A 72,089-nucleotide genomic window follows, 5' to 3' on the forward strand; every position below is an offset into this window, starting at 1 on the left:
CAATTCTTATTATTTTTCTCGGTCGTTGCCCGACTTCTGGAACTTGCCACGGTGTGGGTACTTCACTGCACGGGCCACGCGTTAGCGAAGATATCGCTGCCGTCACCTATTGTTATTTTGTTGCCAGCTTGACAGTTAAAACAAAGGGTTTTTGTTTAATTTGTTGGATATTTAAATAACAAAATCAAAACTTATAAACAAGAGGTGCTCGCGTATAGCTTTAAAAACTTTTGGTTTCCTTGCGCTATGCTACAGTTAACATATTCCCAGGCCTCGTTGTTTTGTTTTTGTTTTGCTTTTTTATCTGAGACCCACGTAGTATCATCCGATGGACGGGCTTAACAACCACGTCGAGTCTATGAGGAAAACAACTTCGTGTAAGAAGACGTCAGAGTCGCTCTTCTGGTCAACCTCGCTGATTGGCCACAAAAATATTTTTGTGGCCAATCAGGAGGAAGGAGTTCAAACGCTTCTGGAATTGGTTCGGTAAGACAAAGTGCCCAGGGGCTGTTACGCTCTATATATGTTGTAAACTTTCGCCCGAAAATCCCGTTGTCCCGATAAGCTGCACGTCGCCCCCACTAACTGCCCCTGGGTCTCCGAGGATGAGTAACCCTCAATTCCTCTTGCGTTCTTTTGCGTCGAAAATAGAGAGCACGTTTTTTTGGTAAAAATCATAAATAATATGTGTTCTATCATTTTGTTTTCCCGCGTGTTTTCATTAATTTTGTCTTCCCACTTTTTTTGTCATTCTGTTTTCCCGGGTGTTTTGTCATTTTGTTTTCCCGCATGTTCGCCATTTTTATTTCCCGCATATGAAAAAAGAAGACTAAAAATTATCTCAGCAAAATGTTCCACCGTCTCTGCTTTCCCCATCCCCGGAAATGGTATATCTTCTAAAAACACGTGCACCTTTCTTTTTAGTGGCGCGAAAGTAGATAACAAGCGTAGATAACATACTAGCTTTTTACAGCTTAGCATAACATTTTCATTTATAATAACTTTTTCTACCTGAATGACCCACCCTGTTTAAATAAAGTTTCATATACTTACTTACTTTCGTAATGATTCAGTATACTCACCCTGTAATGAGCTAAAAATACTGATAATAAACAATACTGATAATAAACAATACTGGACGATTGCTGTAACCGTTTTTGGGTGTCCTCAGTCACCAAACAGCTTCATTCTGAAGTCGAGTGCACGCTTGTCTTACTATGTAGTCTCCCAGTGAATGTTGTGTACCCCTACTGAGTGGTAGCTGTCAGCAGTCTGTAAGTGTTCTTCACCAAACAGTTTCATTCTTATATCATACGCGCGCTTCTTGGACTCCAAAGTGGAGATGTAGTTGCCCAGTGAATGTTGTGTAACCCCCTACTGAATGATAGCTCTCAGCCATCTCTGAATGTTCTTCACCAAACAGTTTCAGACTGATATCAAGTAAAAGCTTGGATCCGGCTCCAGAGCAGAGATGTAGTCGCCCAGTGAATGATGTGTAACACCCCTACTGAATGGTAGCTGTCAGCTGTCTCTGAATATCCTTCACCAAACAGGTTCCATCTGATATAAGCGCACGCTTCTTGGACTCAAGAGCGGACATGTAGTCGGCAAATGAATGCTGTGTTACACCTACTGAATGGTAACTGCAAGTGGTCGTTGGATGTTCTTCACCAAACAGTTTCCGTCTTATTTCAAGTGCATTCTTCTTGAACTCGAGAGCGGAGTTGTAGTCTCCAACTGGATGTTGTGTAGCCGCCAATGAAGGAGTCTCTGAATGTTCTTCACCAAACAGTTTCCGTCTGATATGCTTCTTGGGCTCAAGAACGGAGATATAGTCGCCTAGTGAATGTTCACAGCCTCAATCTGATGTCGAGTACACGCTTCTCTGACTTAGAAGCTTCTGAGCAGTCCCATCTCCTGTGTTGAATGGCGGCTTGGTCTAAATAGATGTCTGGAAAAACCGAATAGCGAATAGTCGCGAATAGTACGAATACTCCCGAATAGTCGCGAATAGTATGTGATAAGTCGTGAATAACGGCCAATAGTAGCGAATAGTAGTTGGATAGTGACGAATCAGTAGTAACAAATAGTGACAAATAGTTGCAAATACTAACAAATAGTTGCGAATAGTTGCGAATAGTGACGAATAGTCCTGAATAGCGACGATAACGAATAGTGACAATTCGAGACCAGAATACTCTTTACTACTGATCAAAGTCAATGTCTTACATTGATCTGTTTACTTTTCAGCATATACCACATTCTTCCTAATTTGGAATGCCCCTTCTTTATAATCCTCGGCACCCTTAGCGCATTGAAACTGTCAAGTTGAGCCTTTAAGACGAAATAAAACTACCTGGTAGAAAACTAGCTTTTGAGCCTGAGAACTTTACAAAAGCAAAAGAAACAACTGAGATCCAGTCAATACATCAAAAAGAATTATAAACGAACAATCGTTTTATAACATTATAGAACGAAAACAAGCTGAGCACCAAAACGAGGCTATACCTCGTGGTTTTAACACTGAAATCGCAAATTACACATATTGAAAAGAGTGACACGAGACAGCCCAAAGGGCCTTTGATTCGGTTTTTTGTGCCAGCCGTTTCGAGCCCGCAATTCATACCGCGGGTATCTGGCGCACGCGCAGACATTATTCAGCTCTGTCGTTCCCAGGGTCTACTAGCAGCGTCGGGTGAAAAATTCCTCAAAGTTTCTTCGAACTCTGTTCACACAGTTACGGGACTGTTAGATGCTGATTATACATATTACGAAACGTGGGGGCCGTAAGGAGGATAAACTACTAACACAACATGCAGTGTTGGCACGCAGCTGAAGAAAGACTTGGAGTTGACGTGTGTTTGACGGAGAAGAATCTGGAATCAGCTCCTGAATGTCCGCACGGTACGTTAGCCATGTGTCACTGTCAATAGGTAATCTCCTTTAGAATACAGTGGAACCCCGATATAACGATCTTCGATATATAGAGATTACTTCATGGAAAATGCGCGCGTACGATTTTTATTCACGAGTTGAGTAGTGTCAGAAAACGAACGAGTGAGCGTAGCGAACGAGTGAGTTTTCTGATACGTATCAACGAGTGAATAAAAATCGTACAAAGCATTTTCCATGCTGTAATATGTTTATTTCATAGGTACTGAGATTTTTTTCCGTGCTACTGAGTAGACAAATTTATTTGCACAAATAAATAACACTGTAAAACCATTCAAGTGCTCAACAACTGAGTAAATCAAAGATCTCCAGCATTCAAAATTTTTAAGGTAAGTCAAATGTCTGTTAATGAAGGAAGCCATGCCAATAACGAAGTTAAGTCAAGAAGATAAATCACAATTTATTCATCATCAGAGTCACTTTCCAGTTCCAAAGGGCTTAGACGTTTCCATCGCATCGCTTCGGAGCTTGACGGATTTGCAGTCTGATCCCGTTCTAGTTTTTGTCTTTCATTGAACTCCAAGTACTCGACTCCGCTTGCCGTTTTCAGTAGCTTTATATCTCCCCAGCACATATCACGATGTTCTTGGCACCCACGGAGTCCGAAGTGAAGAGTGTTGTTTAGCCAGAGCGTGTTTAGAAGTGCCTCGGGACTACGCATACCGAGCAAACCCTTCTCCTACAATATTTTCAACTCTTCAGTCGCTTGTCAAAGCTACCTACGCTTTCGGTTTATTTCCTTTTCCTTGCTTTTTTAGCTGCTTTTGTTTAGACTGTAGAACTTTCCTGGTTTTCTCAAACACCAAGTCGTTGATTATGCTTACAGAATAACTCTTTTTCTTCAGGTGTCTTTCAAAGCTAGCCACTAAACTTCGAAGAGAAGTCGGCTCGTATTCATTTCCATCTTTGGTACGGACGGCAATGATGAATTGGCTGATGTATTCATTCAGCTCAACAGCCGGAATATCTTCTATTTTTCTGTCTTCGTTATCAAAAATCTTTCAAGCAATTTTACATCTCGTTCAGTTTTTTGAGCGGTGTTTTGTTTTCCTGTTCTAAAATGAATTCTTCAACTGAGGAAACAGAAGCAAACCTTCCCTCGGCCATTTTTCAAAGCGCGGGTTTTCTTGTTGGCAACGGCTGTGGGATGACGTTTCCTTCAATACGTTCATTCATCACCAGTGAAAATTCGTCGTTCGCGTTGCTAATTGGACAAACGATATTTTTTCACAGTGAAATTTTGTCGTTCGTGCTCCTGATTGGCTAAGCTCTGAATCAGTACGATTTTTACTCCCTACGATTTTCATGAGTAAATCTCAGTACCTATGAAATAAAACGATATTCCCGATAGAACGATGAATATTCTATGTCCCGGCAAATGTTACAGTAAAATATATGGGGCAGAACCCCGATATAACGATCTTCGATATAACGATATTCCCGATATAACGATGAGAATTTAGCGGACCGAACGTAAAATCCTCCCGATATAACGATATTATCCGTACACAGTCACAATTTAAGCAAAACATTGAATTTAAATCAACAAGTAACAGTAATCCAGGGTACTCTCTAAAGTTTCTGACAACAGCTTTGTACGATGATGTACGGAAATGATACTGTGTTTTAAGCCTTTTTATTCAGTAAAAAAATATATGTTAGGTTTGCCCCGATATAACGATATTTTTGGTTATTTTACGGCCATATCGTTATATCGGGAGTTTCGATATAACGATACCCCGATATAACGATATAATTTTACTGCTCCCTTGGCATATCGTCATATCGGGGTTCCACTGTATTAGCATGAGAAAGCTGCAGAAAATGAAACACAACCAAAGATCAACAAGAAGTCTTTGACCTTTGGGCAAGGGAAGTAGGGTGCGAGTGATACACGCGGATGTAAGGTTAATACATTTAAATGCTTCTTACTGTGCCGGCGCTTTCGAACGTGAGGTAACTCAAGGCGAAATTGCCATGCGATCACTTCACAATTCACCAACCGAGCACCAAAAATGGCAAATGGAATAATAATAAGTAATGGTAATTGGACTGAGTGGAGTACAATTCAGGGAGTAATCGGGCGACGAGTAGTTTCAAAATTTGAATGGGTGACCTTATTCGCCGGAATGGCGGAATGACGGAATGCTTCTAGTTTGCTTGCGGTAAGCTTTGCCAGGGTTTTCAAAACAAGCTGGCTACTGCTAGAGTTCCACATTTTGAAACCCCTGTTTTACCCTGATTTGCTTGCAGTTAGCTTTTATTTGTTGCTAAGGGCGGAGTAACTGCAGAATACCCCGCCACTTCGAAGCAATACCAGAAAAACAGGGGCTACATGGCTATGCAAGTACGTGGCTCATGGATTAAAGAACGAGGTATATTCATACTACGTGGCTACTTTCAAGCGAAACTGAATCAAGGGTAGTTTCACTTCGCCGATCGATCGGCCGCGCTTGATTGCTCTTATTTGTCTGAATGGTTGGCGGCACGCACGTCCAGGAATGTTTTACAGTTCTATCAAATGACTCATTTGTGTGTCAAACAAGAAATTATTTGTTTTTCACCAAAACAAGTCATAGTTAACAGTAAAACGCTTGGTCTGGGCACATAAAAGTATTGTCGTTCATAAAACTTGCAATCTTTGAACTTGTTGCTACGAACACAAGGTTTGTATGCCGAATAAAAGGGATACAGTACCGCTCAAATGTAAGTTGACAGTCGATCCTCGAGACTCGAGACTCGATCCTCGAGACTCGAAACTCGAAATGTTCGAGTTTCGAGTCTCGAGGATCGAGTCTCGAGTCTCGAGAATCGAGTCTCGAGGATCGAGTCTCGAGGATCGAGAAACAAGGCGGTCTCGAATATTCATAACTCGAAAGGCTTTCGAGGAAACGATTTATTTCTCGAGGAAAGAATAAAAGCCACTCGCACCACATGTACAAGTGTTTCGCGTCCACCTTCAGCGCATGCACCTTCCCAGACATGTAACATTCGACAGTACGATATATTCGCGCCGATCGTAATTCCGTTTACTTACCTAAAAGTACTGACACAAACTCGTCCTTGAAAGCCGTGATCGACGAATTAAATTTAGAAAAGGACGTGAAAAGAACCTGTAGTTCAAACTTGTGCTCTCCCTTGACCCTCCCTTGTCAACCCGCCGTAAGTGCATGTTTTCAACCACGAAGATATTTCAGTTATTGGTTTACAAGTTCATCTTGAGTTTTCGCAAATAAAACTACAAATTTAATTTCTTCCACAAAATGTTCTGTAATTCAGCATCTGAAGCATTCGATGCGAAACGATGTAAATGCCACGAATCTTGCAAGCTGAGCCGTAGAATAGCACCGACAAAATCGCGCAAGCAAGTTTCAGAATCCTGAATTTCAGACGTCTCTTTCTGGTTGCTACTGAAATTCAGACAAGAGTTTCCGTAAATAAAACCGGTTCTTAAATTTGAGTTGTAAAAATTCTGTAGACGACAAACGAAACATTCCACGTGAAAAACATCGAAGCCGTGAAGCCTTCCGTAAATAAATGGCAAGACAGACTTGTGTCGCGCCATTGCGTCTAGCTTGAAATGAGCGTGTTTTATTTTTTGTGAATTTGTCGTAAAATTCTTACAACCTAAATTCTTCTTGAATGAAACTTGTCTCCATTTATAACACAGATATCGGCGATAGTTATTATTACAGCTTTAGAGAAGTTATACAAATTTTGCTTTTTTAAAGCGGCGCAATTATAAAAGTTGGCAAAATTTGCATATGTCAAAAGTAATTTGAAACCTTTCGAATAAACTCCAGCGTAAATAAATGTAACACAACGCCGCACGCAAGTATCCGATTTAGATTCTTTCATACACACTTAACTGCGTTTTTCAAAAGAAAACTAAATGACAGAGTGAACTTTAAGGTTTAATATTTGTATCCTAAATCATAACACAAACAATCATATGCATGACATTGCACACTTGCTTCATGTTTGTCCTAATTAAGATCGCCTGAACGCAGGTTGTATTTGTCCATGTTGATTTGGCGGGACCGCGCTAACTCCACTCGGTTACTTCTGGTTCGATTTGCCCGCAATTCATTCACTATCGACGGTTTCGAGCTCCTATTTCGAACTTTTTGGGACGGTTCGAAATATTAAACGACCAAGCGCGCATTGTTACAGCAGAGATGAGTAGCCGGCACGCTGGCTTCGACCATAGTACAACACTCGAGAATGTGGCCCGCTTGAGCAATTTTATTCTCGAGGAATCATTCAAGCGACAAGCTCATTATTTTTCTCGACTCGAGACTCGATCCTCGAGACTCGAAACTCGAAATTTTAGAGTTTCGAGGATCGAGTTTCGAGGCTTGAGGATCGAGTCTCGAGTCTCGAGGATCGAGGCTTGAGGGACTGTCAACTTACATTTGAGCGGTACTGTATCTCAACGATACTGTTTCCTATCTGTTTTTTAAATGTTCAAGCAAAATTAATAGGCCAAAATAATTACATGTAAAGCATTATAAGTTTACCGTTATTCATATGTTGTTGTGAAAGAGTGAAACTGCCGGTAGTTAGGCTTGGGGAACACTAACATGTATTTATATGCAAATTTACTAAGTTTCAAGCAAAACTTAAAGAAAATCAAAACCCGCTTTCAAAACTTAATTATGACTTAATTAAAGACTTAATTTTATTCCACGAGTTACAAGAAAAATGTTTCGATGCTTGACCGAGCGCTTTTAATTTGAGGTCAAAGATAAATAACCTGTTGGAATCCACCGTCAACTCATTCCTGCGAACAAGCTCTCTCGCTGGAAAAAAAAAAGTGAACAACCTTGCTCTTTCAGTTTGTAAACTGTCACCTTCATTCAACATTTTTCTTTTTTCAAGAAAAAAACTTTTGATTCATATGCTTCAAATCAAAAGCTCCTTGCGTCTTGTTTGTGCAGCATATCAAAGTTTTGCCGTTTCATGACATCTCGGGTTTCAAGTTACAGGCGAAGTAATTTCATGTGTCAAGCGATAGTTTTGAGTCAATTTGAGTGAACTTTTTAAAGACAGAGTATTTTAATGTTTCAAAAACCCACCCAACCGAAACCCACACTTGGCATTATCCTGGGCACCAAGCGGGAAAAGAAGTAGAGGACAGCCAAGGGGAGCATGGCGGAGAACGGTGGAGAAGGAACGCGCTGAGCTGGGTTTAAAATCGTGGGCCGCAGCAGCAGCTGTGGCCAAGAATAGGGACAGATGGTGAGCCCTATCCCCCACTCGGGGGCAAGGAACTAAGAGAGATTTTACTGTTTCAATAAACTTAATACATGTTGTAAAACCCAAGATATTACTGGTTTTAAAATCATGACGGGACGCTTGATCACAATGCAAATTAATGCGGCCAACAAATAGTCGCACATGCACACACGTGTCACATAATGATTTCTGTAAACAGTCACAGTACTTTTTCTGCTTTTTAGCCATCTTTGCCTTTGTAACATTTGATTATCGATACTTGTTTTAAGTTTTATTCAACAACTGTCCCAAAAATGTTTTTTAACTTGATAGTTTGCAAATATCAAGCACTTTTGATTTGAGGTTGAAGACATCTCCCATGGGGAAAACACTGTCGGATGTGAGAAAACATTTCCCTACCTTCCGACATTTCTATGTTTGATCTGTTTAATCGGAAATTTTGGAAGGTTTACAATTTCGATTGAATATGTTTCAGATAACTTTTGCTTTGATGGCGCGGCGGCGGCCAACAACGTTCTTTGAGAAGATAATATTTACACAAGCATGTTTGTTGTTCTTAAAGAAATCTTCATGACAAATGTGAAAGAACCCTTGCAGGTATAAGTAACTTTACATGTTGTTCAAGGAGTTAATAGAAGTAAGACCTTCCTATTTACACTCGTAAACGATTTATGTCATAGTTACATGAACGAAAAGTTGTTGTTGAAAAAAAAAACACATTTTGAGCCCACGCAAAGTGAATGCTAAGGGCTCAAAATAACGGCCGGTCAAGGGACAAATGTCCAGTCATGTCTGGTCAAGATGACAATTTGTCCGGACAAAGTTTTGGTTTGCTGGTCATTTTGACCGGTCACGTACATGGCTTTTAAAATGATAACTGATGACCAAAAGAAAAACATTTTTGATACAAATTTTTGATTGACTTGTCGCTATCACATCTATTCAAGAAATTGCAGCCAAAACAGTGAAGGAATAGTGGGCCTTTTTTTATAACATGCAAACGAAGACTATTTAACGAACCGCAGAAATGAATGGAAGTTTAAAATTGCTATTTACAATAATTTTTAGTGCAGAATGCACTATTGTGATGGTTTGGTGGGTTGGCGTTTGCTAAACCCCTCAGGCGCTAAAGCACTATGGTGTAAACTTTTAATCACCAATTAATTAATTAATATCAATTTATTAATTATTTCTGTAAAGGGGGGAGGGGATGGAGAGCACCTGACCGTGTGCCCTTGGTAAATCGGGGAGTACATTACGATACTTATAATTGAAGAACTCAAGGTATATATTTGTTTCAGAAAGCACTATGCTCTCTTTGTGGTACAATTCTTTCTGGAAAAAAAATTTGTGCTAAACGCATGCGCAGATCAGTCTACATCACGAACATTACGTTTTTCTTCTGCAGAAGGATTCGTGTAGACTCCGTGGCCTCAAGTTAAAACCACAAATTAATTGAATTAGACACTAAGGCGTCATAGCAGTTCATGTGAAATAATTCTTAGAAAAGGTGATCTAGCATCTCATAATTAATTGATAATATCTGTGTTATAATCAATGTCGCCTTGTTTGCAGAAAATAAATCACGTTACCATATCATCATGTTACATCCGTTTTCGACAAAAACAAAAGTGTAATGTTACATGTTTTTGAAAAAAACAAAAGTATCTTGTTTGCTGTTTCAATATCAAACTGAAATTCAAGCTATCGAAAATTAAAATAACAGGGACGTGTTTAGAAATTTTGTATTAAAGCCTAACGTGGTGTGCTTTTCAATGCGGTTGAATTCCTGTAGAATCCGTGACGTTAATTTAATAAGGCATCACAGCGATCTGCGAGAAAAACGACAATATCATGTTACATCCGTCAGTTCCTTTCCTTTGATTTGTTCTCCATCGGTTGAACTCCGTTTTATTTTGTAAAACCTCTGCCGCTTTAGTGTTTAACATGCTTTCGTGACGGTTCCGACATTTCTTGAAAGAAATCTTCACACTACGTGCTTCTCGGCTTCATGCTTGAGTGAGCGTGTGACGTGTTCACCAGACCGTGGCGAGAGCATGATCTGGTGCACGAAATGCTTTAGCGACAATTTCGGGGGAAAAAGCCGCAATTTTTAGCGACAATTTCGGGGGAAAAGTCGCAATTTCGACATTTTATGCTTTGTAATTAATAGTTTGTGCTCTGCTCGTGCACTGTTCTAATAATTTGTATTTTTTTAGGTCTTTTTCTAAATGCTGAAGGGGACAATGCGGTATGATTCTTGTAGAATCCGTGGCGTTAATTTAATTAGATTTAAACGCATCATAGCAGAGAGAAAAACAAAGGTATCATGTTACAAACCTTTGCACGAAAAGCACAAATATCACGTTTGCTGCTTCAATACTGAACTGAAAGGTGAACTCATTTGACTTATTCTCAAGCGAAATTACCCTGGAAAATTATTATCATGCTGTCGATTGATTGGCCATATTGCATTCTGTACTGTCCTTTGAGTCTCTGAGTTATTATTTTGACCACTCAGAAACGACACGTGACCGAGCTAAATCTGTTAGACCGGTCAACATGTCCCGCAACTGTCCGAAAATTATTTTGAGCCCTGATGCTGATTATCATTAAACTCATTTATCCTTGCGAATGATCATCTCAATTGATCTCTTTGTTGCTACATTTAAGTTCAGTTTCATCAATTTGGCAACACACTGTAGTACGGCCTCTTGCGAGTAATATATTCCATACTGAACGCTTCAGTGACTGTAGAGAGAAACAGGACGCGTCTCAAGAGAAACAAGATGAGAGGTGGTAACTTACATTTGAGCGGTACTAGTACTGTAGTACATGTACACGTATCTCTTGAGCTTCTTCTTCCTTGCACTTGTCATCCATGTATCAGAACCACTCATTTAGGGGATATGGATATGTTTCTATAGCTCTCAATTGGAAGTCCTCCATGTACATGTACAGTATATAATTGTAATTGCACCTGTGGCACCAAGGCCTATTGTTCCACTGTCCAAAATGAAATGACTTCCTCTGTAGCGAAAATCAAGTACTATGACTAATCACAGGGTTCAAAATAAAATCACAACTTTTAGCCTGAATTTTTTTTTTTTTTTTTTTGTCAAGTCTGTGTTTTACCGGCTGCTCTATTTCAGATTCCAAGATTTCCGTTGTGTACTGCTACATGAAATCAACAGGAATCTGCCAAGAACAAGCGACCGAATTCTTCCTGAATTGAAATTGAACTTTCTTCCTTGAGAAACTTTTAAATTATAACCGGATTTTAAAAAGATTTTGCACATATCGCATGCTTTGAGCTGCTAAAATCTTGTGACCATCACAATCTTCATTTATTAAATTACATGTTTTTCAGGTGTTTGTTTAAGCATGAAATAATTATACAGTCTGAATGAATGAAAATATGCTTAACAACCTGCACTAAACAAGATTTTGGGTAAAAAGAATCTTGCTTTATACACTTGCAGAAACATACATATAGGTGGTAATGCAACAGTTTTTCTAGACAAATGTGCATGTTTCATGTTTGAACAAAAGAGAGTTTACAGTCGTTCATGGTGAACACAAATTCTCTTGATTTAAACATTTGCATGCTTCAAATTTCCAAGCCTTTCAATATTCTTTCTACTCATACCGTCGCTTGCATCTAAGCGTGAACACGTGCCGCCAAAACATGATCTAATTGGGTATCAAACGTGGCATGAATGGTCATCAAACGTTTGAAGTTTAGCAGACCGTAACAGCAACTTTCGCGCCGAAACTTCAATACATTCCGGTTTCGAAACAGTCGAAATGGCGGAAAGATTGGATATCAAGACTTCCTTCGACAAATTGATCCTGATCTGTGTCGATATGCATTTGCAGGTTCACTTGAATCACTTCTGGTGCAAAGTTTTGCCTGTTCTCAGTGTTTATGGTGAGCATTTTGAGCGTGAAAGTTGTCGTTACGGTCTGCTAAACTTCAATGTTTCGTGACGAAACATGCCATGTTTGATACCCAATTAGATCATGTTTCAGCGGCTCGTGTTCACGCTTAGATGCAAGGGACGGTATTAAAACATTTCCAAAAAGCTTTTACAGTGGAACCCCGATATAACGATATGCCAAGGGGGCAGTAAAATTACATCGTTATATCGAGGAATCGTTATATCGGGGTTCCGTCCCATACATTTTACTATTGCCGGGACATAACATATTCATTGTTATATCGGGAATATCGTTATATCGAAGATCGTTATATCGGGGTTCCAGTGTAAAATGTTTCTTGGCTGCTTTATTGTCTGATATGAAATGATTATTAATGTCAGGCTCAGAACTGACCTACTAGCGTTCGGAGTAGCCGGCGCAGTATTCAGAATAACCGGTGAAATGCACCAGTTGCCGGCTTATTTTGACAACCCTGAATCATTTTGACAACCCTGTTCTATGGCTCTACGATTTTATTTTTTTATGGTACACTTGTACAATTTATAATTTTACATGTTTTTACATGTGTGAAGGGTGGAGAAGGGTAAAGAATGAAACAATTTTGTTCAGTATTGATTCCTTTACCACTGCTTAGATTGTGTTAATGTAGATCAAAGATCTCTTCGAGATATCGACTTTTTTGCATGAAGTTAGTATGAGTAAAAGGTTTATCCTGGGCATTGTTGTTCCAACGTATCATAGAAGAATTCAAACATCTTTCAGTTAAAGCATTTTTTTATTTTCGCGGAGGAAATGCTGTATTTGTCAGTCGCAACGGCTGGGCACTTTGCGACTCATATACTTTGGCTTAGTTAAAAGTTTCGAGTTCGATTTCTACTCGGCTTAATGCAGGGTTCCCGATAAAGGTTACGCACGACAGAGTTCCCTTTTGTCTCGTCACGCAATCTTAACCCCACATTGAGAAGTAAATTTTCGTTTGGATATTACCAAAAGCCGCTTCTCCTCGCGTTATTCTTTACCTTACGTGTTTAATTGTTATACTGTATAACGTTTGTAAATTTGACAAGTCACGTTTTTTCTACAAAAACGGAAGTGTTGAAGCACAACTATAGAGTGACACTTTACAAGTCACGCACTTTGATCACCCACAGAGGAAAGTATTCCCTTGAGAAATTAAAACAGTCCCTTGAGAGTTAACAAGAATGTGGTTCCAGATTACCCCACTTAACCGCTATTCTCCTTCCTTTTGCTTGTAAACAAGCAAAAAAGTGGAAAAAATCAAATGGCCTGAAACAAACAAGGGAGATGGATATGCGCTTTGCAAAAACTGATTAGCACCCGGTGTGACTGTGGTAGAAATTCTTTGGCAACATTAATTTTATTCAAATAAAGACAGATCTAAGTATTTTCTTGTTTGAACATTGAGGGGTAGAGCTCTACAAAAAGTTTATCCCAAAAGTAGCATCCAAAAACATGCCAGGACTGGTATAAATCAGTGCGTCATCATTTGACTTACATTTCAGTACATTTCAATTTTTTTTCTATACAGGACCGATGCTTCTATTTAGAAGATTTTACAAAGATGGACGGTTACCTCAGAAATTTTATGCATGCTCAGCAGCCAGAGACAGAAAAGACTGTTCATTTTTTCAGTGGGAAGGAGAAAAAGTCTCTGAGGCCAGAAGCAAGGCTCACAAGGAAATTGTGAAAGCATCAAGAGAGCCATTTATACAAACCTGTGAGAGGTATAAGAACATATTCCATGCACCAGGTGACTTAAAAATGAAAAAATGCTACTTTTGTCATTCTTGTGGTCTGTTGTTTCTGCCTGAAGGAAAGGAAAAACATCAAGCACATGATTATGAACAAGCTGGGGATTTGTCCAAACCAACAGCAATTCTGAGACCAAGAGAAAATGAAAAGACACAAGCAGTAAGTCCCTGTTCTTAATAATAATTAGTGCTGATAATGTAATCTCAAGTTAAAGTATTTAACCATTTTTTATTGAAATGCTGTTATTTTAATTTGTATAATTAAATAACTGGTGCCTGTTTTATGACCCCCGTTTTCGTAGAGTGCTACGACTGTACTGCAATACATGTATGTTTCATTTCCTAGCCAATTGTCAAGCTTAACATTCATCCCACAAACAATATGCAACCATTGATTTATACTTGTTGCCATGGTTACAGCACCAAATAGGAAAAGCAGTTAAGCATTACTTTTCTTTTTGGTTTTCAAGAGAAAGTGCTGTTACTAAATTCATATACTAAAACAACCTATTCAAGTTTCTATACATGTACACTGTATAATTATGTTCTAGTATCGTTACCATGCAATTCTACGACTCTACCTTAACATTGTCTCCTAAATAAGATTTATGCTTCCACGTTTAGCACTGGTAACATCTTTTCATCTATATATTCTGTAGGCTTTTACTCTGGCCATGCGCACGGTGTTGGTGTACAAGTCACAATTTCTAACGATGTCTGACTTTACCCTTGTATATTTTGTAAATAAGAATAAATATGACTGTAATAATCATACAGATGTATTCTTTATTATCTAATCAAGTTGCATTACTGTTTGTTTAAATGCTTGTTTGCTTGGTTAAAACATAAAAACAAGAAAAAGTTAGTTCATTCACCAAAATTCTTTACATGCCGCGTAACATTTTCGTTTACAAACGACAGACTTTCGTCATCGTTTGTAGCGTTTTTATCGTTTCAAACGCTTCCAACTTGCGTTTGCCAAACCAGCGTTTAGCGTTTGTGCAACGTTTTGGTATCGTTCGTTTCTGTCGTTCAAATCGTTCGCTTATATGGTTTGAATCGTTCGTTTCTATGGTTTGAATCGTTCGTTTTATAATTAATATATGGTTTGAATCGTTTGGTCTGTTTGGTTTATTTGTAGTTTGAATCGTTTCTTTATTTCAGTTTGGTAAATGTTGTTAATGTTTTCAAATGTGGATTTGATTTATAACAATTGTTTAACTGATCGTTTGAGGCAAACTTTGATGATTTTATCTGAAAGGTTGCGATCTTTGAACAGAGACGAAGCGTCTGGCGGTGTCTGCTTATAAATATACAATGTACATGAGTTCCACACGAATATTTAAGTCTTGTGTTCTAGCGCAAAAAGAATCAATATTAATTTTATTGCATCCAAAAGCAAATTTGACATTTGTTTGAATAACTTTTTTGGATCCAAAAACATTTTGCGTTCTATTTTGTCTTTGTTAATTCTTAGTTGGAAGCCGTGTTTATATAAACATTGACAAATTTGCATTTCGGTGGAAATTTGATATCGTTTCATTCATATTGGGAAATGTTATTATCGATTGTTTTCCATCTAAAATTTCTGATGCAACTATCAGTTTTTCATCAGAAAATATTTATCTAACCATATAATGCAGTTTAAAATAATGACATGGCTACGATCTTTATTTATTCGACTCCAATTTTCCATGCATACCAGCATGTGAACTGAACCTCGATCCACCAGTGAAATGTCTTATCTAGTTACATGTCTCATCTTGTTCTCGCAATTTTCGAGTAATTTGACTCAAATTTTCCCCCAAAAATGTAAGTTTATAATTTATTTTCTTTCATAAAGTAAAAATATTTATTCGCAGCGTACGCGTTCTTGCGAACGGGTTCCGAAAATTAAACCTTGTTATTCTAGCGCGTTCTCGTAGGATGCTACTTTGAGCATCACGAGCGCTAGAAACGATTGAAACCAAAGTTCATAAACGATTGCAACGAAAGATAAAAACCATTGAAACCATTGGCAAAAACCATTAAAACGACAAAAACGATGGAAATGAAACGATGGAAACGAAGGACACAAACCATCGAAACGCTGAACGCAAACGCTGGATTGAAATGTAATCACCCAACCAAAACTTTACCTAAATTTTTTTCAATGTAACGCTAGAAAATCAGTTCTTTCTCCGAACCTGAAGAAATTTGATAAGAAGTACGCTTTGATTGGATTCTACAACTTATGTGCACTTCAGTTTTCAAGATTTTTGTGTCTAATTTTTAGTTGAAGCAGAAATAATCGCAAAAATGCGTTCACTCCTGTTTTCGCTGTAATTTTCGAGTACAATGTTTTGATTTTGTTGTAAATTCTAAATAAGTGGATTTTCTGTCACTTCCTTATCACCAGGTAATTGCACATGAAATTTACTTTACTTTTATGTTGTTAGATTATTATGATTGTCTGTGAATTTTGCATTCTAGCTCGTTATTTAGCGTTACATATTTTGTTACGCCGTTGTACACCAACACCGTGCGCATGGCCCTCTGGTACTAATTTAAATAAATGAATTCTGTCAATAATTTAATTTGAAGTTACCCACAATGTTAAGGAACAATCAAAATTGTGACCTTTCACGCGAAAACGTACACTAACGACTTTCCGTTTTTACACAGGATCCCGTTAACAACCCGTTTGTAAGTCGTTTGAAAAAAATTTGCACTCGTTCGAACGACTTGGTCACCCGTGTAATTATTACATGTACATGTATTTATCAGAGCTTTTTCTCAAACATTAATTTTGCATATGTTTACAACTAATCCTATCATGTAATACATACATGTATGTCAATGACACCTTGACATAATAAATCATAATTACCATGGCTATCATCTAGAAATCATTATTCTACACATAAACTATAAATTAAACTAGTAGCAATCAAAGATTTTATGAGTGCATTTGACCTAAGATGGCTACCACATGGCAAAAGGAAGCCAGGCAGTGGCAAAAGACTGAGATTGCCTTATGAGTCTGTTAAGCAGCTAACATAATTGTTTACTTTAACATCATATCAGAAAAGAGGTTTTCCCCACAATTAAATTTTACTTAACTTTTTGGTGGGCACTTGAATAGCGCTTTGAACTTCTGACAACAGTCTGTTTGCTCTTACAGTACCGCTCAAAAGTAAGTTACCACCTCTCATCTCGTTTCTCGCGAGACGAGTTTCTCGTCTCGCGAGAATCAACAAAGCGAAAATGTCTGGAATAAATTACGGCAATTATCTTACGAGAAAACGATTAATCTCTCGCGAGAGTTTTCGCCGTTTTGTCAACTTAAGACACTAAAGTTCGAAGTTTTTGCCTGATTGGAAAGATTGCTGATTTGTTGGCAACGATCGGTTTGTCTTTTTTTACTCGTGAGAAAAGTTCCATTTGAGATGAATGTGTGTGCTAGCGAACTCGAGAGAGCTTTTCAATCGAAAGTCGTCGCTTTGCTGGTCTTTATTCTTTCTACATATCACAAATACAAAAGGAGAATTAAAGCAACACAAAAATCGAGAATCAAAAGCAAAGCACATGCATTACACTGCAACATCTTCACGGGTTTGCATTAAATGTTGCGTGCTAGCGCGAGAAGCGGTTCAAACTTGTCGCGTCGCAAAAGAATTTTTCTTATCAAAAATGCAAAACGTGAACGAAAGCACGATAAAAAAATCAGAGGTTAAGACGTCTGTAAAAGTACTACTCTCACTTCAAACATGAGCCGAAAATGAAGAAAGCGAAATCTTTCTGCCGTCGAGGTTTTCCTATCTTTAGATCATTATCTGACAGTGAATCTACGACGGTGTGTAAACAAAGGTCACGCTTGTTATGCTTTCTTGACCTTTCATAACGCTTGCCGCCGAATCGTGGCTTGGAAGTTGTAATGTGAAGTTATGAAAAAGAACACATTAAGTGCGAGCGTTTATTAAAATAAAAGTTTCACAAAAAATTGAGGAATCGGCGACATTTTTTTGCAGGGAGTGTTATCTTTCGGGCGACGAACGCCGACAAAGTTGTGATTTATGCAAATGTTGGCTTCTAATCAACAAGAAGTTTATTTACCGTTCAGCTAGATTATTTGCCGATTAGTACTATTTTTAGTGGAATAAAATAGCTTTTTCTCGCTCAATTCTAATTTTGACGCTGGATTCGTAATCAGTGTTACAATTTCTACGGCTCGAGTCCCGCCAACGTGCTCAAACATCACAAACATAACTACAATAATTTTACCGCCAACATCGCCGCTCACGTGTGAAAAATGTTAGCTGGACCTTGTGAAGGCAAGTTTCCGTGGCTGTAATAGCTTAACACATCAAAAATGGTTGTTGAAACCATAAGTCTTCAACGCTAGCAAACATGGATACAATTTTTCACTTCGAGAATGACGCGAATTCTCTCAGAAACCCAGACATGCTGTGTAAATAAACAACTTGTCAATGTTTATAATTTTCATTACGTGTTAAACTGCGAATACGGAGTTTGCTTGTAGTTCGCTTGTTCTGTTTTGCCTTTTAAGTTCTTGGTAACGGTTAAATTTCAGTTTGCGCTAATGTAACAAGTATTCGAAAGTGGGCTTATTGAACCGAACAAATATAATTTCTTTGGCCGCTATAGGGTTCAGACGAAATTTTCCGCCAGAAAGCCGTGCAAACATCGATCGATAAATTTCGAAGCGTTACTTTACTTGACTGAAAACCCTGATTTAGATAGCCACGGACGAAATGATTTCGATTTTAAAACATACAACTTTGAATAAGACTTTTGCTTTGGAATACAAGCGATGTTCGGGGAAGAAAGAACTCGCTTGAATGGCCGACATGTCAAACGTCGCATTACCTGTCTTCAACCACAGGTAATCTATCCTAGGCGATGTTCGCTCGCTTAATTACTATTTCTACATTTATGGTTAACAATGGGTAATTAAAATCTCGAGAGAACTTAGAACCGTGAACTTGCGGTTTTTACAAGCGTTTCGCGAGACGAGTGTCTCGTCTCGAGAGACGAGACCTCGTCTCGCGAGATGATCGAGATTCTCGTCTCGCGAGAGGGTGGTAACTTACTTTTGAGCGGTACTGTACCATTATTAAGCTCAATATTGCAGATTATACTTTCAGACAGTTATGCAAGCTTGGTAGAAAAGAACTTTCTAAAGACAGCTCACTACTCATGTCTGGTGAAATTCACTAAAAACCAAAAATGCGTAATGGCTGTTATAATCTTTAATATCACAGTTGCATCTGAAAAAAAAAATTCCACTGTAATACTTAAACTATTGATTACAGTGGGCCTTACATTGTGCAGAGGTCTGGGAAAAATCTTACCAAGCCAAGCTAATCTTTTCAGATCTGTTAAGCTTCATCAGCCCTTCTATTTTTTGATTATGTCAGGAATACTAGCTTTTTAGGTTAACATTAACTCATAAGGTAGTAATTATCAACCTATTAAGTTCATGGCATCGTGACCAGGTCCAAATATCATGCCTGGACAAGGCCTTGAACTGGGTGCATTGTATACCATTTTAAATTTTTTATTGGTTCCAAATTGGAAACTTCTTTGTTATTTTTATTGCAGCAATACTTGTTTTCAAGGAAGGCAACAGAGTTCCTGGTTTCTATGCTAAAAGATTTAGGTTTCAAGAATGTGCTCTGTGTAGGAACACCAAGGTAAATTTTGTATGTGCAGCACTGATATTGCAGTGATAAAAATGGTGAAACATGTTTTTACAGCTTTTAAAGTACTTTTAAAACAGTCAAAAAGCTCTCCTAATATACATTTCCCCATTTTTGTCAATAATTTTGATTGTGTGAAGCAATATCTATTTTGCAACTGATATGACAGTGCATGTTTTTAATAGGAAATTAAAATAATAAAATGGAATCCCAACGTACAAACCTGTAGCTATATGCTCCAGGTGTATAACAAATATGTTGTTTCTCTTCATAAAACGTTGGCACCAATGATTCCCAGCCTGGCCTTGAAATGCCCTTCAGGAATGTTGTATTTCTCATCTTTGGCAAGTTCAAGTGCTTTCAGTCGCACTATGGATGGCAGAATAGCAAGACCGTTGTTTCTTTTCTCGGTGATCCACGCGAGCAGGTCACTCTGTAACTCCGGCCATGCAGCCTTCTTTCCGCGGTTCGCACACTTTGACCGCAGCTTTTTCTCCAGGTTCTCCTTACTTTTTCGCCACAGCCTAACATTGCTTCCACTGACACCAAATTTACGTTGTGCAGCATGATTTCCGTTTTGCTACGCAAACTGAATGATTTGTAATTTTTAATTTCTGATATGGTGTAAAATATAGCCTACAGTACTTACAGAACAATTACTTAGGTTACCTACATGACTTAACTTACAATTACTTACATTTTTACATTTCACTGCATTAGAATTGCTTACATTCTTCACACTACTTAAACTAGATACGTTACTCACATGCCGGTTACATTACCTAATGTACAATAAGTTACATTTGTTACGAAACGTACTACAGTCAAATCTTGGCAAAATTTCAAGATTCCCGACAGGATTATGGCCACCGGGAACTTCGTTTCCTGCCAGGAATCCTGGCCAATATCCCGACGGGATTATGGCTGCCGGGATTTTTATTCCCGCCAAGAATCCCGCCAGGATTCCTGTCGGGATTCACGCCAGCCCATAATCCCGGCAGGATCCCAGTCCCGTCCCTCTGGGATCCTCACCAGGATCCCGGCAAGATCCCAGTAGGTTTATTACAAGGGGTGACATGTAAATAATTTTATGTGAAACAAAAATGTGCATGAATCAGTTGTGAAAACTCGACCTTGTTCCCTGAAAGAGAGAGACCCTGGGAATGAGGTAAGAGTAATTTGTTTTTGATTGACATGTGCTAAATGGCGTTTTAAAGAACCTTTCTGTCAGCACGTTTACTGTTAAATGTATGAATTAATAATTATTGCGGTTTAATATCAGAATGGAGTGAGTGAGTGATCCAGTGATTGATGAGGAAAACACGTCACTTCAAGAATGATCACTACACCTCATTGCCTTTTGGTAATGAGTAAACTGAAACACTGAGGTTAAAACTCGGTGGCCCTTGTGGCCACCTACATGCATGCACGAGCTTATAAACTACTCCGCGGGGAACCCATGCTGGGTCACCGAAAGCCCAGCAGTAATGGACCCTAACTATAAATTATTATATTATTTAGCTTCTGTAAGCTTAATACTTACCCTGACACTTTATAGTTATTATTATTATTATTATTACAAGTGAAACCGGTAAAAGCAATGTATAATTATATATCCCATAGAAAACAGGTTTAAATGTGAAAATAGATTAGTGTGTATCAATCAGATTAATCTGCAAATGCCTACATTCTGCAGTTCCAGAAAATATCCATACCCACCCCAAGGATGGTCATTGGGAATTCTCAGGGGGATGGGGGTCTCAATAGTTTAAAAGAAAGTATGAAGCTAAACTGGAAATCCCAGGGGGTGGGAGGGTCCAAACCAAAGAACTATCCTTGGGGGAGGTACATGTATGGATATTTTTTGAAACGACTCCCTGTGGAACCAAGCCTGTGCTGCAAAAAAAAACTTGACACATTAACTGGACACATTAACCTGGAGTAACATTTATGGTCTGCCATAATAATAACGTAAATTCTCAATTCTATTTCATTATTTAATTTGCATGTTTTTATTGAAACAAAAAATTTTTGTCATTAACCTCAGAATGGTTTTAAAACTTACATGTAATTGTCAGTATTTACATGTAGCCTTATTGGGTTCTGTGATGTTCATATTATATAAGGGACCGGTCATTATTTATGTAGAAGGGGGGAGGGGAAAATATGTTGGAAAGATCAAAATTTCTGTAAGGTCCCCCCTCCAGGCCATGTTAGTAGCAAGTGACCCCCCTTCTTTATTCCAGGCATAACTAATCGATGATCAATGACATCAATTGGTAATCAATGAGTAATCGATGGGTAATCAGTTGATTAGTCATTGATTATTGGCGATGATCAATGAGTAATCGATGAGTAATCGAAGCCCAAACATTTTGTGGCCTATCGATTACTCATCGATGACATCGATTACTCATTGATGTAATTGATTACCTATTGATGTTATTGATTACTCATCGATGACCCATCGATTACTCATCAACTATCATACTGCACACAAGACACATTCCTTGCTTTCTTGTACCTTTTTTGTGATTTTTTATCTATGTTAGTCATATTTTGCTTTATAACTGGCATTCTTATTGACGAAATTACGTCCTCAGAAAAGGTCAAATAACCTTCTGACATATCAAGACGTGAAGGGCTAATCACAAATACAGATGATATTTCAATATTTCACTTTACCCAACTCTTTATTTAATAACAAAACAATTGAACAGGAAAACCAACCAGTCTGGAAATGAAACTAACAAGTACGGAGACTGAAGAATCGACTACGTGGTTATAGATTTTGTTCGGTGGATGTTTGTCAGCAAAGTAAAACTGCTTCGCGGCTTAGGGAGACAGCCGTCATAAGCACTTACATTACGCACCGGAACAGCTGCAAGCACTTTTACTTTCTGTACTTTTTCCACGTGTAACCATGATACTGTTAGATTGTTATGGCGTGTACAAGCTTGAGTATGAAATACTTTTACAAGTTCCGGTTTTCAATCACGAGACTATATCGATGAGTAATCAATGCAATCAATGACTAATCGATGCAATCGATGACTTATCGATGCAATCGATGACTAATCGATGACCAAAAATTTTGTGGCCTATCGATTAGTCATCGATTACTCATTGATCATCGGCAATAATCAATGACTAATCAACTGATTACCCATCGATTACTCATTGATTACTCATTGATTTCATTGATGTCATTGATGTCATCGATTAGTTATGCCTGGTTTATTCAGTATTTACGTGATGACCCCCCCCCCTCACCTCATATCTCCCTTTATATGCCTTAAGTAATTATTAAATGCATGTTACATACAATCTTAATTGCACACTTGTTCTGATGCACAAAGGCTGGATCAACACTTAGTCAGCCAAGGCTTCTTTGCTATGGATACTACAGTATTCCAGCAATAGGGCAAATTTTGGATGAGTTACGTGTATAGTACTCATAACTCAATTATTAACTCCTTAACTTTGGAAAAGTGATAGTTTTTACAAATTATGCTCTCATGGTGAACACAAATGTAATAACCATCAAAATATAATTCTTTTCCAATGATTTTCCGAAAGTGTAAAAGAACTACTTTCTTGTTGTTATATCATGTTTTATTACTTCTTGGGCTATTGCAGTGATAATCATTATGTAAAAAGAAATAATTTCAGTCAAACAAGATATTAAAACAGATAGGTCTGGATTCTTTATTTAACTAAAACTTGAGATAACAATGGAGTTTAGAGTGCAAACAGTACTTCTGTAAAATACAAATCACTAAAGTTGTACATAATTATAGTGGAGTTTAAACAAAAGAAAACAATAGAAATAGCATAAAATTGTACAATTTAGCATCACTGTTTCACTTATAGTGTTTGCACTCTTCTATTTAACTGTTTTACCCACCTCAAACTGCTGGTCCCCCCCTAAACTTCTTTATAAAAATTTCTAGCCCCCCCCCCTCTTGCCACTCTGAAATAGCCTTCACCCCCCTTTTTCTCCCCCCCCCTCTACATAAATAATGACCGATCCCTAAAGAGCCATAAATGTCACTAAAGTATATTCAAGTTTAAACTGGCAACATGTGGGAATCAATCATGTGACAATTTTATTACATTGACACAGTGTGTATTTTTGAGTTCATTTTGACTTACAGGAATGCCCTTCCAAAGTCTTCAAGTCACCTGTAAATAGAAACAAAACAAACAAAAAATTATTTTTTTTATGAATTTTGGATGAGTTACGTGTATATAGTACTCATAACTCAATTATTAACTCCTTAACTTTGGAAAAGTGATAGTTTTTTACAAATTATGCTCTCATGGTGAACACAAATGTAATAACCATCAAAATATAATTCTTTTCCAATGATTTTCCGAAAGTGTAAAAGAACTACTTTCTTGTTGTTATATCATGTTTTATTACTTCTTGGGCTATTGCAGTGATAATCATTATGTAAAAAGAAATAATTTCAGTCAAACAAGATATTAAAACAGGTAGGTCTGGATTCTTTATTTAACTAAAACTTGAGATAACAATGGAGTTTAGAGTGCAAACAGTACTTCTGTAAAATACAAATCACTAAAGTTGTACATAATTATAGTGGAGTTTAAACAAAAGAAAACAATAGAAATAGCATAAAATTGTACAATTTAGCATCACTGTTTCACTTATAGTGTTTGCACTCTTCTATTTAACTGTTTTACCCACCTCAAACTGCTGGTCCCCCCCTAAACTTCTTTATAAAAATTTCTAGCCCCCCCCCCCCTCTTGCCACTCTGAAATAGCCTTCACCCCCCTTCTTCTCCCCCCCCCTCTACATAAATAATGACCGATCCCTAAAGAGCCATAAATGTCACTAAAGTATATTCAAGTTTAAACTGGCAACATGTGGGAATCAATCATGTGACAATTTTATTACATTGACACAGTGTGTATTTTTGAGTTCATTTTGACTTACAGGAATGCCCTTCCAAAGTCTTCAAGTCACCTGTAAATAGAAACAAAACAAACAAAAAATTATTTTTTTTATGAAATTGCTATTTTCCAGCATGCAGACTGTATATTAAAATTAAATGGCCTTTTTCAGTATGTGAAAAAACCTGGCTGCTTTTATGTTGGGCTAGTGGGTCCAATATTTTTTTCCACTTGCTAGATAGCCAAATGACATTTATGCTTCAATTTACCCACAAACTCTCAAATTGTTAAACAGAATGAAATGTGTGCTGTGCTCCGTTCGTATAGGCAATGCAAACAACGAGATGGAGAAAAAATGGCTATGTGAAAATTGACACATAGCCGGTTTATTAAACTCTGAATATCCAATATGTTGTGAACTCAAACTTTCGTTACAAACATGTATTGCTGTCGAAGGTGAGGGCAATAAACCAATACAGCAATATAACAACCATAATTACAAGAAAGAGGCAGGAATGGGGAGGAGGAGGGTTGGTGAAAAAGTTTGTGTGTCAACGAAATCAAAAACACGACATCCATTATACGACACCTCTAAATGCGACATTTAGTCGACGACGCCATCTTGAATTCAAAATTTAAATCAGTACCCTCGCTTCCATGTTCCAGCCTCTCTCTGAAAACAATGGCTAAATCGCTCATAAAAATTTTATTTGCGGCAAATAAGGTATTTATGTATTTTAATTTTTTGTTGTGCTTGTTTCGAAAGAAACATGGGACTTTGGTTAAGCTTATATGTAATGGTTTTACTTTGCCCAGTCTTCCTGGATCATGAAAAGAAGAAATCAATTTTCTTTGCACACCTCCTTTCATAAAGTATTGCAGAAAAATGTCATGTATTAAAAAAGAGCCATTCCACTACAAATAAGTAGGACATTGGTTAGCCTAAAAAGCTCCCTGGTTATCCTAAGCAGTATTCCAGTTAGCCTGAGTATAGTTAACTGAGGTGGCTTGAGGTTATGATATTAATTTAATTTAAGTTAGGTATTTCTGACTTGGATGGCACTTATGTGTCATGAAACAATTTTGCGAGCCATGCAAGCCATTCCAGTTAGCCTACATCGGATTCCGGTTAGCCTACATAGTACTCTGGTTAGCCTTAAAAGCACTTTGGTTGCCAAAGGATACATAATGTTGCTTACAGTTAGCTTTATATTGGGATTAGGGTTTTCTGGCTTGCTTAAGTTTAAGGCCTGACACATTTTTATATTGCTACTGAAGGTCATCCAACAACTGAAAATACAGGCCTTAAAAATGTCAAACAGATTTTTTATAAAGTAGACAAATGTCTGGTCAAAAAGCAGATCTTAAATGCCTCAGGTAATGAATGTGTGTAGAGAGAACTGAAAGGGAATTGCTAGAATTGACTGTCACATTAATATGTGTAAAACTAAGAGATCAACAACTACCTGTAGTGAACTTGTTACAATCCATAGTTTCACTTACTGAACAGTAACCCAAAATGTTCTGTCAAAACATTGGGCATTTTATTAGTCCCAAAAATTACCTGTAGACCACAAAATGCAAAGGAAAGGTAATATATATATATACAATAAAACATCATGGGAAGAACAAATATTAAGTTAAGAAATGGTCTCAGATATTAAACTTGCCCAAAGAGGCATTCCAAAACGTGAGTAGCACTGTTTAATTGAAGTCTAGATTAGCTACCAGGTTAACTGCAAGAAGTCTGTAGTCTAACTTAAAAAAATAGAGATCACACTGAGCTGAAATGTTTCTTCCAATTTCAAAGGGAACACATCAAATTTTCCTGACTTAATTTTTCTTTGCAGCCTAGAATGGCCACTTGTTCAATATTTTGAGAAACATTTTCGCACGTAAAAATAATGAAAGGATGCAATTGTTATTAATTTGAAAAACAGTAGCTTAAAATTCAGATGACGAACATAAATAAACAGGTGCATGCCTCGACGAAATGACTGTCGCCTCGTTCGAATCTCACTATTTACCTATTCTTTTAAATTACGCCTAGCCCGGCTTTAATTCCAGTAAGCTAAATTGATAATCATGAGAAACGTCGAAGACATCAGCTTTTACCAGTCTAAAAAATATCATTGTTCAATGAGAAATGCTCACCTTTAAGTTTCTGTTACCCACGTTTCTACTCATTCCATATTCTTCTTTATCGGGAATACAAATGAAGAAGGTGTACCCTACGTTTGGGGACTCGTTTTGATCGCGTCAAGAAGAAAAACATCGTCAAAACTGTCCTCCATAACTTGCAGAGTCGACCGCAGAGTCGCCATTTTGAAAATAACATGAGCCCACAATAGGGTCCGCGGGGAATCCGCTGAGATGACCCCCAGCAGGGGGGAGGGGGAGAGGCAGCTATTTAACTTCTCCCCAGGCCCACTCCTTTCGTCTGAAAGAAATAACGTTCAACCTCGCCAAAACCAATTGAAATGAGAAGAAACTGACAACGATATCATAAAGAGCATACACTCCTTCCTTTGGCAAAATTTTCTTTTATTCCTAACGCAAATGGTCGTTGAGAAGAAAGCCAACAAACTTTTCAGTTGTATTTTTTACTGCCGTCCTTCTTTAGGAAAAAGTAATAATGGCCATTTTTAAAAACACTATTTAGAAAGCTACAACTTGGCTTAAAAAAATCTTAAGAGAGAGATACAGGTAAAGTTTTCAAGCGAATTTAAAACTGCGGTCCGTTCTGGTCACGTGACTGATGACGTCATAACAATAAAAGTGATAAAAATGTACTTAACATATAAATATCTACCAACATGTAATTTGTTTCTTCCTCACATTTAATGCAACGCCAGATACGCACTTGTACCCAGACTCCCATTTTTTGAAAATTGTACAGAGCCCCCTTAATATTAATATTTTGTTCGGTACCCGGCAGTCCAAAATGCCTCACACCAATGTGCTTTAAACTGCAATGACTGTTTTTTCAGTAACAAACTATTTTCGTCACAGTGAGCAAATACAAACTTCTGAGCAAAGTCACGTGACTAATGACGTCATTGACATACGACTTATACAAGAAGTACTTTATGGTAAGGGATATTTCTAAACGAGGTACTACTTCTACTGACTTCAAACTGACCAAGTTATTTGGCATTGATGATTTTTCAGTTGCAAAGGATTTTGGGAAGGTTTTTATCATAATTATATATTACTTTTATAATTATTATTATTATTACAAGTGAAACCGGTAAAAACAATATATAATTATATATTCCATAGAAAACAGGAAAATGTGAAAAGGTTAAAAAAATAGATTAGTCTGTATAAATCTGCAGCTTACTTTTATAAGTAAATGCCTACATTGTGCGGTTCCAGAAAATTCGATACTCACCTCAAGGATATATGGTCAATGGAAATTCCGAAACGGAGGGAGGGCGCAATAGCCCAAAATTTTAAAATAAAGTATGAAGCTAAACTGAAAGTTCCAGGAGGTCGGAAGGGTCCATCCTTGGGGTAGGTATGGATATTTTTGGAACCACACATTATAAATTTAAACTGCCATTAAGGTCTGGACACACTAGGGGACACGTCGCTGCAACACGTCGCGGCGACAGTCGCCTAGTGTGACATGCGACAAACTATGTTGCTGCAACAGAATTTTGTCCCTGCGACGTGTTGCACGAATTCAAACTGGTTTGAGAGCACGTCATGTATTTTCGCCATTTGAATATGGAAAACTAGTTTGCATTCCCACTCTTCCAAATTCGCTGTTTGTGCACCAAACAAACACCTTGTGGCAGCGACTTAGTTGTAAGCAGTACACATGGAGCGACTTGTCGCCGCGACCTGTCAAGTCGCATAAGTTGTCCCGACCTTTACACTATTAAAGACACTTTAGCCTGTGCTAGAGTAAATTTACGGCCTGCGATAATAAGTTCGTAAATTCTCTGTAATTTCATTATTTTTATTGAAACAAAGGAGCAATTGTATAATACCCCGCCATTATTCGTCTGCTCCCGTGGTCCACAGTCCGCAGCGAAATTTTGTTGTTAAGTTATATTTCACTCATAACGCAGTCCGCAGTCATGCAGTCCATTGATCAAAATTGGATTTAATTGTTATATAATCACCTGCCACCGCGGTCCACAGTCCCATAGTGGTTTATTTGAAAATAATACAAAGTCTGCTAATCGCCTGCCACCGGGGCCCGTAGTCCCGTAGTCGATTCTAAGAAATGCTAGTAAATGTTATAATCGCCTGCCACCCCGGTCCGCAGTCCCGTAGTGGATTTAAGAACAGTAGATATCCTGAACACAATATAAAGGCTAACCGCAAGCAACCAAATCGCAGTCTGTAGTGTACCCAGAATTCTACATGTTAACAATATATAGTGTTGCCCTTACAAATATAGATAGCTAACCGTGAACAGGCTAACCAAAGTGCATATTAGGCTAACCGAAATGAATAAGTAGGCCTCTCTAAACACAAAACATTCTGTCCCATATGTTCACTATGGGACTGCGGACCACGGTGGCAGACAAGAAATGCGTGACTACGCAGTGGCAGGCAATCTAAACACCAAACTTTTTGTGTTGGACTGTGGACTGTGGTGACATTAAAATCAGTTCAGCATATGCATGAAATTTTGATATTTGTATGGTGGCAGACTGCGGACTGTGGTGGCAGTCATTTCAGTTATGCAAAAAAAGTGCCGGGGTAATCTACAATCATGCCAAAACAAAATAGTTTTGTCATGAACCCAGAATGGTTTCAAAACTTACATGTAATAAAGTGTCAGTATTCACATGTAGCCTTATTGGGTTCTGGGATGTTCATATTACATAAATAGCTATAAATGTCACTAAAGTATATTCAGGTTTAAACTGGCAACATGTGGGAATCAATCATGTGACAATTTTATTACATTAACACAATGTGTACCGTAAACACCCGCAGATAAGCCGCACCCGCAGATAAGCAGCACCCTGAGTTTAACAACTCAAATGTTGGAAAAAAAGTTTTTTGAAAGTAAATCAAAGAAAATCGAAAGTCGAATCAAAAATTCAAAGTTGAGTCTTTAGGAAGTCTTCTTCATCGAACGTAAACTGGATGAACATTGAAACAGAAAATACTTCAGTCTTACCCACAATTTGAGCTCTTTAATATAATGAAAACCAACTTTGACTTATTATGGGTGATCTTTTTCTGGCATTTGTTGACAGGTATTTCTTCATTCAACGTAGTTTTTCCACAGATTTTGTGTCACAACAACAAGAACTTGCGTTTGCCAAACGTTCCTAGCTTAGTAACCAGGCATTTGGTCGGACGCGAAATACCGGTATGGGACTAGGGCGAGAACAATAATAATAATAATAATATCTTTTATTTAGACACGATAAATTTACAGCATAGCTGATGTGGTCGTGTTTAAGTTACCTAAGAAATAATCATAACAAAAATAACACTAAGACAAATACGAATACTAACTAAACTTATTTACAATATAAAAGATATTTACAATATTTACATGCACTAGCCTATTTACAATTTTCTATTTACAATATCGAGATTTTTGAGGGCCTTCAGTACCCTATTGAAGGATGCTAAGCTTTCTTTAGCCCTCCAGGCATTGGGCAAATTATTCCACCTTTTTGCGCCAATGTATGAAACTGATTTCAGTTTAAGGTTAGTTTTTGGCTTGGGCAAGACTAAGCAGTTCTGACGTCTCAGGTCATATATACTATGCTGCTTCCGAAAAAGAAATTGGATACCCAATGGAGCAGTTCCTTCAAATACTGTGTATACTAGAGTTAGAATTTTAGTGTTATAGTTAGTTTCTAGCGTTCGCCAACGTAAAGCAAAACAAGAAGCTCTTAGAGCTTAAAACTGCACTGGTCACGTGACCACTTTAGGTGAGTCATGTGGGTAGGGGACAAAAAATGCACCCCCCCCCCCCTTCCACCCATTCCCTTTGCCTGCGTCTAATAATGTTGCGACTGACAAACAAAATGGTAAGAAAACACCTTGTGTGACATTTCATGGTTGACTAGTTCCATCCGCAATTAAATATTTTTCTTATATGCTAATGTTATATGCTGGCCAAATTTAATTCGACAAATTAAAGAGATTTGGGAGCCATCTATTGGAGATAAACTTGTTGCATGAAGAGAGTTTCGTAATCAGTTCGACAAATGTTCCATCAAAGTGCAAAATGAGAAAGAAACAATTGGTCATCTTACTCGTGAATACTCGTGGTTTTTTCTCGCTCGTATAAAAGTATCCTGAATATTACTGTTAAAGTTATAGGCCATTGTTGACACTGCCAACAGTATAGGAGCTGTCAAACTTGCAAAAGCAATGACTGGTACTCTCTTGTAGTTTTATGTTATATTAATTTACATAATTTTCCATAAATTTGCGGCACCTTTTCCGAATGTTCCAGCAGATAAGCCACACCCCCGCTTTCGAACGAAAATTTTTGGAAAAAAGGTGCGGCTTATCTGCGGGTTTTTACGGTATTTTTGAGTTCATTTTGACTAAAGAGGAATGTCATTGCACTCTTCATGTCACCTGTAAATAGAAACAAAACAAACAAAACCTGTTTATTTTGATGAAATTGCTATTTTTCCAGCATGCAGACTGTATATTAAATGGCCTTTTTCAGTGTGTGAAAAAAAAACTGACTGCTTTCATGTTGGCTAGTGGATTCAATAATTTTTTCCACTTGCTACATTGTAGATAGCCAAATGACATTTATGGATTTTTATTTTTTGTTGTTGATCTTTCCAGAGAAACATGGGACTTTGGGCAAGCATATAATGGTTTCACCTTGCACAGTCTACCTGGGTCAGGCCAGGAAGAAATCAATTTTCTTTGCACCCTACCTTTCATTAATCATAATTTGCAGAAAAAAATGTCAGTCTTCATTTGAATTTTTTACATTGCTAGCTGTAGTTTAAAATGCTACTGAAGGCCATCCAACAACTGAAAATACATGCCTTAAAAAAATGTCAAACAGCTTTTTGTGTTTTGCTGCAGCCGCAATGGCTGCAAGCAAAACACATTGAGAGCTGAAGTTTGTGCCGTAAGGGACGTAAGGTGTAAGTGCCGTAACAGAGGAGAAATCTGAACTACCGATGTCAATCAAATCCATGAACAAACAAAATCGAAACCAATGAACCGTAGCGCTGATCGCATTCGAAGTTACGGGCCAAAGTATTCGAACGCAAACCACGTTGGACACGTTGGAAAACAGAAAACCGATTTAAAAGTATATCGCATTGGGAAAGAAAACAAACTGTGGCGCGACCACTCCAGTTTTATGAGAAAATTATTCTGCAGTTTTCATCATTTACGAAAAGAGCGAAGACTTGGAACCTCGCCGAAGGTCATAAATATTTTCTCCAAAGGACCGGTTAGTGCACAGTTTGTAAACTTTCGCTTTGAAAATAAACTTACCCTCACCTTGTCTACACTGTCTACAGCATACTAGTACTGTATTAACTCTGAACTTCATATTTTAAAATAAAATGTATGAACGTGTAACTTGTCACGCAAAGACAGCTGGTAGGCTGCACCGCTAATTGTAGCTGTATTCGAGCTATATAAAAGACAGCTAGAAACGAATTAATACTAGTAACATCACAATGGGAAAGAAACTTATTCAGTGGTGCACACCGTCGAAAACAAAGAAATATTAAAGGAAGTTCTCATTCACCAGATTCACTGCATCAGATGCAACATTCGTCAGTTCGTGTTTAAATGCGTGGCGACCAGTTTGTTTACTAGTTATTAAAAAATAATACGGTCTTCATTTAATAAACAGTTCATCCTTAAATTTCAGCTTTTCTACGACTGACAGGTAGGTACTATAGTATAAGCCCCGCTAAAATAGCTGGAAAGGGAAAGTTTTTTGAAAAATGAATTTTTGACTGCCAGACGCGCTGGCGCCACATGTTTATTTTGTGAAGATTAATTAAACGCCGTGAAAAATAGAATTTGATGTCCAGCGAGCCACTGCATCTTCGGCTACGCAGTCCTCAGTGAATCCTCCAACTTCACAAATTTCTAAAACTTTAAGAAAACGAACTTTCGCAGAATCAAAAATTGGTCCTTATCGATCTTCCGATCTTGTTGTGAAGACACTGAAATTCGACGAGTGTTCATGCGTGAAGGGATGACTGACGAATGATAATAATTATTTGTAAACTTTCGCTTTCAAAATGAACTTTGCGTTACGTTCAACGCCGTCTTTCTGTTGTTGTACGCCGGTGCGCGTGCGATTATTTATAATTTCTGAATTTTGCATATTTAACTCAGGGTGACACAACAAGTTTGTTAAGAGTTAGTTGTTCCAGTGTTTAATTTGGGTGAAAGTGGTTAAAGAACCACTGTCTTGTCACTAATAAATATATCACATTGAGTTCTTATAAGGTCAATAGATTCTGTCTTTTTCGTTGTTGTTAAAACGCTACCATTGTGACAATGATTCCAAATACAACTAACGGTAACCAGTGAGATAACGCCACTAAAAGAATCACATTGAGTTCATTGAGATTTTTTTATAATGTTAAGAGTTACTGTTTTTTATCAAAGAGACAATCATGTCAGACATTACGTTAACTTACTAGTAATTAAATTATGTTTGCTGTCTTTGATTTCAACATAACATTGATCAGTAAAATTATCAGGATTGAATTAACACAAAGTGACTACAATATAGTGCAATTATTAACCTGCACACAAGTGACAGACAATAAAAGACGTTGGATTTCAATCTCGACTCACTTGTCTTTCATCAACATGTTCCCTAAGACTTTGCTGTAGCAGCAAAACACATGGACCCATTGGGGCCCTATTTTTTATAACGTAGGCAAATGTCTGGTCAAAAAGTAGATCTTTTAAAAATGTCTCAGGTAGTGAATGTGTGAAGAGAGGAGGATGGGAATTGCTGAGATTGGCTAAAGAGATCAATAACTGCCTGAACTTGTTATAATCCATAGTTTAACTCACCAGTAATTCAGAAAGTCCTTAGTTCTGAATTCTGTAAATCCTGTTTACAAATTAGACATTCTAATAATCCCACAAATTACCTGTATACAACAAAATGCAAAAGAAACGTCAATCTATGTCTGGCAATACAATACACATCATGGAAAGATAGAAATTTAAACTTCAGAAAAGGTCTCATGACCACACGGTCAATATTTTGACAAACATTTCCTCAGGTATAAATAATGAAAGGATGCGATTCTTATTGGAGTAGCTAATTAACATTCAGATGACAAATAATTATAAATAACAATTACATGCCTCGACGAACTGAGTGACATTACTGTGACACTATCGCCTCAAAATCTACAAGATCTATTTTTTTTTATCGCCGAGCTCAGCTTTAATTCCAGTGAGCTAAGACCAGCTAAGTTTTAGTACGATTCTATCTTTAGCACTTTTATAAATCTTCACATAAACGCCGAAGACACAAGCTTAAGCCAGTCCTCAGGATGTTTGTGCGAAAAGCTTCCACCGTTTCTCCTCATTCCATATTCTTCTCCAGTATCGGGAATACAAATAAAGGATATCGAATACCCTTTGTTTCGGGACTCGTGATCGCGTCAAGAAGAAAGAACATTGACAAAACTATCCTATAGAACTCGAAATTGCAAAATCAAAACACTAGATCGATCGACGCCATTTTGAAAATGCGCCCGCAATACGGACCGCGGGGAATCCGCAAGCAGGGGGGGCACAGCTTAAACTCTCCCCAAGCGCCACTCCTTTGTCTGAAAGAAATTACATCCAACCTCGCCTAAAGCAATTACAATGTAAAGAAACTGATAACGCTATAATAAAGAGCATACACTCAAGCCTTTGGCAAAATTTTCTTTTATTCCAAATGCGAATGGTCGTTGAGTAGGAAGACAACAAACTTTTCAATTGTATTTTTTACTGCCGTACTTTTTCACGAAAAAGTAAGAAAAAGTCTTCCCTGTAGAAACCCTGTGGGAGCCCAGTGGAATCCTGTTTACAGCCCTTTTTAGTTTTTTACAAGGCTGAAAACTAGATGTGGCAGGGTTGTAGCAGGGCTGCAATATAACCTGAGTTAAGAGAAGCAGAGCTGTGACAGGGCTGTAAAGATTAAATGCAAAGTACAACAGGGTTGTAACATGACTGTGAAGATATACATGCATAACAACAGGGTTTAAACAGGGCTGCCAAGTCATACACAGGTAGTAGAACAGGGTTGCAAAATGGCTGTAAGTTATGTTGCACAATACCCGGGTTATAATACTGCACGATAACAAGCAGGGCTGTGTTGTAAGTGGGTTCTAGCAGGGCTGTGAAATTTATATTAAGGGATTTTAGCTTAAAAAAAGGTAACGTTTGCATATTGATCGTTCTTATAAACAAGTCATGACATGTGTAAGTCTTACATCCGTGTACACATGCATCTGCTCAGTTAGCGACTTCAGCTTTAAAGCCGACGAGGCAGTTAAAACAATGAGAAAAATTGAATGAACATAGCTATTAAAGCTTGATTATTTTATTTGCTGTTTCTGTAAATGTTGTTTGCTTCAACAAGCTCTGTACCCTTTGTCATATGAAATTGAGGGTCTTAATATCAAACGGAAAAATCAAAGAATAAAATAGAACCTTTCCTCAGCTTACAAACTTAGTATACTTTATTCCGGTATCATTGGTCTAAATGGATGTTTCCACTTAAATTAAGTTAAAATAAATGTCTTCGCCAAAAATACAGACAGGTACGAAGAATAAAACGCATTATTGTATTTATATTTGGCTCGGCGGCCACTTGAGTTCAAGGATTGTAAAATGTAATAACATTGTGGCAGCTCGCCGTTCGTTCTGCGTGCCACATGTAAATTAGACGTTGGATTGAAACTACAGCACACACTTACCCGGCTCATTGCCTTTGTAAACAGGTTATGTCATTCATTCTTTAGTTTCTTGCTTTATTAATAAATATCAGCAGCTTTCAGTAATATTCCATTTACGTCCATATTTTGCGGGCGGTGATGCCGAAACAGTCCGCCACACAAAAGTCTGTCAAGTCTGCCGCTGTCTGCAGTTTCTTGCATTTGCTCTTTGAAAGTATGATCTCTGGGTTTAAGTTTCGTTAGATTGCACGCCAAAAATCAAATCGGTTTGTTCATGTCAGTATAATCCTGGATAGTAAAAATCCATAATATAAAGAAAATGTTTGTTTTCAAAGACATATTTCCAAACATGCATGCGATTTTCGTGACAACACAAACTGAAACGTGATCTCTGACATATGAGACGTTTTAATCTAATTGGTCAACTTTGAAAAACGTGTTCAGTTACTTGACCGTTTCTTTAGCGGGAATCATCTCTTCTGTTTCTTCATGTGCAGTTTATGTTGGTAAAGCTCAACTCCTTCCTTTCTGCTGCCGGATAAAGGGAAACCGAAAAAAGATTTCCCACAGCGTTGCAAACAATGTAATTACCTGACGTCTTTACATGGTCTGTGGAATCATGGTGGAATGCGTAGCGACGCCGTCGCTTTGTCTAGCTGAAAGTGTTTCGAAGTTCGAAACAGTTGTACGCGTGAAATGAAGGTCTCATCAGCAATCGTGTTCAGCTACAAATTATTTTATTACTGCAAGAAATGGAAAAGGCCAACGATCGATCTTTGCATCGGTTTGTGGAATGCGAAGCGACGCTGTCTCTTTGTCCTGAAATGTTTCTATGTTTGAAACGGTTGTACATTTGTACGCGTGAAATGAAGTGGTATCATCAGCAATTATATTGTGTTCAGCTATAATTTTATTACCACAAGAAATGGAACACCAAACAATCGATCAAGTAAGAGGTGAGCACATTTAAACAGTTTGTATACATGAAAACAAATTAAATGAACACGGCAATCACAATCGCGTGCGAAGACCTTTGGTCATGCGATCAAAGACATGGAGTATCGCATGTTAACCAGTACAACCAACTTTCTATCTCAAGTTAGATTCGTTTATTTACATGTAACTGTAGAGACAAAGAATAGCCATAAAGGTGAATACAAAGGTTAGTTACATCGCATAAACTCCACAGAATTAGTTATAATAACACATTTCCAGATATTTCGGTTTCAGCCCTTAATTTTAATTTCAGTTCCTACATGTATGAAGTTCTATTCAGTAAATTCCAAGTAAGAGTAAGATAAGAGTTCCAGGATAGATCTTTTTTCAAAAATTTTTAAGAAAGCTTAAGTAATTGTGCACTTCATTTATACATGTAACTTAACAAATTAGAGCAAAAAAAAGTCAAATATATAAATAGCATTTGAGTTTCAAATGAACACTGTAACAAAGCGAAGCACTGTCACGAAGCGAATTTGTTGACATTGACTTGTACTGAGTAGATAAAATAAAACTTGCATAATTGTGAATGTATGCTCATTTATCAAAGCAAGCTTAATATATATTTCTTTTGGCAATTCAAACTATTGTTAATTTTCTGGCAATGCATGTATGTTGATTTGTGCGGCAAAACATTAATTTTGAGGGAGGTTTTAGTATACAAGAATCATTTTGCACTCTTGCAAGCAAGTACAGGGTTGCACTAGCCAGGTAAACTAGCTTCTGCAGGGCTGTTTCATGAGGTCTACAGGGACTGCTGGTTTGAAAACTGTGACAGGGCTGTTACAGTTTGGCTACTTGGTAGAAACAGCCTTGCCAACTGTGCCAATTTACGAGCTGCAACAGGGTTGTCTTGAACAAGCCTCAGAACAGCCTGTTACAGGCTTGGTACAGGTCTGCCACAGGGTTATTGTTGTCGTTAAATAGGCAATACCATGACAGGGCTGTTACAGGGTTGCTGCTTGGTAGAAACAACCTTGCTAACTGTGTCAATTTACGAGCTGCAACAGGGTTGTAACAAGGTCCTTTTCACACCCCGGTTACAGGGCTCCAGGGGGGTTTCTACAGGGTAGACTTTTTCTTAAGGGAATGGCCATTTTTCAAAACACTATTTAAAAAACTACAACTTTGCTCAAAAAGATCCTAAGAGAGAGGTTCTAGTAAAGTTTTCAAGCGAATTTAAAAATGTGATCCGTTCTGGTCACGTGACTGATGACGTCATAACAATAGGATTAATTAAAAACTACTTCACATATAAGTATCTACCAACATGTAATTTCTTGTTACCTCGCATTTAATGCAACGCCAGATACGCACTTGTAACCAGACTCCCATTTTTTGAAAATTGTGCATAGCTACCTTAATTTTGATATTTTGTTCGGTACCTGGGCAGTCCGAAATGCCTCACACCAATATGCTTCAAACTGCAATGACTGCTTTTTTAGTAATAAACTATTTTCGTCACAGTGAGCAAAAACGAACTTATGAGCAAAGTCACGTGACTAATGACGTCATCAACCTACGACTTATACAAGAAGTAGTTTATGGTAAGAGTTATTTCTATATGACGTACTACTCCTGCTGACTTCAAACTGACCAAGTTATTTGGCATTGACGATTTTTCAGTTGCAAAGGATTTTGGGAAGGTTTTTATTAGAATTATATATTGTTTTTATAATTATAATTATTATTATTATTATTATTATTATTATTATTATTATTATTATTATTATTATATGAAACTTGAATCATTATGTTCAAGTGGAAGGCATGGTGTATAATGTTCAGTGCACTGGACTCTAGATTGAGCAGTCCAGGTTCTAGCTCTGGTTGGGGTCATTGTGTTGTGTTCTAGCTGCTTGGGCAAGTTCCTCTCTCCACCTACATGTACAATAAGTGTTGAGGTGTTACTATGATAAAATTTTTGATTTTGATTTTTGACATTGTCGTGAACAATTAGACTTTCTTACTCACCTTGCCAAATTTCAATCTATTGCGAACATCAGAAGTCGTTTTATTTAATATTCCAGAGAATTTACGGCCGCCATTAATCAGCCTTGTTCCAAGGCTTGGTTGCGAATAGGGAGAAAATGACTTCAAAGGCTAAAATACCTCACGGGTTAAAATTAGAATAACAATCAGCATAGAAAATTGCACGAAAAACAAGCCCAAAGTTTTTGTTGCTTTTCGCATGAGTTTCAATACATATTGTTATTATAATTTTAACCCGTGAGATATTTTGGAGCCTTTGATATTTTGGAGCCTTTGATTTTCTCTCTATTCGCAACCAAGCCTTGGAACAAGGTTGTTTAATGACGGCCATAAATTATCGGAAATATATAAAAAAAAAACGACTTCTGATGTTCGTGGCATGGTGAGTAAGAAAGTCTTATTGCACACGAAAATGTAAAAAATGGACATCGAAAATTTGATCATAGTAGCACTTTAAGTTGACACATTGTCAATTTATTGTAATACTGTCTAATTTCTTCGCTCCTCTTTCCCAACACCTCTCCCCTATAAATGTTGTTTGTTTTTTGAAGCCCTTCATTTCAATCATACAACATTGGATGAGGAGGAGGGGGTATTTTGGCAGAGTGAATTGAAATTTAAAGTCAACTACTTTGTGTCAACTACATTTTTTCACTTATTGTAGGTGTATAAATGGGTACCAGCAAATTGAACACTGGGGGGAACCCTGTGATGGACAAGCATCCCATCCAGGGGAAAGTAGTAAAACTCGCATATATACTGGTCTAACCAGCCAGTTCTGACTTAAGGAGGGGCCCTTAGTCACTTCATGCTTAAGAAACTGGAGTTGTCTTATTATAGGAATATAATGAAGCATTTAAACAAGGTGAACACAATTTACGTGTAATAAAATTAATAGAATTTGAGAAAAGTTCTGGTTAGATGATTATAGTAAACGTGTTTACATCAATGAAATTAACGCAAATTTTTGAAATTCTTTTTGAAAAAGTTAGTGAGATCCAATCATTTTTGTCCTCTTTTTACAGGATTCATGAGGAAATTCAAGCAAGTGTCAAAACGCCTGGCTCTCTAGACAGTCTTCTTCTTGACATTGACTTTAGATATGTATGTCCTCAGATGGTTAGATGTTTACTTTATATTTTTTAAGTGTGTTTTAGGTGATTCCTTATATTACACTTTAAACCATGCCGTATAGAAAATACAGCCAATCAGAATTCAGGCATTTAAAGCCGTGTATATTCGATGGTATTCACTCAACCTTCCCATTGTGTGCTGCAATCTTATTCTCGACGAAATTTAGTAAGCATATTTTCTATGGCATGGTATAAAAAAGTTACACAACACTTTCTCCTGGTATACTACGGAATATCCCACTTGTCACTTGTATTTTCTTGGTATACACACTCACCTAATGGCTCATGTGTATACCGAAAAAATACAATTGACTCGTGGGATATTCCATAGTATAGCACTTGAAAGCGTTGCATAACTAGCATGTACATTGTGCATCCCTTCTGCACAGAACTTTACATGTAATTAGCAGGCACAGAAAAACAAAATGGCGGCTTTTTTCTATAATTTTTATGGCTTGGCCCTCAAAAGCAATAAATAATTGTTGTTTTCTCGTAAATAAAACTGCTGGAGCGATCTGTGGTCATAGCTTAAGTAGCGTTTTTTTTCTCGTAACTAGTATGATGACCTACATTTTGTATTAGTTTCCTCTCTTCTTTTGCGAGGCAATCACCTTCTTTCTTTAAAGTAAGAAAAGACCAATAGTTATTTTTGCGACAGAAAAATAAACTATCAATGGAAACATGAACTTATCCATTACTCATAAAAAGATGACTGTGGCCTTGAGAACATTATCTTGCTGACTCGTCCCCAGTGTTTTTGAGTCCGTCTTGAGTCGCTGTGAACACGGGGGGAATGGTGGGAAGGAAGAGAAGAAGGGAAGGGGAGGGGGGTGGTGGGGGGAAAATTTTAAAATTTTTTTTTTTTTTTTTTTAAGCATGCTTGGAACATATTTAATCACAGTTGATTAAAGGTGTGTGCATTTATCATGCAATTATCATACATTAAATTGTTCGTTGACATATAATCTAGTTGATCTATTGTTATTATTTCATGCTTTGCTTTAATTTCTCCCTATTTGTGAACAGTTCAAATAGAAACATTTCTGGAAGCTGATAATTTAAGGAATTATGTTGTATATTCAAAATTTAATTCCCCTTAAGAGAAACAACCAATAGACAAAGTTTGAGTGAAAATCTATGGGCAGTTCTAGCTCTATTTCAATGGAATTACCTAGTACCTTAAGAAACATCATTATCAAATACGAGAGATATATATGTTATTTGCCGGCTGGGAGGTCCGTATAGTGAAAAACTGTGACCGAGGTCTTGAAAATGCTGCCCGAGGCCGCAGGCCGAGGGCAGCATTTTCAAGGCCGAGGTCACAGTTTTTCACTATACGGACCAACCCTAAGCCGGTAAATAACTTATTTATTTTTTTCCTACTTTAATGTGTTTGATTAAAAAACACCTAAAAAACCTACAAAGACTTAAATTTCTTGCCAAATGTGTTTGTATTTATATACGCGTGCATCCAATGTTGAGTCGATTGCCATAAGCTACGGCAAGAGTAAATAATGATCTGTTTGCTATAAGAGCTTACTGCCAAACAAAATAAATTCACTAAAATGAACAGTACTCAAGGAAAATTTCACCTGAAAAAAAAAGAAGAAAAAAAGCATCTGAAATAATAGAAAAGCACAATGTAGAACAGAGCAATTAATCAGCGAGTTGCGAAACACTTTTAACTCCATTTCGGCTTGTGAGTTCTTTAGTTAATTAAACTTACTTTTCGGACTGGAAAGCACTTAGCTATTTACATTTGTATTTAACGAGTCAAAAACCTCTGTGTTGATTCCCACAGTATTCTGTTTTGACAAAAAGTTTGCGAAAGTGAAACCGAATGAAGCTGAAATGTGTAGTTTGGCAGAGTTTGGTCGCCTGCACAGTGACGGCACAATATTGCGAGAATTAATTTGACTGTTTTTTAATAAAGCATCTCATTTTCTTGAATGGCGATAAGCAGTATTCGGTTTTGGAGAAAAGTAGCAGAGAAGCAAGGTGTTTGAAAGGATAAATCGAGTCTGTAAACCGGCGACTTGCAGTTAACCGCAATGGCGTGAAAATCAGTGCGAATGCACAAACAACGATCGGCAAACCACGGCCATAAAACTATAACTTCATTTTGTCACTAAAGAGAATAAATACTCGCCTTTTGGAGAACTTCAAGGCCTTTAATTCCACTCCTAATTTTCCCTTTCAAATTTACAACGGTTGGTGGGCAACTACATCGATTTAAATCATTTTGGAGAGCAAAACTGTCATGGGGTTCGTTCGTCTCGCCGCGAAATGAAACTCACGAAAGCGTTACCGTGGCCCGTGAGCAGAGATAGGAGAATCTTGCCCGCGCTAATAACCAATCAGATTGCAGGATTCGTTACTGTGCCCTCTTGGAAAAAAATAAGGTGTTTTATCACATTTCGAAACATACATTACACCTAAAAGTTTTTTTGGTTTTTTACCTAAAAAAGAGTTGATAATATGATGTGCAGCAGAGTATGTTGACAAACTTTCAGGTGTCAGGAATGTGTTGATATACTCTTGTCCCTGGGTGGGGGGGGGGGATATATATGGGCTATATAGGTATGTGCCCCACGGGATAGGGTATGGTTTTTGAGGTTTGAGGTCCTTAAATAGCTATAGGGTATCATTTTTTGTTCCTTTTGGCATTTTGTTCCCGGTGTGATCCTTAGATAGAGAACCTAAAATTCTATCAGCTTTAATAAACGCCCAGCTAAACGAAAAAAAAAAAGTATCTTAAAACTGAACTATCCGTTCAAGTATTTGTAAAGCGATTTCATAAAGATTTGTGTTAGCCTGTGTGCGGTTATTTGGGTCGTCACGGAACGCTTCTCCTTCCCTTGAACAGGGTGTCATTTTTCAGTTTGGGCCTTAAAAAGGGTATCAATTTTCGCTTACCTTATCCTTAAATAGGGTCAGGGGGTAAGAATATTCGCGGCACACCCCTATCTGAAATTTATGGGAGTACCCCCCCCCCCCCCCGAGTGTGTGATGTATCTTCTTAGTTGAAAGTTAAACCAGAATTAAAGGGGATCCTTCTTAACCCTCAGACGTACAAGGGGGGCACCCCCCATAAGGTTTTTTCCAAATTTCTCACTCTTTTTCATTTTCGGGATTATTTTTTCTCAAGCAAAATCTTTGAAAAATCGCAAAATCTAAACACTCGCAAAATATGCAGTTTCCGATATCACAAAATTTAAGAATCGCAATAAATAGTAGCCTTAAGGTATACATTTAATACCGAAATCATCGTGTATAAAAGGAGTGGTTAAATTGTTGGTAACAACTTGAAGTACTATTTCAAAAACGAGTGCGAGTGTTTCATCACGATTTCCAAACATGAGAAAACAGATGAAAGTTAATCATGTATTCCGGTGGCCATATCTCAACTGCTATTTATCGTATACACCTCAAATTTGGCCTGTAAAGTCCTTTCATATTGCTCTTTCCAAATCAGGGGTCAAATGTTGTAAAATCGAAAAAAAGTATTTATGACGTCATCACTTTAGCACTCTATGGACGAACGTCCGACTACTGTGCGGAAGGCCACAGGTTCGACCCCCAGCTGGTAAAAACATATTAGTTACTTTTTTCTTTGAATATTAAATAGTTCCATGATTGTTACTTAGTTTAAGTCTAAGTCAAAGAAATGCCGCAAGAATCTTGATATATGCAATAAAACTGAGCGAGTAAATAAAATTAAGTGAGTAAAGAAGAAAGCAAACAAACAAACAAGCAAAGAAGCAAACAAACAAGATCAAAGAGCTCTTCGAGCCACGACTGAATTTTTTGCCAAGTTCCTTGAAAATTTATGAGCAGCAGGTGATTCAAACATTTCTTTGATGCACATGATAACAGATAAACAGCAGAATGTCTATTACATTGATATAAGATATTTTCGCCTTACGTTATTAAGTATGTCTGAGTAGCACACCGGGTAGGCATCTGACTGGGGAACGAGAGGTCCCGAGTTCGAATCCCAGTGGAGACAATATTTTTCTTTTTTCCTTTTTTTTTCTTTTTTAACCAGTAGCACTAAAATGGTTTGTTTATTATATCGCTCCGTAGGTATTGCATTGCAGAATAATTTACATATATCAGAACATATAGCCGTATAGACTGATTCAAGTGCAAATGTATTAAATTGTGCTGTTTCATCTGAAAAGCTCTTCCTTTTGTTCCGAACAAGCAGCCACGCACTCGATTTTAGCCAAGGCTCTGGTTTCTAGATAGATCCATCGTTAATGAAGCTTATGTGAAACCCGATTTAGTTTTCGAATATTCCTACATGTACAACGCTAGCTTGACAGATACGAAAGAGATCGATCATTACATTGCTTTTGCGGTTCTCAATATTGGCTTGCGTAAGCGTAAAAGCTCCTCTTGAATTGATGTACAACCTGCACAGACTTCGAGCCAAACAAAGTGTTGGCTAGTATGACTTCGTGAGCTGCTGTAATGACGAGCAACTACAGGAACAGCTGAAATCAAAACAGTACAAAAAGAAACCACACGAAATGACACGCCAAAATCCAATATGGCCAATTTCTACTCGACACGCTCATCCCCAGGCTCTCTCTCATTTTCTTTCCCGTCTCCGGCCTCAGGCTCTTTCGCAGAAGACCACGTGACACAAGCAAACCCACGCACAAATAAATAAATCCCTCAGTAGACGGCAATGTGCGGGCTTTGCCCCCACAAAAACCATAAAACTGAAAATTAAAATCAGTGCCAACAGATAAAGAATGTCCAGGTGCCTAATGCTTCGTATGGTTTTTAGGAAATTGGCATTATTATTAAAGTTATGGCGTAATAAAGACTAATGTATTTTCAGACTTTCTTCAGTAGCGTCCCATTCTTACATGTAAATGGTAATTCCATACGAAGGATTATGAAGAAGGATCTGTTACCTCTAATTCTTAGAAAAAAATCGAAACTTTATATTTCTCTCAAAATTTTTAGGGATTTTAAATTCTAGCGCGCAGTTTGGGACTGGCACTAGTTACGTGCGCGCAACATCAATTTTTTTAATGCAGTTGTTCTTCCCACCAAAAATTCACCGTAAAGCATTGCCGAATACTCCAAAATAGCTTGCCACCAAAAACCATCTTGGTCAATTCCTTAGCAACTGCTCGAGATCTGTAGTTAAGAAGGACTCCCCTTAAGAAACAGAAAAATACACATTAATCCAAATGTCACCATGTATGGTTATGATTTTTTTTAAACTTAACTAATTAGAATAAGAATATAACAGTGTATGTCAAGACAAATTAAGAGCTCATTACAGTACTTCGTTATCAAGTTATGCAGTTAACGTTGCCACATAAGAGTGCAATTTTACTTCTGGTTTCCCCATATTTCATAATTCTGCGTGGTGGCCAAATTTTATGTTGTTAGTTTTTCTTTCGGTTAGAATCTTTTTCCAATTGCAGACACCTGTTCTGTAGTAAAAACAAAAGTAATACATCAAGATGCAACAGAATCTGTTTGTCCCACTAAATGTCTACAAAACGACAAAACCAGTCTCTAAAACTGACTGTAACAGCAGTGGCGATGCATTACAAAACATGCAAAGGATGTTGTTAGTTTTTCTTTCAGTTAGAATCTTTTTCCAATTGCAGAAACCTGTTCTGTAGTAAAAACAAAAGTAATGCATCAAGATGCAACAGAATCTGTTTGTCCCACTAAATGTCTACAAAACGACAAAACCAGTCTCTAAAACTGACTGTAACAGCAGTGGCGATGCATTAATTACAAAACATGCAAAGGATATGGAGCAACCTGTTTTAATGTGGTTCCCCTTCAGCTCACTGAAGTCTATAAAGTGTATGAAAGCCATGGCCAAAAATTAAAGCATACCAGAATTGAACATTAACTGCCTACAAAAAAACTGCTGTACTTGTTTGGCAGCAACACGGCAGCAAGATAATTTTTATGCAGTTAAAGAAAAAATATAAGGAATGAACAAGAAATGAACAGAAACCCCATGAAATCATTTGTGCAATGAAAACTAAGTGATACTGTCATACAAAAGCATTTCAGCTTACAAATGTCAACTATTCATTCAACCGAACTAGCTTTTGAGCTCAAAAATATAATTATGCCATTTACCAAAACTTACATCCAACTCTTTTTACATTTGTTATTGCATGTGGATGTTAATTAATTAAGAGAGAGTACATTGTTGAAGCTTTTTTAACACAAGCAAAATTAAGGTAAAAGTTTGCCACATTGAAAGGTTTTGAAGTGTAAGTGAGCAGTGTGTAAGCCAACTCACTGCAGCAATGTCAATTATGATGCTATCAAGCAGTTATAGTCACCACTAAGTCTTTCTTCCGGCACAGATGAAACTTTGTACCTTTGTAGCTCCTGTTTTTTGCAGTAAATCGAAGAAAATATATTTTTCTTGAAATGTAAAGATGCGTTTTAGGAAAATCAAAACAGCATAGAAAGTTGTTAAAAAAGTGCTTAGCAAAACACGTTTTTTGGCCCTGATTAACAGATAATGCATGCTTACAATTTTTAAGATCAATCTATTACCTGTATTTGTACCCGCTGTCGGAGGCAGTTTGTTTGTTTTTGTTTTTTTGATTTTGTCTTTTTTTAGTTTGTACTAAGTTTAGTTTTGTTATGCAAGGCTTGTTTAATATTGTAATTCGTTTGTGTCTGTAGTATTGTAATTAGGTTCTTGTATGTATTATTGTCATTGTAATTTCTAAAAAAAAATAAAATACAAAAAAAAACAAGAAAAAAAACACATACCGATTGACATTATACAAACTATCGATAAGACCTATTAAGGGAGGGCTCGTAATTTATGTAGAGAGGGGGCTATGTCGATTTGATATTTTGCCCTTGCATTTTGGAAGCCCCCCCTTTTATTTGGTGTGTTTTCCCTGGCTCTCCCTCATTGCATAACCTTACAACCATGGACAAACAATAATGATCTCATAAATGGAGAGAAGATCCTGGCAGTTATGAACACAACTTAAGCAGTTGTGAAAATAAACCTGAAAAGTCAAGCTTGCTGGGACCCGAACCCTGACCTCTGTTATACCGGTGCAGCGCTCTAACCAATTGAGCTAACAAGCTAAGCAAACTGAGAGCTGGTCATTAAATTCGTTCGTAATATACCCGGGAAAGATGCATGAAGATGAATAATGAATGTATGAAATCATATTTATTTAAACATTTATATATATATTCATTATTTCTATAATGATCTCACTTAGAGTTAATTATTCTATTTCATTATTACAGGCTCAATTTTTCCCAACATCAAGTTTCTGCTGGTACAATATGTTTAACCATTTCTTCTTTGGAAACCATGCAAGTAGAGAGTTGTTCAACTCATTTTTGAGGAGGGATGATTTGGTTTTAGTGATGGACCCACCATTTGGTGGCTTAGCTGAAGTTCTTTCTGTCTCTATAAAAAAGATTTGGGAAGTCTGGAGGCAGTCTCTTTTAGATGGTAAGAGTTGTTATTAGTTTATTAAAATTAATGGTAGAGTGAACATGAATGTTTTAATGAGGCCCTGCCAGGGTAAATTCAGACAAGCGACATGGCCCAAAAAGTAGCGACAGCATATTAATAAAATCGCGACAAACGACAACCCTTATATATGGAAAAACTTATTAAATTCCCACAAGGACAAGTAATTTTTCTTCAAATTATTTAATTACCGACAGCGAAATGAAGAGCGATAAAACAGCGACACGGGAACCCCCCTGGCAGGGCCTCTTTAATTCTATTGGAGATTACTATGATTTATGTCTGAGATGCTTGTTACCGTAATTAAATAATAAAATAAAGGGGCTTACCATTAGTCAGAACGTGCTGGCCAAAATGGTCTATTCTTGAAGAGAATGCCATTATTATTTAGAACTGTTTGGCCAGCTGATCAGTGAATTTCTAAATTCTATTCACTGCTCTTAATAAATTTTTATAAAAAATTAAGGGAAAACTGTCAAAAAGGGCTATTCATTTTGAATTATTCGGTCTGGTTGGCCAGTGCTGATTAATGGTAAGCATGTCCCTAAGATTAAGATAAATGGTTAGTACTCTAAGATTGAGATAAATGGTTATAATTAGCACCCTAAGATTAAGATCAATGTTTAGCACCCTATTAAGATAAATGGTAAGCACTCAGGCAAGCACCCTTAATGGTGTACATACAAATTCTACAGAATACTGAAATTTTATATGCAGAGTGAATGTGTCACAGGTATTCCAGGTGATATGCATGTAGTGTTTAATCAGTGTTTTAATGATATCTTTACTTATAGATGAAACAGACAAAGAATTACCAACCATATGGATATTCCCATACTTCCTGGAGCCTCAAATAAAAGCTGTCCTACCGTCATTAGCAATGCTGGATTACAAGGTCTATAAACTTTATTATATTTGACAGATTTTTCTTACACATAACTAATATTCAAATCTTCATTCTGATTGCATATAGTGTCTTATTAAGTGTCTTTATTTCATAGTTCCACTGTTTCATTAGCACTTAGTAGGGAGAATTCATTTTTTGGAAGGGGGTTGGGCCAGACACATTGCTATGAACATGAAATCTCCTGACCCCCCATTTTATACTGTTTCTTAAAAGATGTACCCCTTCCATGAAAAGTACCAATTAATTTAAATTTATAGTGACCCCCCTCCTTCTCACAAAAATGGTTTGTGGTAATGAGATTGTGTAACAATCCCGCGTGGTCCTGTTCTCCCGCTCTGTATCTGCTAGTCAAGTGTACCAGGATGTCTTATTTTTGACTTGTGGTTATTGAATCTAAATCTAAACCTTGTAACGGTGGATCCTACTTACTGCAGTGAACATTGTTTACCTGTGATTAGGTAAACTACATTACTTGAATTACAGTTGAGGCCATAGTTAATTGAATACTTTCTACAGACTATTCTGAGCACACATAAAAGAATCCGTTTCCTTTAAATTTTTATAAACCTCACATCGTCTTGATGTACATTTACATGTGCCTTGTTTATTATCTCCACACCCACGGCCATTCACTTTTGCTCATAACCAAATAGTCGCCTAAATATTAGGCTCTTGGGTTTCCGAAATGCAACTAAAGGAACATTCTTGGCGGCTTTCTTACATTCGTCAGATGACTCCACCCAACGGGCCACAAACTGTGAAAACTACTCAAAAGAAACACTCTCAAACTAAGCTACAGGTACATGCCCAACATTAAACATAATAAAGAAAGCCGAAACAGCACAACCCCAACAAGACCTTGGAAGGAAAAACATGCAACTGTAGGAAAAAGGAATGTGCACTGGATGGAGAATGTCTAGTGAAAGAAATTGTGTATCAAGCGCTTAAGCCAAGGTTACATTCGAAGACACGATAGAAACATACATTTGTCTCACAGCAAACCAGTTCAAGACAAGATACAGAAATCACCAGATATGTCATTTAAAGTAACATGAAAGACGAGAAAAGGAGAACTGAGCTTAGTCAGCACCTGTGGCAGTTAAAGGCGAAAAAGAGAACATCCTTGCCAAAGCAAATTAAGTTGTACACAAACCTTACCTTACCAATCATTGGGCATTTGTTTGCAGGCTTCTATCTGTTCACTCCTGCAATATTAGTACCCACATGCAGAAAAACAAATTCACAACCTGTGGCCTACATTTATGGTAGTTCTAAGAATACATTTGTGGTGCAACTTATTGTGTAACTTCAATAGTGACTTTTTGGGTAATTTACATTTATTAAGTGACGCTGATGCAGTCTCATTTTGTTTTATGTTTCTGACAGGTCGACTATGAAAATCACCCACATTTTAAAGGCAAAAATATGAAGGGCTCAAAACGCGGTTCGCCAGTGAGAATCTTCACCAACATTAATCCTGCTGATGTGGTTCTTCCTTCTGCTGAAGGTTACAGGTACAAAAATGTAATGTTCAACACCTCCTGTGCTGCACGTCTTGCTTTTAGAGGCGGTTATGCAAGTACATCACCATGCAACAGCACTAAAGAAAAAAACCTTGTGAATTATGAACCAGACCCACCCTAACAGGCCGCCCTTTTACAGTCTTTTCTTATCAATTTTTCATCAGGGTTTTTACTTCCTTCCATTAAGCGCGTAGAATGGTTTCAAGCAAGATATATGGATATCAAAATGAAAATGAACTAAAATACTTGTTTTTCAGGTGGATTAATAAACTCGGTTGTAACTAGCAACGTAAACTCGGTCTTGGACTTATTGGAGAGTGAGCTTATTTGCAGTTAGCCATTCTTGACTTTTGGTTCAGCTGTTCATGTCATGCGTTCTTGTGTAACTGTTTCTACTGTATGCATGGTGGCATATAAATGAATAAAAGATTGCAATTAGTACACCAACTGTTAATGCAAAAACATTACTATAATTGTAACATATGAAGCTTGAAAAACGTTTTAAGTCAGTTGAATTAACGAGTGTTGTAGGGATTACATCATTCAGGTTGGGAAAGTACGTACTGTGCATAACATAACTGTAAATCACACAAAATTCAGTGTCCCATATCTTCCACTCCTAGCATTGATGGAGCTCATAAACATTTAATATTAAGTACTTTGACAATCGAGTTAATAATCAAACTGAATTAACTCCAAGTGTTCCTCTTCATAATGTAAGTAGAGTTCATAGTCATTTAAGTTGTCTGATGTTGTCCTAACCTAACGCTAAAATTTGTAGTTGCTGAAAATAGTAACCTTAAGGTAGAATAGATAAACTTGAGGAGCTTGCGGTTGGTCAGCAGTGTGAATTCCACTCCATATAGGGACACGTTTAATCTCTCCCAATGCCATGCCAGACAAGATCATGTGACACTTTCTCTGTTTGAGAGTACCTATGCTCAACATCTGTTAGACTATGGCTTTCACATGCAACTACCCTTGTGCATCTTCCTTGAACTTGTGTAACGACTGCTCTAAAGCCTACAAGGCTGACATCTCTGATAAGCTTTCTTCCTTGTGCATTTTATTGCTGAAATATGCTGAGGATTCTGCAATTGCTAAGCTGCTTTTTAGAGCATCAAAGGCACTTTGATGCTCTGTGCCCCACAGAAAGGGAGTTGCCTTCTTTGTTAGCCTGTGAAGTGGTTCAACAATGCTTCCTAAGTTGGGGATGAATCTGGCACTATAGTCCACTAATCCCAGAAAACTTCATACCTCCCCTTCATTTTGAGGCCCTCTTGCACCAATCACTAGTTGCTTCTACATGTGACTTTGTTGGCTAGATCCCTTTGGATGAACATTAAATACCCCATGTTCAAGCTTTTTCTTAATCTGACATTGTGCTCTTCAATGCGACCCATGATTAATGATGTTTTCATGAATGTTGTAAGTGCCTTCACACACCTCAAATGCTTGCTGGACATAGCTCAATGCAGAACCGATACGGAACATCGGGTTTATAGCTGAACAGCCCCTTGTGGTGATGTTTCTGGACTGTTCTTCTAATTCAATCTAATTAAAAAGTTCGTCTAAAACTCTACTAAACCCTCTTTCTTTATCCAAATGGTGAGGATCTCAACTTTAGGGTAAGGGGTTGGATTGATTCCTCAACATGGAGGTTCGGCCTGAAAGTCTTTCAGTTTTCCAACCCCAACAAAACTTCCATCAAATTCCCTCAGTAAGTTTTCCTCACTGACAGAGTTTATCTTGATTCTTAGTAATGCCAACAGTTCAGAGGTCTGTTGGCTAAGTAATTGCCTTGCCTGTCCTTCCACAACAACAAAACATGCAGTATGTTGTTTATCTTTATAGCACAATTCAGCTTGAAACTCATCGGCAGTGATCAGTTGTTCCACCGAGCCATAAGAGTACATTACATTTTCTTAATCTCTGTTGGCTTTCTTCTGTTTGAACACATTCTTCTTCTCCCTGTCAACAACATTGGAGGTGGATCCTGAATCAGCAATAAGCACACTCTAGCTGTTATACCTGACATGTTTTTGGATGTCACTTTTGGCATTGAAGAAGAGCTTGATCTACACCTCTAGTACTGCGTTTTTTTTTTTTATTTTTTTATTTTATTTTATTGTTTTTATTGAATGCTATTACATACACTTACACTTACCATTACATACTTTTCCTTACTTACAGTTCCACACATTTACTTACACATAAGTACTATATTTACACACTCATCTACATATACTTACACTAACGCTACTATTACATGGAAAAATTAAATACTTCCTTACACTTAGTTACAGGAAAAAAAGATAAGAAAAATAGTCACCTATTTACTAATTAAACATTTTGTTTCATTCTTACAGCATGCATTATTTTTATTTCATTAATTTAGTTGTGGAAAGTTAATTGACGAAAAAAGATATATATATATATATATTTTTTATATTATTAGTTTTGAGAGCGGTAAGAACAAAACTAGATGGCGGCTAACATAGGAAAAAATACGTATTAGAAATTTCGCTGTTCTCTCCACATCCAGGCGCAAAGGGAGACGACTAAATAAAGAAGAGCTATTGTTCTTGTTCAGCGAGGAAAGCTCCCCATTTTTTGTTAAATTTTGCCAAAAGCCCATGTGTAAGTGAAAAGCGTCTTTCTACTTCCAAGCAAGTGAGAAAGTTATTGACAAAATGGTCACGTGAGGGGCAGTGGTGCATTGATTTTGCCCAAAAAATGTGATATCTGCTTATTAAAAGGGCGTGGTGGAAGAGGAGATCGGAAGCGTCTTCCACAAATCCCAAGCATGACTGGAGGGTGAAACTTTTTGTCGAAAAACAGGAGAAGGTACCCAGCCAGTCTTTAACTTCGTTCCAAAAAATTTTGACTTGAGGGCATTCCCAAAAGAGATGTAGTAGGGTTTACGTTGAACTTTCACAGAAAGAACACAGCTCGCTTGATATCAGCCCAATTTTGAAAAGGTATCTGTTTGTGGAAATTCGTCGATGGAGTAGTTTAAACTGAAAAATTTGCAGTTTGGATTCGCCAGTGCATAGAAAAGGCAGACTGTACGACTTACTCCAATCAATCATTTCAGCACCATGTGCTTGGAAATCAGATATCCATTTACTTTGATTTCTTTGCGGCAGGGATACATGTCGCTCAATGAGTATAGTGTAGGCTAATTTGCAAAAATCCTTTGACCCCAGTAGTGATTCAGTATTTAACATTTGAAAACAATCAGAGTTGTGCTTCACGCCCAAAATTGCTGTCACAACGCTGCGGTATTGAAGAAAGTTGGCTTTCAGAGAATATTTCTCTCTGAAAGCCTCGAAGCTCAAAAACTTTGACGAAGTCTCGTCAAGAAGATTGCTTACTTTTTTAATTCCTGCCAAAATACCAACTTTTATAAAAAAGCGGCTTACCCTCTATATGTACAAGCAAATTGTACCATATTGGCATGTGAGAGAGAGATGGTGGGCTGCGGTTGAAGTTGAGACGGCACCAAATCTCAATAAGTTCCTTAGTAAAGGGATCCTCAATTTCCAGAGAGGCAACATCCTTTGAATCAAGATTACCGGAGAAAAGTGCTGTTGTAACGCGGTTTTCTAAGAAGAAATCAAGAAACAGTTTCCATTTTCCTTTGTTGTTAGGGTCTAGATATCTTTGAACTCACTTTGCCTTTAAGGCGTCATTAAAACTTTTAATGTCTAGCATTTTCAGTCCCCCTTTGGAATAGTCATTAATCATTAGTGTTCTTTTGATCTTGTCCCCTTTGCCATCCCATCACTTGCGTTCTTACAGGAAAATACTTATATCTTTCTTGACTTGAAAAAAATTAAAGTGGCCAAAGAATTTCTACCATGGTCACGCCTGGAGATTATGTTTTCGCAAAGCGCATTTCCATCTTTCTTCTTGTTTCACATTTGATTTTCTACATTAATGCGATCAAGGTAGTGGTAAATAAATCAGTTTTGAAAATTTTGTCGTTCTTCGCCCTTCTCCACCCTTCCACCCTTCACTTTGTTCTAGCAACTTCATTTTGAACCCTACGCTTCTACTTCTCTACATTTCCATTCTTATATTAACTCATTTTTTCTTAACTTAAAAGCAAGTTTGGTAGCAGCAGCATGCAATAGTTACACAGCAAAATGCAGGGGCTCCATAAATTTAAAACGTGGGTTATAAGAGGGGGAATCAGGCTTTGTTGAGGAAGGGAGGGGTGGCTGGATATAGGTTGTTTGGTATAATTATTTGGTGTGTCACATGATTGCATTTGTAGTCAAATTTTATGGCATGTTGGTGTGTTAAATAAGTATTACTACATGTGCATTTGCAATGTATGTGTTAACCGTTTGTTACCTTAATTCAATTTCAGGTTTTGCAAGAGCTGTAGGAGATATGTAGCACCTGAAAATGTACACTGTAAGAAATGTGGTGGATGTATGTCAAAGGTAACCAATTGATAAAAGCAGTACATGAAAAAAAGAAAAAACTGGCTGGCAAAAGCCTTTCCAGTATTTTCAATTCAGTAGTACAATAACAATACTATGTGGCTACAACTTGGTTAGATAACAACATGTACTGGGATTTGTTAATGATCAGGGCCGGATTTTGCTGCATGGCCCATTTGTGCGATGCTGATATCTGGTTGGATGTCAAAATGTGAACAACAGTACAACAGAGAACTGCAAAAACCAAGTGCAAGGGCAGTACTTGGAGAACATGGGCCCAAGCACAGTGGAAGCAAGCACAGTGAGGTCCGTTTAGAAAAAACTGATTGCCAATATTTTCCCAGTACGGTCCCAAGCAAGCTTGGTTAATGAGGGATTTATCACATGACTGAAAGACTTTTAGATGAAAGCGGAGAGGATTAAAAGAACGGAATTCTGACCGAGAACCCACCAGGTGTTTCGGTCGAAAAAGATTTTTTTTATGTTGCTTTACAAACCAATAAATAGTAATAGAAACACTTGTAAAAGTTTGGGAGAACTAAAAAAAGCTGAGGAAACACTCGTCTATCGGCTTGTGTTCTCGCAGCATTTCTCCCAATCTTCCACTCGTGTTTCAAAAACTTGATAGAAACACAGAAAATTTTTCAATTTTTTAAGGAGAGGGTTTTTCATGTGAGTCAAGTAAGCAATGATTTGCGCAGGATCATTTGGGACAATACCCGGTCCAATACATAGAAAATATTGGACCGCAATGGAGCAATCTGATGGTTGAAGCTAGTTATGGGCCCTCTGAATACGTTAGTCGTGTAATAAAAAACCTTATTGAAGGTGTATAGTTCCAGTGATTTAAGCCCAGAATGACCTCAGGCAATATACTCCCAGTGTGGCCTCTGCTTGGTTAATAAGTAGTCTGTGAAATTTATGTTTACTATAGTGGTTTATTGACTATGAGTCCATTACACTTAGCATGGTTTCATAATTTTCTTAGGATGGAAGGCAATATGTTCATTGTGACATGTGTGGCACCTGTGTTAAGCCAGGTAACTATTACAGAATTTATTCTGGTTTGGAAAACTGCATATGAACATGTAACCCACAAAAAGCAGGCTGCTTTCTGATCCCTTCTTTTCGGGATGTATTAGGCGTTATAATAGTAAAAGGGTATTGGATTCCCAAACATTAACGCACGTTGATAATCTAGAACATTCATGCGGGAATGGTTAACCAACCAGGGAAAAATATACCGATTCAAGAATGGTTTGCTCTTCAAAAAGTTGTAAATTTAACAATATCTGGATTGATATTGTATTTTGGACTCCTGGAGATGCAACCAAACTGCGACTTTTTATTTTGGATTCACACACCTTTGAATAAACTGCTGAACAAATCAGATACCAAACGTAGTACTAGCCTTTTTATAAAATGAAAAGAAAATTGCCAGCTTGTGTTTAATCAGTCTTGCTTCTTCCAGGCCGCCAGCACTGTATGACTTGTGATCGCTGTGAAACTGAGGGACACCAGTGTAACAGGTATTATCACACCTGTTTAATGTGGCAATAAAGCTCTGATGGTGGAATCTGTGAACTCATATTTTGTCATGGAAGTTCTCTTCTATCATTCTTACTTGCCGAATGAAGTTATTATTAACTTGGCCATTCGTAATAGAACTGTTGAAAAAATGATGACCAATGACGGATATCAGATTTATAGGTCATCAGTTATTATTCATGTTTACATTTTTATTTTTCCGTTTACTCCTTAGTTTAAGTCTCAAATGAAAAGATATGTCAAGCACAATAGACAGCTTATATTTCAAACGCCTCAAAGTTTGTCAAAAATACCCTGCTGCGCCTTGTATTTTCAACTGTTCTCAATGTTTGGAAAGTGATAAAACGCCCTCTTTCGTGTTTGATGTTTTCCTTAATAATTTCTGCTCAAAATGACTTTTTTTCATAGATCCGGCATCGACACAGCTGCTTGTCACATTTGTGGAGGTTTGGGACACAAGAGGAGGAACTGTCCAAACAGCCCTCTTGTTTCCTCGAAAAAAAGGTACCGTCAAAAAAACCTCTATAATATATAAATTAATATAAACTTAACCTCTTTATTACGGACGATCTGGTGATCAGGTGATGAACAACAACGTTTTATTCACCTTGGACGTTTTCAGAATTGTGTTTATTATTGCTATTTTCCATGCAGCATTGCGTTAACGTTGTTGATCATTTTGTTTGAAAACAGTGAATCTAATACAGTACATGAAGCTAAATGTAGTACTCTACACTCTATAGGCAGTGTATCTCATTGCTGCATATATATCAATTTAGATACAGTTAAAAGACCAGTGTGGGCCCGATTTTAGTTACTAAACACTTTAAGCTGTCATAAAGTGACGTCATAGTGGAGACCTCTATAATACGGACACTTCTCTAATACAGACACTTTGCTCTGTCGCTTCGGTGTCCGTATTAGAGAGGTTCAACTGTGCCATCATTGTACTTAAATATTAGACTTCCAACCAAGATGCATACCAGATCAGACAGAAAGCTAATTACAACCTCACCAGTCTACAAGCCAGAACCAGGGTCCCTGACCTGAATACTTGTCAGGAAAATGCTATTTGCCGATGATCAAGCACTTGCATCTCACACTGAGCAGGCTATCCGGAGACTTATCTACTGTCTTGCTGATAGCTGCAAAGATTAAAGAAAACCAACATTAGCTACTGGATAGTAAGTTTTGTCCCCACCATCCAGATTGACGATTACACCCTTGGAGTGGCAGGGTACTTTATATATTCTGGCTTAACAATCTCTACCAACTTCTCTCTGGACACCAAAAACTCAACTGCGGTATAAGAAAGGACACCAGTCTACAAAAGAGTATGGGGGAACAGGCTGATCACACTCAACAGCAGGAAAAAGGGTCTACCAAGCATGTGTACTCAGCATTTTCCTCTATGGTAGTGAGGCATGGACCACGTACAAGTAGAAGGAGCAGCGACTCGACAACTTCCACGTGCACGGGCTACCTAAAGAAGATCATGGGCATCATGTGGCAGTATCACATCCCCTGTGACATCCTGTTAGAATGCAGTCTTAATTCTCTCTGCTTAGCAAGCGACAACTTTGCTGGCTTGGACACTTAAGATGCTTGGCGGAAATCTGCCTGTAAAACACCTGCTGTATGGTCACCTGGCCATTGGATCCACATGTACAGGGTGCCCAACTCTGAGATTTAAAGAATGATGCAAGAGACACGAACAGCTGCAACATCAGTCACAACAACTGGGAGAAGGTCACTAAAGATCGCAGCACCTGGCGATGACAGGTGGTGCGGGGAATTAAATAACCAATGAAACCTGGTCGTAGGTTCTTTGTTAAAGTGGACAACAACTTCGCATGTGGTCTAAAATAAGCCAGGGTTGCAGTTCTCTGAACTTTATCCTGAACCAAGAAATTACAATGCAATAGCCGTCAATAAAGGAAAAATTTTTTATTTGGTTTTTTTTTTTTTTTTTTTTTTTTTTTTTTTTTTTTTTTTTTTAATTTTTTTTTTTTTTTTTGTTTTTTTTTTTTTTTTTTTTTTTTTTTTTTTTTTTTTTTCCCCCAATTTTTAATTTTTTTTTTTTTTTTTTTTTTTCCCCCCCGCATGCGCATGCGCATGCTCTCACGCTCTCCTATAATGGCTTTTTGTTTTTGTTTTCAGAAGGATACACAAGCACTCAGACGGAACCAGAATTGACTATAAAAAGAAAAAACAAAAAGCACAAGGAGCACAAAGAAACAAACAAAAAATTAAAAAAACTGCTTAATAATGACAGAAACAAAAGTTGTGAAGACCACGCTAGTGGTGAAAAAAAATTGCTATTAGCTAAATAATTAATCTCACTATTATCTTGGTTGAAATTTTCGTTTTGTTGGTAGTGAGGAGATTAATTGCTTTTAGGAATAAAAACTTGAACAGACCGCCTGTGAAAAGTAAGTCTGATTCGCAGCCGTAACGTGGGAGTTCCGTACTGAGCTTATCCTCAGTATAGACTGAGCGTTGCTTGACTATCCAAACAACGAAGAAGGACTGGTGAAAAGTGCTCCTGTTACATAAACAAACGAAAACCTGTAACATCCAAACTCATTAATAATTCATCAAGTTAAAACAAAGGAAACCGTAACCCAAACAGTGATTTTGAATTTTTTTATTTCTCTGTTTACCCCTTAGTTTTAGCTCCATTGATAACATATACAGCTAATTCGAGAAAGTTTGTCCGAAAAGCACGAAATTAAGTGCACGCGACAAAACCGAAAGGTGGTCTGAATTTTGCATGTTGGCCTGGAGGAAATGTACGAGTTTGTATTTTTGCACGAGACAATTTTGTTTCTCTTTTCGCGAGGCCTTTCTCTGTAGCTTTACTTTTACTTTCGTATGCTTTTGTGTTTTGATAGTCCTTCTAAAATCCAGTTCCTTGTTTCCACATGTCTGAAGAAAAAAAGTGCAAATTCGCGTTTGTCGTGTCGCTTTCGTATAGTATTCAGCAGGTGCAGTAGCTCTCTACTTCTACCCATAATACCTTTCAGTCTTGTCGCGTGCACTTTGTGCTTTTTTTCCGACAACCTTTCTCGAATTCAATAGCTGTAAGAACCCTAGTAATTTGCACTTGGATAACTCGCTCCTCTGCTAACTGCTAACTCAAACTTAATTTCGTTTCCCTTGATCACAATTTATCCCGATAACTACAGTTTCTGAAGTGAGAAGTTTAATTTGCTCTGTACTGTATACTGAAGTGCTGAAAAATAAGTAAGCTACCAATTATTAATTTAGCAAATTGAATATTCAATCGACGCTGATAACTCGAAACCCCAAGAACTCGGACTGTTGTTCGTTTCCCCACGACTCCACAAGCATTGTGCTTAAAATCTGATCGTGTTTAAATAAAGGATGTGATGACGATGATGATGATGATGATGATAGAACCATTCAATCAAACTGAATTAAAATGAATTTTATTCAACAAGACTCAAAGGCTCAAAAGGGAACAAACAAACAGCACAAAGAATATATTTATCTGGTACCTTTGTTTGAGCAATTGTGCTTGTCGTCCTGAAATGAGCTACTCTGGTCTGAAGAGAACTGAATAATAATTAGTTATATTAACTGATCTGTCACAGTTTCTCATGGCTGCTCGATCTACGTAACCACTGTTTACGATCTCTTAGGGCGTGTTTATATGGAGGAGAGTTGTCCCTGGTAGGAGGGTCCATACCGAGCCACCTCGGGCGAGAGAGCTTTTCATACGTTTCTTTATAAATAGCTGTGAACTGTTTATATGAGAAATTGCAAAGTTGGCTCGGGGGGCAGGGTGACCCTGGGTGGAGGGTCACTGGCTTTGAAGGTAGGGTGACCCTGGGGAGCGAGCCAACTTTTTTTTTCATATAAACAGTTTGGTTATTTTTGCCTCGCCTACCAGGGACAAGTTGACACATACAGAGCATGCGCAAACGCTGCAGTCGACCAAAACAAAATTGTAGATACATTGAAATCGAAGTCGGCGGTAAATTTGTCCAAAAAATGGTCGTGGTCGATGTTTCAGCGTTCCTTATTTAAAAAAGGCAGACATAATAGATGTTTCAAAACAACTCTCGCCAGTCTTTTGAACCGAGAGGGCCAAGTTTTGGCTCGGTCAACAGGGACAACGTTTTCATATAAACGCTCGGCAAAAGATACAGTAAAAACCCGCGTATAAGAACCTAGAAATTAAGAACCTCCTGGCAGAAATTTGCTTCCTCAATACCCCAAAAGGTTCTTATATGTGGGGTTAAACTATTTTATTTATAATACAATAACTGTATTTTATCAAAAAGGATGTCTTTAGAGATCAAGAATTGCACAGGGAAGCTAAAAAATGCCAGTAAGTACCCCAAAATATAAGAACCTGTTTTGCCAAACTCTAAAAAAGCAGGTTCTTATACGCGGGTTTTTACTGTAGCTCGGGGGAGAGGGTAGCCCTCCTACCAGGGACAACTCTCCTCCATATAAACAGACCCTTAAAGGAGAAGTTCACTCCAGAATGGCCATTTATTTTCTTTACGCCAATAAAATGTTTATACAAAGATACGTTATCCACTAAAAGTTCAGCCTCCAACGTGCGCTATAACCCTACGAAATCTTTCTTTGAAGTAGCCCAAAACTTGACAACTGAACGCCGCCATCTTGGAGCTGGTAATGTATGCGTGACGTCAAAGAGCTCAGCCTGAAGTTTGGCGGGGAAATTTAAATACTCGAAACTCCTTATTTCTTTGTATTGGCTTTTGTTTGTCAAAATGCCTGTTTGTGCAGCACCATTTTGCTCACACAGAGCTCCAAGAAATACATAAAGAGGTGTTTATTTTCACCGTCTTCCGATATTTAAAAGAACAATTCAGCTCAAAAGCGGACAAAAATATTTGTGTGTTCCGAAAACTATGTGGAAGACTGCTTCAAAGTAGTTTAGAGATGCAGTCTCCTGCGTGGAAATACCCACAAAAGATAGAAAAAGCCAGACGCAATATAAACCATTTTTGAGAAATCTCCTTCTTTAACTCCCTTCAAACGACATGCAAGCGAAAGGAGGCGGAAGAATAAGGAAAGAATGGAGGTTAGTCATTTTGCTTTCCGTGTTTTCTCAAATCAAACACCTCCGGCGTTTATTTCAAACTTGGCGAGGTCCGGTGTTTGTTAACGAAGTGCAATTTTCTGTACTTTTTTTCAGTCCCGAGAACCACGATTTTTCTCGTCGTCCCGGCCGACAAACTGCTCTTGGGTCTCCGAGGATGATTTTTACCAAAGTAACAGTATTGCATACGGCACGTGCATGTTGCAATCAAGATTTGTTACAAACCGAACTACAGAACATAAACAACCAATGAGTCCATAAACGGCAATGTCGCCAACGTCCTCCGCAGTTATAAACGTTCACTGTTATAAACAACAGTGCGTCAGTCATGACAAGACGAACGCGAACATTGCTGTTTCATTTTGTTTACAGCATCCATCCTAGTTATTTTACGCCGGACGTTCCTTGAACATTATAAAAAAATTACCAAAGAAGCAAACCGTACCAGTTTGTCGTAGCAGTGCTATTTAATAGAATATATTTACTTGTTTGCTCGACCGCAAATAAACGCCGGGACCTCGATCAAACGTCCCCGGCGTTTATTTAAAAGTTAGCATTTTTGACCCGACGTTTATTAATACGACGAAGCCGGAGTTTAATCGGTGACCCGCGTTTAATCGAGCAAATACGACGACGGCAAATAATTACAGCATGAACAAAAATTGACTTAAATTGGCAACACTTCTCAGAATAGAAATAGCAAAACGGGCTAAGTTGTTAAAAATTTTGGATGCAATGACTGGGTTGTACATGTAAATAAATATAGAAGGAGAAAAAGACAGAGAAAAAGATATAAACAAGTAATAAGTTAAGTTAAAATTTTGCTTGATCTAAAATGAAATAATTCAAACATTTCTAGCTCAGTCAGTCAACTACAAAATGACATAAAGTTCACTTTGGGAGTTGCGACCTTATATTTGATCAAGAAGAGTTTCTCTGGTTGATTAAAAGTCCTCCCTGAAATCAGCTAAAAAGTGAAATAACAAAAACGCATCATTGGTTGGTATTGCGTCTGGCTCTTTCTTTTTTGTGTGTGAGTGTTTTCACGTAGGAGACTGTATCTGTGATCTTCTTTAAAGCAGTCTCCCGTATAGCTTTCGGAACACACAAATATTTGTGTTCGCTTTGGCAGTAATCTTTCGTCCCTACCCATTCTTATTGAGTAATTTTTCTTTTAGATATTGAAAGACGGCAAAAAGATTTTTGTTCTCATTTGTATTTTGACAAACAAACGCCACTACAAAGAAACAAGGAGTTTCGACTATTAAAATTTTCCCGCTAAACTTCAGGCTGAGCTCTTTGACGTCACGCATACCTTACCAGACTCCAAAATGGCGGCGTTCAGTTGTCGAGTTTTGGGCTACTTCAAAGAAAGATTTCGTAGGGTTATAGCGCACGTTGGAGGCTGAAATTTTGGTGAATAACATATCTTTGTATAAACTTTTTATTGGCGTTAAGAAAATAAATGGCCATTCTGGAGTGAACTTCTCCTTTAATGCCTTGAGCGCCACTTCTTGAAAATAGTGCTAATGATTTGAATTTCCCGGGCTTGAAATGACTTCGTTCAAATGAACGAAAATTTATTCAGCAAATGCCACCATGCTTACTTGTCTGGATGATTTCTGTCCAATAGTTCACTGTCCAATAGGATGCTGACCGACATAGTAAAATAATGGTCGGCATGTGACCATAATTAACAACTATTCAACGAAGTGCAGGTGGCTAGTGGTGGATATTTACCGAGCCACGAAATTAGTATATACTCAAACAGTGAGATAATATAGCCCGAAAGGATGAATTTTGATAAGTTTATTTCGTTTATGAATGTAGCTTTCGCGCGCGAGTTGCTCGGAGGTGAATAGTACTTTGCTAATCACCTCCGAGTTGACCAATCAGCACGTGCGAAAAGCTGACTATTCACTTGTGTGGTATATACTAATGCGGACTAGAGTCCTTGTCATGCATTCAAGATGAAGTTTGCAATCGTCACGAAGCCCAGCTCGAAGCTCTGTAAACGAGTACGGACAACACGGAGACTCGCCTGAAGTGGCGCATGTTAAGGCTGAAAATGCTCTATTGTCAGTATGCAGTAAGAAACTGAGGAAAGTCCTCTTGAAGTATTCACAGTGGATGCATGGCATGAAGAAATATTCTGTAACAACCACTAGTCTTTCTGTTATTTATTTAATTTTTTTTTTGCAAAAACATTTATTGAACAAATCACATCATACAAAACACAGCTTAAGTTACATTTAGTTACAAGTTACAGTAAAAAAATAAAAATACAAGTTCGAGTATGGGCTTCCATCGTGGAAAGTCTATTTTTGTTTTACCTATTTTTTAGAACATTTATGGGAGATGGCTAGCTTACATTTTATTTAAGGTGGCTCGATACAGGTTTTTCTGGGCCATACCTACAATTCGCAGTTGGCCTTTAAGCGACCTTCCTTGACTCGGATCGATACGAAAATTACACCATATATTGGTTTAAGATTGAAGTTTGATTTAATATATTTTTAAGGTCATCGATATTTCCATGGCAACGATAAACAGAAAACCACAAAAAAAAACCGACACTGGCACAAGTGGTCTCTTCTACAAGCAGAACTTTTACATTTGCAGATGGTTAGCTCCAGAAGACTTGTTGGTGCGGGATCTTTTGTCATCAATGTTGGTATCAGTTTATCATCTTCTATTGCCCAGCCATTATTGTCTGGTGACGGGAGGTCTTGATTATTGCACATTTTGTGCTTTATTAAGCATGAGTGACAAAAGTTTCAACAAAATCTATCGAGAAGTTTTTAAGTTTTTTGATAAAATGCTGAAAATTGAAAATTATTTAAAATTGTAATGGTAGTAACGGTAAGAAAAAATCCAATTCTCCAAATCGCCTAAAAGAAAATTAACAAAGCTTTAACAGCGCCAAAAGGTAAGTTAAATACACCTTCTGGCGTTACTTTGATGTAATTCAGTTTATAAGAGCAGTGTCTGCGTCGCGGCTAGTTTACTATTATCATGCAGAAAGTTCGGTTTGAAATGTTTTGCGATTATTTCGAATCCAAACATACAAATTTGTTTTGTTCTTTTATATTTGACTTGCAATTTTCCATTGTTTCAGATTGTGGTCTCATTTTTTATATAGCAAATCTGATTCGCGTAAAATTCAAGTTCTAGTGATTTTAACGTTTTTTGTTTATTGTTGCCATGGAAATATCGAATGCCCTCAAATATCTATTATATGAATTTTCAATCCAAGACCAATATCTGGTGAAAATTTCATTTGGATCCCAGTCTGGGAAGACCGTTAAACGGCCAATTGAAAATGTTAGGTATGGTTCAGAAAAAACTATCGAGACACCTTAAAGAAGGATTTGCGATTTGCATGTACTCATTTCAAGAAACAGTTTACTTTTAAGAAAAGCAAGGAATTCGAAGGCTTCGGAATAATCATGTTCTTGTTCTCTTGAAGCAGAGTAAATGTAGCACTTAGCGATTATTAGGCAGGGGTTTAAACCAAGTTGTTTGTGAAGCCGTATATTGTGGTTTTGTCGTTGAAACCAATAAAAACGTTGTTTTTAACATTCCACCAGTGAGAAAAGTTTTGCCAGAAAGATTGCACGTTCGGCCATGAAACAAAGAGATGTTGTAACTGAAGTTTGTTTGTGATCACAAAGATGACATTTGTCTTGTTGAATAATCTCATCTCTGAAAAGGGTTGCATTGGTTGACAAGATATGATGTATAATTTTGAATTAGAATATAGCGAGACTAATACCTTTGGTCACTTTAAAAGGAATGCTATAGATAGTTTCTATAGCTTTCTTATCAAAGTTTGCTTGAGACATTCTTTGTTCTGCTGTAGGAGGTATAAATTTCAGCCCGATAAGCAGTCTAGAAGCTGATTTACATGAAAGCTTGTGTAAAGGAATTTTCGCTTCGTATTCAAAACCAGTGAGTTCATTTGGGTTAAATTCTTTTAACAAGCGGATCCAGGTTTGGGGGATAGACCATAATAAGGATAGGCCATAATAAGTAAGAAAATTTGTTTTGATTGCGAACTTGCGGCAAAATGTATCAAATGTCAGGAAGTTGTTATCATAAAAAAATGTCTTTGATTTTGGTTATTCCTTCAGTTTGCCAACTATGGTAATAAATAGAGAAGCCTTCGATCTTAATAAACCGATTGTTCCACAGAATTTCATTAAGAATTTGTTCTTTATTTTCTGGAGTATGTTAATTTATTATTTGCCAAATGCCTAAGGCATCTTTGTAAAATTGGATAGGTTTTTCTAATTTAAGGTATCATAATTGCATTCAAGTAGAAAAATACCTCCTAGTGTAAGAGGTATGTGGCATCAGCTTGCATTATCATTGCCTTCATGTAGCCTTCTTACCCGCATCTGGCAAATCTAGGCCACCTTTAATTTTCGGGCCGATCATGGTGGTATGTTTAAATTTAGGTTTGTTGTTCCAAACAAACTGAGTGATGGTTGCTTGAACTAAAGATACAAATTCCGGGAGATAAGTAAGTACCGATGTATTTTATGCCATAACCGAGAGAATTTTCGCGCGCTGATTGGTCCAAAGTTATGATCTTTGAGAGTATAGACCATGAAAGTGACGTCGGATCACGCCACGCCCACGCGTGGGCTAGAAATGTGTAAGTTTGGTCTCCATTGTCTCCATGAATGAAAGCGAATTTCATCTTTTTTGTTTAAATTGAATTATATACGCATTTGTTTTCGGAATTCAGGATTGGTCTTCTACCCAAGAGATCTGTCGAAAGAAAATTTGACTCTTGGAGAAGAAGAAAACTAACCTTGCTTGGGAAAATTAACATTGTCAAAACATTGGGATTGTCCAAGTTAATCTACCACACTTCGGTTCTAACATTGCCTGAAAACTTCTCCAAAAAGGTCGATAAGGTAACATTTGACTTTATATGGGATAACAAACCACATAAGATAAATAACTATTCAAAGTGGCTATGAGCCACTAAACTCGGAAAAGTTATTATGAAACAAGAATCGAAAACAACAAACTGACAAGGAGAGATTTGCTAAAACAAATGATGTTAAACTTTCCACAATTCAGTTCACTTCGCTAGTTTAATTGTCATCTAGCTGCTCATCGAGAGCAGACCGAAAGGGCAAGTGATAAAGTTCCCATCGGTTGCAAATTGTTTTCTTTCTTTTTATTTTTCCTTTTTGTTTTTTGAAGGTTAGGCAAAATAATAATATCATTAGAAAAATTAAGTTTTGGTCTATTTCAAGAAAACTGACATTAATACAATATTTTGGCTGGTAGTTAAGCATGCATGTACCGTATTTATTCGGCTATAAGCTGAGACCCTAGACTTTTAGTTTTTCGAACCAGTTAGACTCTGACAAAAAAATAAACCCAAATCACTCGGCTATATAGTCTAGGAGCCAAGTCTGAGAAATGTTCAAGTCGTTGCACCCCTCTGCTATATTTGTGAGAATAGCAAAAAAAAATACATAAAAATATTTTTTATTGATGGGCCAGCGGGACATCGCTCCAATATCGGCATTCCCGTACGGGTACCGTTTTATCCCATTATGCTAATTTTGCAAACCTGAACTGTGCCAGTGACTTTCAAATGATCGTAGATTATCCATTTTTTTTCCCAAAATACTCCAAATTTGGACACAGAATAGAAAATTACTTATTCGTGTTTTAAGATTGTTCTGACACTGTATCCCTAGTAACTGTTGCTAGGAGACTTAATGATTACAGTTCGTAGAAATAAATATATTTAATAAGCTTTAAACCGTAAATAATCTCTCAAAAAGTTGTTTACCAGAGTTGTGTGTAGCACTCTTTTATCATGTTTTGTCAACTTAAATGGTTTTTGTTTGAACATATTTGAAAAACTGTTTTTTTAAGCTTCAAACTTCAAGTGATGTGAAGCAAAAAAAAAGCAAACAAAATTCTTACAAGATGCATGACCTGCATTGTTACTTCCTCGTATTATAGTCACAGGATTCAGTTCTTATCCTCCAAAAAAGGATGGCTTTTGAAACGTTTTTTATTCATAATCATCGTCATCGCTGGCATCTAGGCGGAAAGAGTTCATGCAGGTTTCATCACTGATACACAAACAAGCTTCCGTGCATGGTATGCCGTTTGCCCGACACTGGCACAAGTGGTCTCTTCTGCAAGCAGAACTTTTACATTTGCAGATGGTTAGCTCCAGAAGACTTGTCGGTGCGGGATCTTTTGTCATCAATGTTGGTATCAATTTATCATCTTCTATTGCCCAGCCATTATTGTCTGGTGACGGGAGGTCTTGATTATTGCACAAAGACTTTTTCCACACATAAGCCTGGTAGTTTGCCCTATTAATGTGGTGGGACAGACTGTCGCTGCTGGGAGGAAGGCTTTCACTCTTCTGATGTCAGGCTGGCAGAACATCCAGTATCTGACACTGTCTGTTGTTGTTCCAGCTTTCCTGTCACAGGTGTACAGAGAGCAGATAAATGATTCGCACGATTCCATGGTTTTTTGTGTCGGAGGGATGGTACTGCCCAATGATACCAGCTGTTCTGAGACAATGGTATTACTGCGCAGTGCCTTCAGTGCTTTTTTCTTGCCAATGGAAGCTAACCCGCTAGTGGTGTCACAACCTGTGATAGCATGGAGACCTGGGAGCGCATCGCACACTGCACGGCCGAGGTTATCCTGAAGATTATGGATTGGTATGAAACGAAGTTTGTCCTTCGTACCGGTCTTGAACCAAAGCTCACTGCAAGGCGCAGAGTCGAGAAGAAGTGCACAGAGAGCACTGCAACGTCTGTGTCTGGGGACTGGATGATGACTCTTCCACAGGTTTCTGAAGCGTGTTTAGCGTGCAGAAGAATTCTGGTATCGGCCTCTTCGTGGTCTGCTTGAAGGTCTGGCAAAGGCGTTATAGTGCCGTTTACTACTTCAACTGCGTCGGACGGATCACGGAATCCTCCACCGATCAAAAACCTCTTTTCAGGTTTGAGCTCTGATTTTGCTGTTTTAACCCATGTCTCGCAGAGAAAACGCACCAAAGATGTCTTGTTTATGGGATTACTCATAATAATAATAATAATAATAATAATAATAATAATAATAATAATAATAATAATAATAATAATAATAATCGATATTTTAACAGGGTGACCCCTTCAGTCGCAGGACTGGTATCAACGGGGGCCCTGTGTAAAATAAAACAAATTAAAGTAAAAAAGAGTATGTATAAAATATCTATCTATCTATAAAAACTACTTTAAAGAGATACCACTAAAATGCTAAAAAAAAAGTTAAAAAGTTTAAAAGAAGTACTAGTGTTCTCATAAAAATAAATAAATTACGAATTAAAGATGTTCTAAAAATAACCTAAGAATAAAAAGCAGAGATAGCTTGGAAACGTTCCTTTGGCTGCATAGTCTTAATGTTCGTCGGAAGACAATTAAAAATGGATGCACCATAAACTTGGCCCACTGCTTCGGAATTGGTGTTTTACCAGAGTTGATATGGATTTGAAGCGCGCTGCTTACTCCTCGGTGTTCTCTTCCTCCCCCCTTGATGGAATTTGGGTTGTCATACCGGTCAAATACAACATCAATTCTTGAACAATGTTCTTGGCTAAGTGCTGCTGTGACTACTGAAAATAGCTTAAGAGCAAGATCTCCAAAGGTAGTACAACCAGCTGACTTCAAGGATTGGAGCAAAGCCATTCCATCGAAGATCAAAGCTGCTTCTAGCTCGCTTGTAGGAAGTCTATCCACTCCAGGAGATACTCGCTCCAGTTCAGCCAAAAGCACACTCTTGGTGGTCTTCCTCAGCGAGCCATCTGGATGTGCCAGTGCGTATGGCACGTTTGTTAGCTCATAACTCATTACCTCCTTAAGGTCGATGTGACGGTTCCTTGCCACGACTAGTAACCGCCCAAACAAGCCGCGATCTCCGTTTATGGTAATCTCTTTCTCTTCTGCTCTCCTGTTCTTCACCTTTTTGGACAACGAGGCAAACGTGGACACATTGGCCTTGGAGATTTTTTCCCAAAAGCCAGTGGCATTGCTGTCAAGCCTTTTGGACACAAATTCTTTCACTCTGGCCGCTCCCGTCTGTTTTGCAAACAACAGTTGGTCTGTTGTCTGAGGTGGCATCACCACACTAGTCGCAATGTTGAGGAGTGGCGCTGGTTCTTCGTCTCCCCAAGCGAGCTTAAATGGGTTTACCATGGATTCCTTGATTACGGCTACCACCTTCTGGACAACTATCTCATCTCGTATCTTCCTATGTTTTCCTGACTCTTTATGGCTCCCGATACGGCTGCTGTCATCAATGCCACACATCAGCTTGGTTGAAGCAGTAATCGCTGACCTTTCATGGCTTGTGAGAAACCACCTTTTCAGTGCTGAAGGATTCCTAGAAATACCAATTATCCCCCCTCTCGCCTTGCTGTCTAGGTTTACGGTTTGTTCAACGGCCATATCAGTCCAGACCTGTGAGAAAGGTTGTTCTGATCTGCTGACTCTGTGGTTTCCGTTCTCAACTTCTTGATGCACTTCTGAAGCCAGAGTGGGTAGTAGCCTCATGTCCGCAATGTATACTGGAAGCCATCTACAAAAAATAGTTACAAAAAGACCTTTAAAATGCCAACTTACATCCACAACAGAACTATTCGGGCCATTATATGCAAGTTTCCAGATATTTTCCAAATCAACTAGATTTCTCATCACAAATTTAGATGATTGTTTATATAACGTTATAACTCAACATAACATGTTTAACTTTCATTACCTTGCGAAGTTAACGCGGTCCATTACAGAGAAGTAAGGAGTCATTTCAGCCACTGCGTTCAAGTGGAGCGACCACAGTCCCTCCCGTTCAGCTCTTATCAGGCGCAACAGTAGCATCACCATGTCAATGTAGTTACTCCAGAAATGGAACAGCTTTGAGCTTTTTCCCCCTGCCTGCAAAACGAAGCATATAGCTCTTGAATGGGCCCGGTACTGTCGAGGAGGCGGAGAAAATGTGTTCTGAGGTCGCTGTTGTCGACTGATTGTTGACATGCCTCGACAAGCTGGGAGTATGTAGCGTCAGCCTGGATGCCTTGATACTCCATCCAAAAAAGAAAAGAGAGCCACTGCATACGGAGAAGTCCTTCCATTACTATCTTGTGCGCTCTTACTCCTCTATTGTATGACTTGCCTTGCAGAAGTACCGATGCGGCATTACTGCCGTAGATACCGGACTCAACCATGATATCGTACAGGCCACTTTCGTCAAACATTTTGCCGATGACGACAAGGTAATTAAGTGCAACGTGAAAATCTCCCAAACGCAGAATGGTATTCGTGAATTCTTCATGCATCCTCCATTGTATTTCCTTGGCTTTAGAGTAAATGGCTAAGTCGAAGGTTATGACGCTGTGTTTTTGCTCAAGACTGACCATCACCTTCTGAGCGTTCTTCATAACAGTATATATGGTGCTGTACTCTGTAGATGAAGCATTAATCATGGGACAGTAACCAATAGATGTGACTGGTGGGGACGCAGAGGAAATTTTGCCATTAAACGCACTCCAGCCTGGAAGGTGCTGGCCATCACTTTGACTCATAGGATCGTTGCTGAACAGTCCAGCAGTACTCAGACGACAAAGAAACCAAGAAAAGTCGGTTTGGATGGAAATCTTGCGGAGAGGATAATCTAACCACTCAAACCATTCCTGCTGGATCTTCCCCCTGTACAACACCACTTCTGGTCGCCGTCCATGTGCGCTGAACTCTAGCACAGGCTCGACAGCTGACTGACCTGACAGAGATCATTGTTATCTGCAGCAACTTGTACAAACGCCCCAGGAGTGATATTGGAGGGAGTAACAACCATTTGCTGTGATGACTTTGCAATAATCTCATTTGCAATACTGGTGTCCATGATTTCTAAGATATCATACGATGAACAATGTCCAAAGCGATTGAGCATTGTAACTAACTGTTTGGACCCAGTTATGTGGCGCACAGACATCGCTAAAGCGATATGTTTCGGCGTTTTAACTCTTCCATGCGTTGATGCATGTATTTTATCTTGCGCAATGGCACAAATATACCTGTCATCCTCCTCACGCACTGTTTCCTTTGAAGTTGCTTCGAGTGTATCCGTACTTGAAATGAGAATTTGCAAGAACCTGTATAGTGTGGTGGGAATGCTTGATCGCACACTGCTAGAGGTCAGGTCATCTGTGTCGATGGGCTGTATTGTCACCCTTTGACATTCTCTAGTGATGCTTTGTCGTATAATTGTTGCTGCATGATACAGTGTTGCAAACTCATCGTCGTGTCGTACTGGATCAGTACTCTCCGGTTGATGACAAGTATCAGACTTTCCGTCCTTGGCTAACTTGTTTAAAACAGCAGACACGGATATAGCGCTTGAGTACACCCACTCTGACTGAGATCGATCTGGACGCTTCTGGAATACAATTTTATCTTGAAACCAATTCTGGAGTCTGCGTTTGAGCTTCTCCGCGCGATATGTGTAAGCACTTTTGCATCCTTGGTTTTCAAGTTTTGTTCGGTATCTCTGAAGAAGGAACGTCATGTTTAAAACCTTCCTGCTGTTGATATCAGTCTCGATCTCCTGCGCTAGACCTTCAAACGCCCGCGTGTAAATGTCTTCCATATAACTTGCAGATTGACTCGCACTTCTAAAGTTTACATACTGAGATCGACAGCTGCTATGGTATCTTGCACCCGTTGCAATCAGGTCGACTCCCCTTATACATCGAAGCATGGTTTCATCACCTTTCCTTTCTGCGGCAGTCTCTATCACTTTGCAAGCGTCTGTTGTGGAGACATTGAATAGCTTTCGTACACCATGGCACTTTGCTTGCTGGCAAAACATACAAATCGATCAATCAATTGGCTTGCTCATTGATCTAGTTTTTCGCTTGCTGAACTGGCTGCATTCAGTATACTCTGTTGAACTAGGTAGTGCAGGTTTTTGGGCAACTGAATCTTCACACTCCGCCCCACTGGATGCACATCTTAACTTTTTCTTAGGTGGAACCCCAAGATAAATGTCGTCTTTTTCGTCACCGTTTGATACCTCCATATCAAAAGAAGTGTAAACTGAGTGTAAACAGAAATATAACACATATTAATTAAAAAGGGCGGCTTTTTTCCGTTTATAGCCAAACTCCCTTAGGGACGGACCATTATTTTATTGGAGGGGGGGGGGGGGGATGAAAAATTTTCCTCTGCAAACTTTTTTTTTAGTTTATGCACCTCTGCAAACATTTTTTTTTGCGAAACTCTTACTATTTTTTGTTAAACATATCGTTTTTGCAAACAATTTATTTTGTCTTTCCAGGCCCTGCAAACAATATTTTTCATCCCCCTCCAAAAAATAATGGTCCGTCCTTAGCAAAGACTTTCAGTTTGCAAAAAATGAAACAAGTATTTTAGGAGCACAAAGAATGCCCTAATTTCATAAAAATAAGATT

The 72,089-nt window shown here is 37.9% G+C and overlaps 1 protein-coding gene and 1 pseudogene across 2 annotated transcripts; one reads left to right on the top strand and one right to left on the bottom strand.

Moving 5' to 3' along the window:
• Positions 1-2,661: 2,661 nt before the first annotated feature.
• On the top strand, positions 2,662-57,908 carry LOC144639161 (rRNA N(6)-adenosine-methyltransferase ZCCHC4-like). Of its 2 annotated transcripts, none has more exons than XM_078498429.1 (12): positions 2,662-2,904; positions 13,682-14,064; positions 19,509-19,600; positions 39,439-39,517; positions 46,825-47,035; positions 47,851-47,951; positions 49,350-49,477; positions 53,865-53,940; positions 54,929-54,980; positions 55,412-55,469; positions 55,897-55,992; positions 57,652-57,908. In XM_078498429.1, exons 1-12 carry the CDS (start codon positions 2,814-2,816, stop codon positions 57,752-57,754), a joined length of 1,470 nt encoding a protein of 489 aa, XP_078354555.1. In that variant the 5' UTR covers positions 2,662-2,813; the 3' UTR covers positions 57,755-57,908. The 2 variants fall into 2 exon arrangements, with proteins under 2 accessions (XP_078354555.1, XP_078354546.1); XM_078498420.1 differs by having other exon boundaries at positions 2,665-2,904; positions 57,649-57,908.
• On the bottom strand, positions 3,353-4,059 carry LOC144638084 (uncharacterized protein KIAA1958-like; annotated as a pseudogene).
• Positions 57,909-72,089: the final 14,181 nt, after the last annotated feature.

This window comes from Oculina patagonica, chromosome 2 (assembly GCF_052425735.1).
Source record: "Oculina patagonica isolate OP01 chromosome 2, crgOcupat, whole genome shotgun sequence".
NCBI lineage: Eukaryota > Metazoa > Cnidaria > Anthozoa > Scleractinia > Oculinidae > Oculina > Oculina patagonica.

What these genes read in the sequence shown, in the direction of transcription:
- LOC144639161 (XM_078498420.1), top strand. Translation starts at nt 2,814, where the DNA reads ATGCAGTGTTGGCACGCAGCTGAAGAAAGACTTGGAGTTGACGTGTGT. An exon ending in CCTTCTGCTGAAGGTTACAG is followed by an intron (nt 49,478 to 53,864) that starts GTACAAAAATGT and finishes ATTCAATTTCAG; the next exon opens with GTTTTGCAAGAGCTGTAGGA. An exon ending in TGGCACCTGTGTTAAGCCAG is followed by an intron (nt 54,981 to 55,411) that starts GTAACTATTACA and finishes TGCTTCTTCCAG; the next exon opens with GCCGCCAGCACTGTATGACT.